The 72,089-nt window shown below is 36.3% G+C and overlaps 1 pseudogene; it reads right to left on the bottom strand.

Moving 5' to 3' along the window:
* Nucleotides 1-16,759: 16,759 nt before the first annotated feature.
* On the bottom strand, nt 16,760-42,026 carry LOC122475925 (annotated as a pseudogene).
* Nucleotides 42,027-72,089: the final 30,063 nt, after the last annotated feature.

Here is a 72,089-nt window from a genome sequence, read left to right as displayed (position 1 = left end):
GAAAATCTGGCAGTCATTATTTATGTTCTTGTGCTAGATGAGAAAATGAGGGTTTCAGAAGCTCAACTAGTAAATGATGCAGTTGCGATTTGTGCTTAAATGCCTCAGCTTAAAATATCTTGCCCTGAACTGGTGTTCTGCAGTTTCTTAGTATGTTATAGTTATTTATGTATCACTCTATAGCTTTCTATGTCTTTTGAGGAGGACTGGCTTTTTAGACAACTTTGTATACCCCTGGTGCATGTTGCCTTCTTTGAATAGGTGCTTCATACTTGTTACTTCCTTTCACCTGTTAATCACTTAAATGAATGGCCTTCTCATGCTTTGTTGTTCAAAGGCCAAAGAAACTTAATAGTACCAATAATCAGAAAAGGGCAGTCACGTCACTCGAGTCCAACCTTGCTTGCCGAAAGATGTAAATCTGTGTTGTCTGCTTTGAGTTGACAGATCCTATACATCTTGCCAGAGTCTGAGTATTTGGAATGGGAGAAAAACTGTACAAACATTTTAAGACACTTTTATAAGTTTCAGGTGTAAAACATGAGAACCAGTCTTTAAAAACAAGAAAAAAACATAATGAAAATCTGTATAGAAATAGACCACACACTGATTCTATATGATTAAAACATCAGTTCAGAATGCAGAAACACCACATCTAGAATCTGAGTGAAATGATTCAACCAAAAGCCAAACGAGGAGAGATTCAAAACTCTGCCTTGTAGAGCAGGGGCTAATTAAAGAATGAAGGAATATTAAGAAAGTGTTTAGCATCTTTACCCAGAAAGGTAACAGAAAAGAAAGAAGCCCAAGTGTATGAGATGTAAAGAGTGAATAGAGTCATATGGAGGGATGGTTAAAGGAAAATTTATATAAGTAATTGTAACCAATACATAATGTTAAAATATTTATTTTATGTAGATACAGAATATAATTTCTTTTGTATAATTGTATTAAAAATGTGGAAGGACATCATAAAAAATTACTCTAAAGAAATACTCCTTTTAAATAATTATACTTACAAGGATAAGAGGTTAGAGATAATACAGCTTGCCCAATTCGACCAGCTCTTAAATGGTGGATCAAGGATTTGAACCCTGAGGGTGGACTCATACTTACTAAACAAATTCTCCCTGTGTAGACATTTTTTCATTAGGTCAAATGCCTAATTGTATACTACTCTAGACAACCACAGTGTATCTAGACATAGCTAACTGTAGATATTTGACCAGAAAGCAATTAATTCACCTCACTGGAATCATTATGTATCCTCAGTCTTAATTCAGTGGCGGGAACCATCCTAAGGATGACCAGCTCCATTTCCTGTGATATAACATGGTACCCAGTAAACAGGCAACTTCTGTAAGGAAGTAATCTAAACCAGACCCTCACCCTAGTCCTAGCAATCCAGGACTATTGCTACCTGAAGCTGCATTTGTGAGAGAATGAATCTATGAATCCTTTTTCTGATGTCTGGTTTGTCAGCAGCAATTGTCATAGCAGTATAAGCACCAAGATGTCTTTACATGGATGTTAAATTGATTAAACAGGGCCATTAGACAGAGGTGGTTCTAATACCTTAGCGGCCTACATAAGCAAAAACCAAAACCTAAGCATGTAAGTGCTTCAAGGTTAAGAAGTCAAAACTTAAGCACAATCAATCACAGTCGACTAGGTTTTCTCAAGTAAAGCAAATGCTTAAGCTATGGCCAAATCATTTCCTTGTTTTGTTTCTGCCTTTTTTCTATAAAAGTCTTGTCTTCAGCTCTGGTTGGTGGAGAGCTAATAACCACTCCTACCTTGGCTTCGCCCAATTTGAATTGATTTTTGGCCAAAGAAACTCTTAAAAATTTAATATGCCTCATTATATCTTTTTAACGGGTGTTTCTGGCCATGGGAACTGACACAAAATTAGGCTGTAGCCAGTACTATAGGGAGATTACTGGCATTCTGTGTGACATACAAGCAGCATGACCCCAGATCTTCCCTACATAGACATTGGCTATCCCTGGAACTAAGGAACAAGTTATTCTTGGTGCTATTAGAGTTTTTTTTTCATACCGAGTAAATGTTGCTTTGAGGGAGTGAAATCAGAAAAAGGATTAATCTGAAAGCAAGAACTTCTATCCCTGAGATGGAACCCTGATACTGATCTTGACATTCACCCTAACTCAAGTTATAAATAAATTCCTAGAGAAAACTTTAAACTGAATCCTAAACAAACCTCCAGTATCACTTCTCTCCCCAAATGTAAAGCTATAAAGGCTTCAGTAGCTGATATCCCGTCTGTCAGATGGCCCTGAACAATGAGTTGTACAATAAGTAATCAGAATATGTCAGGGGACAGTGAAAGAGCAATGATTTTAAGCTGTGCCTGTCGATAACAAAAATTTTATTATGATAAAAATTAATGACTTAGTGATATTGTTGAAACACACACAATGTTTCACAAATATATGAATTAATACATGTTGGATTTTTATTTTTTTCAAGTTTATTTATTTATTTGGGGAGGGGGAGGAGAGAGAGACGGAGAGACAGACAGACACTCAGAGAAAGAAGGAGAGAGAAAATCCCAAACAGGCTCCATGCTATTAGTATGGAGCCTGAATCAGGGCTGGATCTGATGAACCATGAGATCATGACCTGAGCAGAAACTAAGAGTCAGATGTTTAAGAGACTGAGCCATGCTGGCACCCCTCATGTTGGATTTTTAATAAGTAATTACAGTAATATTATTTAATATTCTGAGTTATTGTGAAAAATACCCTAAGTCCTTGAGCTGAATTCATTTTGTGAAGTATCTTGACTCTATAAACGAAGGGCATCATTATCTCTCTTAAGAGATAAAGTAAAATAAGGAAATCAGTTAGTTGCATGACGTTGACTGATTTTAAAGTGAAGCAAAGACCTTTTTGTAGTTCAGGAAGTTGGAAAATCACTTGGAGGACAATGGAAGCTATCAACTAATTCAAGGCATATTGCTAGAGAAACAGATTATGCCATTATATGAAAGTATGTTCAGTGTGGTTCACATTTTTAAAGTTTGGTCTGTATCAATGGTTTTCAGATCTTAATATACATCATAATCACTTGGAAGGCTAATTGAAACCCAGAATTCTAGGCCCTAACCCTAGAATTTTGGATTCAGTAGTTTTAGGATGGGAACCTAGAATTTGACTATTCTAACTTCCCAGCTGATGCTAATGCTTCTGGTCCAGGGACCACATTCTCAGAACTACTGGTTTTATTTATTCTTTCGAATTTAGGTGAATGTAAGAATGCTTATGGATCTCGTTTAACTTCCATGGCATGGTTTCTCCCCTAATCAGTCTCATTCTGGTTTGGGTGGCTCCAACAACTTGAATGTGTATGTGTGTGTGTTTTCAAATACCTAAAGTGATTTTTATGATGAATTAACATTGTGAAAACACATCTAAATACGTGGGGTGAAAAGGAGGAGAATAAACGAATGATTGGTTCTGATAGGCATAACAGTGGATATCTGTGGCCACCTGAGTGCTAATGCCGACCCCTGAGTAAATTGATCTGTCCTCATTTTTCCCATAAGACTGCATTTCTGGCAGAACTGTGGCTTATTATTTAAACTGCTTAAGTACAAAAAGTGACTTAAGAATTCAGTCTTTGGACACTCAGCAATCAAAACAACTGCTGTAACTCTTACTCATCCTGAAGACAGAAGGCTCCGGTTTGGAAGAGGATAATTGAGTTTAATATTTTTAATTAGAAATCTTCAATTAGTAAACCAGAATTTGTATCAAGGGGAAGTATATATATATTTTTAGAGCAATTTCAATTACAAGATATTCTTTAGACAAACATTACCTACAATTGTTGCAATTGTTTTCAGGAGTCACACATCTTTCTTTGATACTAATAGAGCACTTTTGAAAAATGTAGTACAATGCAATTGCATTGTCTCAGGCTTAAATAGTAAGGTACTTCCATGTTTTTCCACTTCTGATTTGGATTGAAATAAGTTTATGGTGAGTAAATCATTTTGGAAATAATTCAAAGTTCAAATGTAAAATGGTACTTATATAATATGTAACTTGAAGGTATACTTTATTTCTTTTTGATATCTGAGAACTGAATGCCAGTTGAGGAAGAAATTACTGTCCCCAAAACTTCACAAAAAATGCTGCAAGAGGATTTAAAATTGATTTTGGAAGATGTATGAATGATAAATTGGAAATAATGTGAAGTGTCATTAAATATTTTTTCCAGCAAAAAATCTAACAGTATTATATGGTTTTTTTTTCTATTTCTTCTTAGAGCAAATGCTGAGCCTAATGTTTCTAACAGCTATGTATGTAACTCCCATTTCTAGTCATTCCCATACTTTACAACCCGCAGTTCCTGAGGCAATATCAAAGTGGACAAATAGTAAGCCTAATCAGATAGGACTATAATACAATGTTGCACAAGGCAAGCTAAGTGTGTTTTCTGTGTAAATGCATTATTTCCATAGCTCCTACAGGAATAAGTGCTTCTGATATAATACCATTTTCTATGAAAAAAAGTGTTAGTTCCTGAAGGAAATTCTTCATCATTCTGAGAAATGTCATTAAAGTCAGCAAACAGCTTCATGTAAGGGTGAATATCCATTTGAAGAAAACAGCAGAATTACAAAAAAGTAGGGGAAAAAATCTGAACAGCCCATCAATTCAACCATATAACCCAGAGCATTTTAAATACAAAGTATTCCATAGACATGCATGTTTCAAGTGGTAGAGGGTGTGTGTGTGTGTGTGTGTGTGTGTGTGTGTGTGTGTGTTTTAAATTTTTTCATGTTTATTTTTGAGAGAGACAGATCAGGAGTGGGGGAGAGGCAGCGAGAGAGGGAGACACAGAATCTGAAGCAGGCTCCAGACTCTGGGATGTCAGCACAGAGCTGGATGTGGGGCTCAAACCCAAGAACTGTGAGATCATGACCTGAGCCGAAGTAAGACGCTTAACTGACTGATCCACCCAGGCGCCCCTGTTTTTTTCTTTCTTTCTTTCTTTCTTTCTTTCTTTCTTTCTTTCTTTCTTTCTTTCTTTGAGAGAGAGAGAGAGAGAGAGAGAGAGAGAGAGAGAGAGAGACAATGAGTGGGGGAGGAGCAGAGAAAGAAGGAGACAGAATCCGAAACAGGCTCCAGGCTCTGAGCTGTCAGCACAGAGCCTGACACGGGGCTCGAACTCACGGACCGGGAGATCATAACCTGAGCTGAAGCCGGTCACTCGACCGACTGAGCCACCCAGGCGCCCCTGAATATTTTTATGTACATTTATTGAAACATAATTTTTGTCACCTACATAGCGTCAAGTGAATACTGTTCATACCTTCAAGAATGTTTTATTATAACTTCTTTGTAGAAATGTTGACAGTGCTTCTAGACACAGTATACAGGAATAGTTCTTATATAGTCTTGAATTAAGTGAAAAAATGACTCCAAGGAATAATTGAATTGACATGTAATAATGGAGTTCTTGGCAAAAAAAAAAAAAAAAAAAAAAAAAAAAAAAAAAAAAAAAAAAAACTGGATACAATATAATTTTTACTCAGGCACCACAGGACTACAGTTCCTCAGAGAAGACAAACTCACAAGGTGAGGCCCACGATTGCCCTATTCTCTGCCTGTGGAAAACTGCAGAGAGATGGGATCTGAGCGGGGCTGTTGGACCTGCTGAGTCGAGGAGGCAGAGAACAAAATCTGGGGTAGTGCAGGTTGGGACATTTTCTCTTCTTCATATTACTAACAGATAATTAGGAACGTTTTTATAACATCTACTAACATGCTATATAACAAATATTTTTGGATATTTACAATGGGAAATTCTGGTATGTAGTCATCTTCCTACATAAATTATAATTCAATGTGAGGCCCCAGTGTTAAGCAATGGGCTTCTCTGTTATTCCCTAAGAAGCAGCTTAGGTGTTTGCTTTGAATCCTCCTCTGTCTTCTTTTACCATACTGCCTATTAATCCTATCTGTAGCACAGATTAACCAAACTTGATGTTACCTATAATTTTGGATCTCTATATATTACTTATGTTGTTATAAATTTTATCCTGTTGATAATTCTACTTATACATCTTGCTCTTGAACTGAACTGAGAGTGAAGGTCTATGAATATCTGGCCATTTTAACTTTCACAGTCATCCATTGTCTACAATAGTATCATTTCCAAACCTAACGTAACTCCCAGGATATATTTTTAATGGCCCAATCTATTATCTGTGTAATTGGACAAAATAGCATTCAGGAATGAATAATTCCTAGACTTTACAACTCCTTCCCATGTGGTTTTTATTTGCTACCTTTTACTGATGCTATATACTCCGTGAACATTTTCTGTATGATTGAATTTTGGACACCAGATCTCACATAGGCACCTTTGTTCTCACTTTCAGTTACTTCTCTGTTTTATCTTTATATTTGTCTTTATCCGCCCCTTGTGCTGTGTTCGACATTATCAATTTTGAATATGTATTTACTTACATAATAGTTCTAGATTACCATTCTGTTAAGCGGTGGGTAGGCAGAATGATAATTATCAACCTTGGAAACCAGTCCAAGAAGAAAATAGTCCTGGCTGTGACCATGAGATATGGGCATCAATTGCCAACATAGAGCTTCTCAGAAATATGAATGAACATGTTATACATTCCCAACTCTTCACACTCAATCTGTGTCTGCCACTTTACTTACCCTTCTTACAATTGTTTCCTCTCATCTGCTGTTATAGATCCTATTGCCATATTGAAAATCTGATTTAGCTCTTGAATCTTAACGGCTGACATATTAGAAGTCAAAAAAATACACTCCTAGATATTTCTATAAAAATTCAGAAGAAGGTTAATGAATTTCAGAATGCTTTATAATTATGTAGTTATTACAGCTGGTGTTGAAATAGAGATGCCAAAAATCAGCAGAGCAACTGTTGTTTAGTCTGAACCATGTTTGAGAAGAGTATAAAGGATCTGTAATTCACGGAAATTGGTTGCAAATAATCCGGCACAAATTAGGACCAATGTTCCTTTAAAACTCCTTTGTATTTTTTTCTCTTTGAAGCAGGACTGTTACCATTAAAGTTCAAAATATCACATTCTATAAAAGAAATCCCTCTTGGGGAGTTTTCCTCTGAATTCCCATATAATTTCTCTGTTACATCCACACTCCTTTCCCTCCCGATTTCCTTACTGAAACACATACAGCTATAAAATTTTAGTGACAAGAGTAAAGTTACTTGGGTCATCTTTGTATTTTGGTTAGTATTATTGGCTGTTGTGTGTGGAAGATGTAGGATATATTTTGAGGCATGTGGAATTAGACTGTGAGGACATAATACATATTATTAGATAGAATATGTTTAGCCAGAGAGAAAGAGTTTGAAACTTGGTGATCAGGGTACAACCAGTGATCCATAATTTGATCCATATTTTGAACTCTGAAGGATCATTGAGTGTGTACTTAAATCATCTAAGAAAAGAAAAATACAAAGAGCAGTGCCAACAGTAGATCAAAAACCTGAATACCGCTGTGAAGCTACTGTAATGGGATGACCTCAGAAGGCAGAAACAAAAAAGAAAACCAGAAGAGAAAGCAAGAAAAAGGAAAGGGTGTGATTTCTCCCATATTCTCTGCCTCATGTGGCCCCTTTACAATGTTTTGGCTAAAAAGAGGAGGATTTCTTTTGGAATTTTTGCCATGTTTGCTCATGGTTCAGTCCAAGACCCAGCTCTACCATGTCAAAACAGGGAGAAAAAGGTGGGGAAGACAACTGTGAAATTCAACCACTTGAGGATCATAATGGTTGGACTATGGGTTCCTCTGTGATCGACCTGTTGCTGTTAACTTTTCATCATCCTCTGTTATATGTAGTTGCTGTTTGTGTTACTAAGTCCTGAATTTTTATAGTGTAATGATCAGGGGAGATAGGCTATAGGGATCTCACCCCATCTTGCCTGGTAAGATTGCCAACCACAAGATTAATGTATCCAATACAATAGAATTTGCACAGATCAGCAATAACTAGAACATAAGAACATTTGGGTTCAGTGGCAGTTGGGAAACAAAATGGAAAAAAATAAGACCAAACTTCTAGTGAGTGCATTATAAGAGGGTGACCTCCAGATGAAATAAGATCAAAATATGATCTGTGAAACTGCAAAGAGTATGGATAGTGTGGGATATCAATGCATCATAGGGTGGGAAAATATTGCTATATACATGAAAAGCACAAAGCATAAACTAATGACCAAATGAATTTGATTTTGAATACAATGAATTTGAATACATCAAAATTGAGAATTTCTATTCAGTAAAATAAAGCACATCTTAAAAATAATTATTAGATAGTAACACTTTGAGAAAATGTTCTTATTGTCTAAACCTGAGAAAGGATTAGAATATATAAGGAACTCCTAAAAATCATAGAAAAGACTAGAACCCCAATAGACAAGCAGTTTTTAAAGAGGTATCCCAGAAAGCTAAAAATCATATAAATACCGAAATTCATTTATAATCAGAGGAATACAAAATAAAATAATGATGGATAATACTTTATGCTTATAAGATTAGAAATGTAGAGAAGGAAGTATGTGTATCAGAACCTTCATGCACTGCTGGTGAGAGTGTAGTTTGGAACAGCCATCCTGGAAAGCAATCTGGCAGTATTTAGTCAAGTTAAGAATGTGCATGATTTATTCCATTCCTCAGTATATATTTCAAATAAATTCTAACACTCGTGCATAAAAGGACACATTAAAGGATATTCAATGTGGCATTCTTGTGACATTGGAAAATTGAAGTCAATCTGTCCATATTAGGAGAGTACATCAGTTATTTATAGATCTGTGAAAAATGAAGCGGTTAGAATAAACAGATTCAATGTGCTCATACAACATGGATGAAGCATATGAATATATGAGTTAAAATGTGATATATATATTTAAATTATATATATATATATATAAATTTAAAATTTAACATGTCCCAGAAAGAATACTTATAAATAAAAAAGCAAATTATTTAAGTCATTAGAATTATTGTCTTTGGAGCCATGGAGGAAACCGGAAAAGTGAATGGAAGTAATGCAGAATAAATACATAAGACATTTTATTTATTTTTTTTTTAATTTTTTTTAACGTTTTATTTATTTTTGAGACAGAGAGAGACAGAGCATGAATGGGGGAGGGGCAGAGAGAGAGGGAGGCACAGAATCGGAAGCAGGCTCCAGGCTCTGAGCCATCAGCCCAGAGCCTGACGCGGGGCTCCAACTCGCGGACCGCGAGATCATGACCTGGCTGAAGTCGGACGCTTAACCGACTGAGCCACCCAGGCGCCCCAAGACATTTTAATAAAATAAGAAATTATACAGTATTTTTTATAATTTTCCTTGAATTCTAAAGTACAATGAGCTCAGTCCCATATTTTTTAAATGTACCTCATATATATTTTAAATGTACAAAAAAATAATAAAATGTTGTCATAAGGATACAAAATATTTTTTTTTAATTTTTAAACATTTATTTATTTTTGAGAGACAGAGAAAGACAAAGCACGAGCAGGGGAGGGGCAGAGAGAGGGAGACACAGAATCTGAAGCACACTCTAGGCTCTGAGCCATCAGCACAGAGCCCAATGTGGGGATCGAACCTATGAACTATGAGATCATGACCTGAGCTGAAGTTGGACACTCAACTGACTGAGCCACCTAGGCACCCCTTTAATTTTTTTTAACATGTATTTTTCAGAGGATACAAAATATTTTGGATGAGGCAGTAAAAATAACTTTCCTTAGGGAACTTTTGTTAATCTTCCCTGGAGAACTTTGATCTGCATCTTGAAAAATAAACAGAAGTTGACCATAAATGTAAGATGAAACATTCCAGAGGTAAATATTGGCACTATATCTAGGTTTTATTCCTATTTTGTAGCCTGTCTTTGCGTATAAAGATGCTACAACTTGAGTTGTTTTTATAAAACACAAGAGTGACCATCTGATTCTTCCACAGCTTTAAAACTTCAGCAGCATACTGATTTCTATAAAATACATTACAGATTACAGTTTTTAATTTTGTGTCTCATCACAACCCTCCAATTAACATTTGTCAACTTTCTTCATGTCCCAAAATGGTAGGTTGGAATGTTGCATTGTGGCTAGTATTGGATCCCATCTCTCAGGATGTTTTCTGTTAAGGACATTGATGGGGAAGGAATAGGATCCTGAAATTTAGAATGAGGGCATATGTGCTGATGAAGCTGAGGACATTGAATGCCTAAATTTTTCTGAGTCTCTTTTGCCAATAGAAGCAGCCCTTTCACTCCTGTCTGAGAGCGTTAACCCTGCTTTTCCTGAAAAGTTTGTAATAGCCTCCCATGAAGTAGTTGCCTAGGAAGACAGCTGATTCTCCTCAGGACCTACCTCTACCCTCTTTGCATTTAAGCCTGTAACCAGACTCATATCCAGAAGAAATTGAAGAGAGAGGTACAAAATATAACCCATAAGGAGTTGTACCACACTCCAAAATAATTGCATGAGATTTTCTAATTTATATGGACAGAATGCTGGATAATAGTGTAGGAATGAATAGTAAGGGTATGGGGCAATGATGGAAGAAACTAAAGTTATATCAAGACAAATTTATTGTTGTGGGCCACTAAGTAGAGATTCTTGATTCATTATTGTAGTTCAAGGGCTTAGAAAGGGCTCTAACATTTTGTTTGGTTATTTGGCTAAAACGGTTGCCTACACTAAAAGGGGGCTAAAATCCAGAAATGATTTGGTATGTACTGTAGAGGAAGGTATCCAAAGGTTTAGAGATTGGAACTTTAGGAAGGGATTTATTGTTTAAGACCAGTTCACCCCCTATTTCACCATGACCGTAAGAAAGGAATTTGTGAGAGGAGCCCTAGCAGGCTCCTCTATTAGTTACTCTACCCTGCAGGTCACAAATTACAGTGGAAGCTGTAACAAATTAGTTACTCTACCCTGCAGGTCACAAATTACAGTGGAAGCTACTGCCCTGGATTAAAAACTGCTGCACTGGGGATAACTGGATATCAGGAGGCAGGCTCCAAGAGGTGACCTGTTTTCCAAAGGTAAGGTCATCATGGTTGTTGTAATGGACAGCAGAGTCAAAGCACTACTCAGAATAGTGTAACTCAGACTTATTTTGTTGACTAGTTGATCATGGATTCCCAAGAAGTGAAATAGATAGTCATCTACTAAATTCTTGTTTGGCTTTATAAAGGGAAGTCTTCTAGATCCAGTGAGCAGAAGTCCAATTTGAATCAAAAAAGAGTTACAGTCCCTCAGTCAATTTCTAGACTCAAGTCCATTTCCAGACCCACACTCTGTGAATGAAGGTGAAGCAGGTTTCCTTGAGGAAGACCCACTACACTGCCAAATATTTCTGCTTTAATCTGTCTTCAAACCTTCCCCAACAGGACCTATGGCTTATTACCACAGTGAATGTGCACTTGGGGAAAAGGAAATAATCAGACTTTACAAGGGTTAATAGATACTATCTCTGAATTGACACTAATTCCTGGAGGTCCAAATATCACTTTGATCCATTAGTCAAAGTAGTAGCTTCACAGTGGGTCAAGTCTCCAGACCCATAGTTTGGTCATATCCCTGATTTCAGAATGCATAATTGGAATAGACATACTTGGTAGTTAGCAGAATCCTCAGAGTGATTCCCTAATCTGAATGAGGGAAATTTTGGTAAAAAAAAAAAAAAAAAGCCAGGTAGGAACCACTGTCTTGAAAGAGTAAACCAAAAGCAGCGCCACATTGCGAGAGGGATTGTAGAGACTAGTGCCACTGTCTGGGACTTGAGTGATGCAGAGATGGTGATTCCCACTGAATCCTCATTTAACTCACCTATTCGTCCTGGGCAGAAAACATATGGATATTAGACAATGACAGTGAATTATTACAAATTTAACCAGCTCCAATTGCAGCTGCTGTATTGTGTTTATCTTTATTGCTACGAATACATCCTCACTATCCTATCTCTGTGGTAGATCAACTTTCTAGGTCTGTATCATAATTTAGTAAACAGAGAACTTGACTACATTTCTCTTCCTTAAGATATCATACTTTCCCATTGTACTGATAAGATTATGCTGATTGGACCTGGTGAGCAAGAACTAGCAACTATTATGGATTTATGGTTAAGATATTTACATGTAAGGTAGTGAGAAATAATTCCGACAAACACTCAGAGGCCTTCTACCTTCAGAAAAATGTCTAGGGATACAGTGGTGTGGGGCATGTGGAGGTACATTCTTTCTGGGGTGAAGGAGAAATTGTTGCATCTGGACCATCTTGTTTTCATTTCTCTGTTTTTTTTCTTTCTTTCCTTCCTGTGGGTTACTTGAACATTTTGGGGAGTCCGTCCGAACTTATTTATTATTATTTAGTGTATCTCTTTACATACATTTTAGCATGATTGCTTTGGGTATTACATAAAACATATGTATAGTATAACATGTATACTTACAGGAATCGATTGGTAACAGTATTTACCACTTCAAGTGAAATGGGGAAATACTCCAGTTGGATACCTTTATCTTTTCCATGTTTAAGTATCATTGTCTTAAGTATCAGGTGGGATTAAACATCTTTGTTTCAGTCATCAAATATGATTACAAAATGCATGAAGAAAGAATAGTCTGTTGTATGTACTCATCTTTCTGTTCTTTCCATGGTCTCTTTTTCCTTTTCGATGATCTAAGTTCCTTATCACATCTCTTTTGTTTGAAAAACAGTCTTTAGGGGTGGGTCTGCTAGTGATAGATTCATTTAGTTTTCTTTCACCTGATAATGTTTTTATTTTCTCTTCATTTCTGAAGTATAATTTCACTGGTTGTAGAATTTACCAATGACATCTTTTTAAAATTATTTATTATTATTTTTTTATTTTCTTAGCTCTTGAAAAATACCGTGCCACTTTCTTATGGCCTCCATGGTCACAGATGAGAATTTACTGCCATTTTAACTGGAATTTTCTTATGCGTAAATCATCTTTTTGGCTATTTTAAAGATTTTTTCTTTGTATTCAGCCTTTTGGCCTGCTTGGTTTATCTACTGCTACTGTTGCTCCCAGTGGACCCTGCTGGCACTATGCAACAGAGCCAAAACAGGTTGCTTGGCTTCTAAGTAGGGGGGTTGGAGAGTCTGGAGGCTGCCATCCAAGTCTTCTGGCTGCCCTATGTTCCCGAGCAGATGAAAAGACTCTTGGGCTTGTGAAAACAAAGTGGTTGTCTGAATCATGGTGTTTGTTGTGGTTGGGTCCCTTCTGCCTGTTCTGCTCACTTGTCAGGTATATCTGGGAATATCAGGAGAATCTTGAGCACATAGGACTAACAGGCTTCTAGGAAAAGGACTCTTGCTATGACTGGATCACTTTTTCTTGTTCCATGGGCCTTCCCCAATACCCTTGAGTGGGGAGGAGAACCTTTTCCTGGAAGGAGATGCTTATTGACTGGGATGCTTCCTGTAGCTGGGTCTCTTTTGTAAGTATTACCGACAGACTCTAGAATCTCTTAGCTAAAAAGTGAAGGCTCACCCCTGGCAGCAAAAGAGAGTGCTTCCCTTGGCCACTTATTTTTGGGTTCCCAGTACATCTTCCCTTCCTAGTAGTGTTGGGTTCTTCTGAGGTTTTCAGAAAGATTCTCATCCAATCTGACAGATGCATAAACTTTCCTAGCTGCTTTCTGTTGCTGGTCAGGAATGGGAAGAAGGGAAGTCTGAAGGGAAGAAGGGATCTCTTAGTTGAAGGGATAACAAGTTGGCCTGACACCATGGTGTTTCTTCAGTCCTGAGGCTGCAAAACAGTTCGCCTGCTTCTTGCCACTGTTAAGAATTTCTTCTTAGTTTTGTCTCATGTCATTTCCAGAGTTTGTAACTGTGATTTAGCAGGATAGAGCAGGGGGTAAAGGTCAACATCATCTTTTCAGACCAGACATTTTTTATTTAATTATTATCATTAAAAACATGTTTATTATTTCTAGTTAATTCTTACAGAATTTCAGTTGATCTCTGCCTATCATTAAAATTACATATTTGTTTAACATCTTCATAAATCAGGTCTGTGTTTAGTGTCTAGTTTATCTTATCTCATTTACCTTTTATAAATTTATTATGTCTTCATTTTACAATTGAGGAAAATTTAGGCTTAGAAATGTAACTTTCTCAATTTACTTAGCTAGTAAACAGAAGAGCAAGGATTAAAAGTCTAATTAGACTCAGTCCCGATACCATTCTCTTTTCTTGGCTTTACATAGACTCTTTTGTGAGAAAAGCACACATAATTGGGTGTTTCTTTTCTTCACATAGAAGTAATTAAATCTCCTGTGTGTGTGTGTGTGTGTGTGTGTGTGTGTGTGTGTGTGTGTGTTTAATAAGGTCATGGGTGACACTACTGCTGTCCATTCCCCACAGATAAAATAAATATGACATAAACTTTGCGAGGGTATCATGTTTAGTATTATTAGTGTTTTTGCTTATGCCAGTGTTATGCCTATTTTTGACAGTAGCATGACTGAGCTAGTTACTGGAGAGACTCGCATATTTTCTAGTGTGACAATACAATACAACCTATTCTTGGACATATGTGTTATCTCAACGGATATGTTTATAAAAATGGGGAGTTATTTGCTAACCTAAGAGAATTATATTTCATGATTATATTTTCTTGTATCTTTTTTAGAGTCATGCTTATTATTGTTCAAGTTTAATCTAAAGTATTGTTATATACATCTAAGAACTTCTGTCATCTGATATTGATTTAAAAAGGTATAGAAGCCCCCTTGTGTATATTCCTTATTACAGGATACAAGTTCATCATTATATACTATAGGTCTTATTTTTAGAAGGAACTGAATTCCTGAAAAAAAAAAAAACCAAAACATTAGTATTTAAAGGAAGCAGCATAAAAAAGGTATCTTTTCTTTCTGTACCTAAAAACAAAATATGCAGGTCTTAACGTGAACTGCAAAATAATCTTCCAATACTATTAATAGGAAGCATTTTGAGGAATTCTCCTTCCAGGCAAGATAGGGAAATAGGAACCAATTTATCCTTCTGAGTTAAATAATTAAAAAATAAATCAAAATGCATGAAGTAATGTTTTTCAAGCCATTGAATATTAGGTAATATAGAAGAGTGATCCTTAAACACAGGAAACAAACAAGGTTGGGGGGAAACTCTCCAGCTACCACCTTGACAGATTTTCCAGTCTGTGGTGCAGGGAACAGGTACCTGGGGAGAGCCTGGCTGACTCTCTAGGTTGAAGTGATGTAGCTAAGATTTTAGGGAAGTCATTAAAGATAAAGTTTACAGGGCAGGGAATGGAAAGGAGAGGGATTCATAGAGAACTCCAAATATTTGCAGAAGGTCCCCTTCAGTAATGATGAGATCACACTTGAAGTAGTGAAGACACTCCTTGAGAATGGGAAAAGAGCCACAAGAAAGGATTAAAGGAAACAGTACTCAGTACTCACATAAGACCAAAAACTGGGCCTGTTTTTACCATATATTATGGAGTTGTGGGTATAGTACATAAAAAACTCTTGCTTAGGAGTTGAAGATGCTTAGATATAGACTAAATGCTATGTCGTGCATATATTGGAAAAAAAAAGATACAGATTAAATGCTACCCTAGACCTGCCTAACATATCTTAAAAACAAGATATGAAACAAAATGTAGGTCATAAAGATACCCTAATATTTTTGTACACTTAATAACAGTGCTTCAAAATACAGAGAACAAACAATGATACATCTCCAGGGAGAAGAAGACGAATCTACAGTTACAGTTAAATATTTTTATACCACTCTCAGTATTTGATAGACCAAATAGACTAAAAATCACTGAGGGTGTAGCAGACTCACCAGCATTTTAATGAATTGAAATTTGTACACATTCCACCAATAAAAGAAGCTACATTCTTTTAAAATCCACATCAAATATTTAACAGGACTTTCCTTCCATAGTCTGAACAATAAAACATGTTTAATAAAATTTTAAAAGAATTATGCTATACAAAGTATATTCTTTGAATATAATAGAATTCAATTTAAAATAAATCTTGAATATTCCCAAATTTTTGAATATTAAATTAAAAAAATAAAATAATCTAGACATTGAGGAGGAAATGAAATTAAATTGGATGTTTAACTGTATAAAACTGAAAACGCTATTTATCCAAATTTGTGGGATTCCACTAAAGCAATATTTAGGAGATGATTTATAACAGTAAGCACCTATATAAGAAAAGAAGAAAGGTCTCAAATCAAGAACCACAACATTCATTTAAATAAAAACAAAAACAAAAACAACCTAGAAAATGAAGAATAAATTAAACCCAAAGAAAGGAGGAGAAATACAATAATAAAAACGAGCATGGATATTATTAAACAGAAAGCAGAAAAGTAATAGGAAAAATTACAGTAACCAGATGTTGGTTCTTTTATTTTTATTTATTTCACATAAGGAAGCATTTACTTGAGGTTTAACATGAAATCCTACAAATAAAATTCATATAAACACAAATCTACATCCAGTTATAACAGCAAAAGACAACGTATAAACAAAGAAAACTAATTGGTGGCTGTATATATTTGGACAGAGTTGTGTCTTGTACAACTGATCTCAGATCAACAGATGACCAATCTTCAATGCTGTCTTACAAGATGGGTTAACTTTAGCAACCCCCTGCCATTTTCTTCAATGTCCTCCTTTAGTATGGATGGTAATTGTCTTGGTGATTGCCATGCTGTCCAGAGGCCTTGCCATATGTGCTCTGTTGGCCACTGTGGTCTGCATATCCCTGTCCATTTATGTCCATAGTTGTCATAGTTATATCCAGTATAAGTGTGGCTGCCGTAGCCACAATAGGTTTGATCACCACCATAGGCACTATTGTAATTTCCATATCCTTGATCATAATAGTTACTAAATCCTTGGTTCCAGTTGTGGTGCTTACCTCATCCATGATGCCTGGTACCACTCCTCCTGCAGGTGCAGCTCCAGCTGCCGCACCACTTCCTCCTTTTTGTTGTTGTTGCTGCCTATATACCTCTTTGGGTTGTGCAACTTTGATCCACTTCCCAGAACCAATTTGATGGTGTCTGCTTTCTAATGATGTCTTTACTGACTCTGTACACACGATAAAACAAAATCGTCTTGTCTCATGTGTTTTTGTATCCATGGGAATTCAATATTTTCAGTCTCTCTAAAGGCTTCAAAATATTCTTTAATTTGTTCTTCAGAAGTATCTGGGCTCAATCCACTCACAAAAACCCTGATGGGGGGTTCTTTTCCTTTTAAAGCTTTGGCATTTTGGATGTCTATCAAACTGGTCTGTCATCCAGTTTGTGGTCCTTCAGTGCCAAAACCTTATCAATGCTGGCAGCATCTTTGAAAAGCACATATCCAAATCTTGATCTTCCAGTCACTGGGTCTGTTTTAATTGTACAGCCTACAACATCCTCAGATTGAGGAAAGATAGATCTTTCTTGTTTCTATCCCAGTTCAAGCCTCCAATAAACATTTTACTTTCATCCTGCTGATTTTTGCACGTTGATTTTGTTTTTCTCTATGTTGCTATACTTTTTCATGTCCTGCACTGAGGTGGCGCTGTCCGCCAGGGTGCTGGTGTGCAGTCCCAGTGGCAGCAGCAGCGGGGGTGGAGCCTGGGATGCTGCTGGCTCTAAAATAGCGGAAGAGAAAAGTTGGTTCTTTCAGGGGATCAGTAATATTGACAGATCTCTGGCGAGACTGATGAGAAAAGGAAAACACGCATGACAAATACGAGAAATGAGAAGGTTACATCACTACAGGTTGTACAGAGAGTAAAATGTTAATAAGGGGGCTGTAATTAGCAATTTTATGAGTGTAAGTCCAACAACATAGAAAATAGGCAAATCTAAAAGCCATTCCTAATAACTCTCAACAAATAGAAATAAAAGGGAACTTCCTTAAAGGAAGTTTGACAAAGGGCTTCTGTGAAAAACTTAATGCTAATATCATGTGTAATGATTAAGACTAAATACTTTAAAGGTCAGGGAAAAAGGAAGAATGTCTGCTTTCATCGCTTGTATTTCATACTGAATTGGAAGGGCTAGCAAATGCAGTAAGAAAAAAATAAAAATAAAAGCATTCTGGCTAAGAATAAAGTAAGAAGAAGTAAAATAGTTTTTATTTACAGAATACACCCTTGGCTAAGTAAAAACTTCAATGGAATTTAACAACAATAAAAAAAGTACTAGGACTTGTAGTTGAGAATACGGTTTCTAGATTTAAAAACAATATACTTAACAGTAAGTACCCTCAAAATTTAAAATAAACCATTTACAGTAGAAAGAAAGTGTGGTAAGTTGATTTCAAATATTATTTGAAAATTCAGATATCCTAATGTAGGCAAAAAGACTTAGCAAAAAAAAAATTTTGAGAATGCACATTGTCTGATTTTAAGACTCGTTATAAACCTCTATATCCCATGTCAATGTGGAACTAACATAAAGATAGATAAAAAGATTAACAGATGAATGAAAGAAAGCAGACAGTTCAGAGATGTATGTGTATATATGTATATGTTTATATACAGAGAGAGAGAGATAATGTACACAGAGAAAGAATATACAGGAAGAATAATCTTTTAAAACAAAAGTGTTGGGACATTTATATATTAGTATGCATAAAAAGAGTCTTAAATGCATACATTGAACAGTATAATAAAAATAACTCAAAATGTATCATCAACATGAAAATAAGCTACACATTTTTAGATTTCTAAAAATAAAAATTAGATAAGAACTATGTATCCTATGTGTATGCCAAAGTATGATTTATTATATATATATAAATATATACATATATATATTGAACTTATTAAAAAATAAGAATGGCTTTAAAAAGATACTATTAAGGGAATTAAAAGATAAAGAATGGGAGAAAATATTTGAAAATCACATATCTGATAAAAGACTTCTATACAAAATTATAATTCTCAAAACTCAGTAATAAAAAATGGTGTATCAATAAAAAAATGAACAAAATATTTCTAGCAGATAACTCACCAAAGAAAATCACAGATGGCAACCAAGTCCATGAAAAGTGTTCAAAATCATTAGTCATTAGGGGAATGTAAATTAAAACTACAATATAATACCACTACCTACACATTTGAGTAGTAAAAATAGAAAAATTGGGGTGCCTGGGTGGCTCAGTCAGTTAAACAACTGACTTCGGCTCAGGTCATGATCTCACAGTTTGTGGGTTCAAGCCCCACATCAGGCTCTATGCTGACAGCTCAGAGCTTGGAGCCTGCTTCGGATTCTGTGTCTTCCTCTCTCTCTGCCCCTTCCCTGCTCGCACTCTGTCTCTCTCTGTCAAAAATGAATAAACATTAAAAATTATTTTTTTAAATGGACAAAAAAAACCTGATCATACCAACCATTTGCAATGATATGCAGGAACTGAAACTTTTATATCCTGTGGGTAGGAATGTAAAATGGTACAAGTTTTCTCATTTAGGAAAAAAGTTTAGAAGTTTGAAAAAAAATTAATGTAAAACATAGATAGATCTACCATCATCTGTGTATTTCTAGGTATTTATCCAAACCAAATAAAAACATATGTCCCAATACACAGACTTGTGCATGACCATTCATAGTATCTTTGTAATAGTAAAACCTTAAAATAACCCAAATGTCCAAAAAAGTTGAACGCATCAACAAACTATGATATAGCTATACATTGGAATACTACTTAGCAACAAAAAATAATTATTTACTAGTACAAAACACAATAGGGGTGAATCTCAAAATGTGAAAGAATCCTGACAAAAATCATACTCTGTGTTTGAATTCATATTAAATTAAATCAAATATATGATAAGAAATAAAAACAGATTAGTGGTTGCCTGGAAACAGGGTCTAGATGGGGAAGGGCTGGAAGGAGGAATTAAATACGCAGGAGGAACCTTTCAGCATTGATGGATATGTTTAGTAATGGATAATGGTTTCATGGATATGCCAAAGTCATAAAATTGAACAGTTTAAATAAATGCAGGTTAGTTTTGCAGATCATAAAAACACATTCTGGTTCACTTGCAGAAAAATAGAGCCATATTTTCTCATGTCACATGTACCAACTCAAGAAAAACATTATTTGTAACACAATCTCAGTCACATACTTAATCTTACAAAGCTTCACAAGTTCTTAATCATAAGCATCTGTGTACAGGTATTTAGGTAGATAGTGTAGCTGATGTGATATGTTTATTAAGCCCTATGAGCAATGTTAACAACAATTATACTCCTCAAGCTAATAGAACATTCATGTTTGATGTTTAAATAATTTCATTATCAAGATGAATAATAGGATTGACTTTGACAACTTTGTTAATTACTGATTTTGACAGGAAGCCAACACTAATTAGAATTTCATTTTTATAAAATGAATACACTGTTTGTAATCAGCCAAACATCCCTCAATTAAGTCAGAGCTCTAATATTGCCCAAGTTGTCATTTTAATTACTCCCTAATATATGTAGAAAAATAAGTATTTATGTTAATTGTAACATATTACTTCATAAGCAGACTAATTCATATGTGAATTTTTGGTAGTCTACTGCCATTTTGCTACATGTGATGGACATAAAAAGTATGTTTAGCACTTCAGTTATATTTAAAAGCTACAAGATTCTAAGGATTAACCTTTTATAATTATTTTAGAAATAAAAATGTTTTAGTCTCCTATGGGAATGGTAACATTGCAATAACTGCAACAAAACCCAAAAGTTTTTTGGGGTTCCTCAAGTTTGACCTGCAGGGCACAGGTTGATAGTGTGGCCAAAGTGCACCCCAGCCAGCTGGTAGACCTTTTGGTTCCTTCCTAGTTCACTTGGAATTGTTGAGTCTCATCTGTTTTTGGAGAAACTTCTCGAAGAAAGTCATTCTAGTCTGTCCTGTTTGTTCATGCCAATAGCAAGGTGACATTTCCACTCCATGAAATGACTGAGAATGAAAGTAGTCCCACTTGGGGGGTCCACAACATGGTAAGTACCCCTTTCTTTCCAGAAGTACCTTGTGTATCATTTTGTGTATCGTTGAGATTGTATTTCTTGTATGGGGAACTAGGCATTAAATTTCATCCTCCTGAAAAAATAGTGATTTGCACCTTAGGATTAGTCATAAGAATCCTTTAAGTATTTAAAATCATGGAAGACATCCAGACAGGTCAGGCTCAATTGGTTGAATTGTCTTACTTTTTGTCCAAGGTGGAGTCTGGGAGATCTTTAATACAGCCTGCTGCTTCTGAATTGATGTTTCAGACCAAGTAGAAAGGTCAATACAGACACTTAGGGAGAATGCCACCTGGCTTTCTAAGCTAAATGCTGATGGTTTATAGGGTTTATTCAGCTGAGAGTGTGGGCTACAAGGTTGAATCAATAGTACAAGTTGTTATCATTTTGCTGTTAAGGTCGTATTGGTAGTAGCTTTAGTTAAATGCCACATAAAACATTTCAAACTGATTTGGTTTCGGCCCTGTCAGTCAAATCAGAATCAGAGTGGCAGACAGTATACATGTATGGGAAAATTCTAGTGATTTGATATAGAAATGAGGGTTGGTTATTATTAGGAGATAATTCTGCCTAGATCTGTTTCATACTTGAATGACTTCTATTAAGTTGTGTTGTTTGAACTATCTTTTCAAGGATGTTTATACAGCAAACATCATTGGAAGACAGAGATAGTATCTCACTCCAGGGCAGAGGGCACAAGGATTTCTTTACTATATAATTTGTCTTTCCATGGCAATAGTTAGGCCGGCTTGCAAACACCCCAGTTTAAGACATTGGAGCTTTCTAAGCTTGAGGTTCCTCAGATATAATCCAAAACCTCTACATTCAGGACATCAGATGGGCCTTTTCATATTGCCTGGGGGGATGGTAGGTGGAAGGAACTGATGGTAACAGGAAGGTTAAGGTATCTATTGTGCCTTGAGTAACAGAGTTCTTTGTCTCTGACTCAGAAGTCTAATGTTTCTTGCTAACATCTATGAAACTGTGTCAGGATAACTCCTTGGTTTATAAGCAAGGTAAAAAATCTCCACAGTTCTTGCCTCCCTTCCCTCATTTTGTAACCAAAGCATTAATTTCTGAGAATCAGACTGGTGATTCCTTGAACAAAGAGAAAAAAGTGATTGGGGCAGCAGTTATGGCTTTTTACGTTTTTTTGCACAGTTGTTATACTACTTCATGGAAGCTTTTTTTTTGTAGGGACCAGAGTCTTTATATTGTCAAAGCCAAAATTCTTTGAAAAGTTTGGGGGTCCCATTTTGTGAGTAAAGTCATTCTAGTAAATAGCCATAAGTCCTTGGGGGGAGAACTGAGGGATACATTACAGTGTAAATTGCTATAGTTTGTCTGTTCCTTCTCCTGGACTCCTGTTTACTTCTTTAGTCAGTTTAAGTTGTGAAAACTGTTTCAGGGAATTCTGGGAAGATGGCGGCTTAGGAGGACGCTGGGCTCACCGTACACCCTGCTGATCACTTAGATTCCATCTACACCTGCCTAAATAACCCAGAAAATGGCCAGAGGATTAGCAGAACGGAGTCGCCGGAGCCAAACGCAGACGAGAGGCCCACGGAAGAGGGTAGGAAGGGCAGCGAGGCAGTGCGCGCTCCACGGACTGGCGGGAGGGAGCCAGGGCGGAGGGGCGGCTCGCCGGCCAAGCAGAGCCCCCGAGTCGGGCTTGCAAAAGCGGAGGGGCCTGACGGACTGTGTTCCCACAACAAGCGCGACTTAGCGTCTGGGAGGTCATAAGTGAACAGCTCTGCTCGGAAAGCGGGAAGGCTGGAGGACAAAGGGAGGGAGAGCTGCTGAGCCCCCTGACAACAGAGCTCAGTTTGGTGGGGAACAAAGGCGCTCGCCAGCGCCATCTCCCCCGCCCATCCCCCAGCCAAAATCCCAAAGAGAACCGGTTCCTGCCAGGGAACTTGCTCGCTCCGCGCAAACACCCAACTCTGCGCTTCTCCGGAGCCAAACCTCCGGCAGCGGATCTGACTCCCTCCCGCTGCCACAGGGCCCCTCCTGAAGTGGATCACCTAAGGAGAAGCGAGCTAAGCCTGCCCCTCCTGCCCCCATGCACCTTGCCTACCCACCCCAGCTAATACGCCAGATCCCCAGCATCACAAGCCTGGCAGGGTGCAAGTAGCCCAGACGAGCCACACCACCCCACAGTGAATCCTGCCCCTAGGAGAGGGGAAGAGAAGGCACACACCAGTCTGACTGTGGCCCCAGCGGTGGGCTGGGGGCAGACATCAGATCTGACTGTGGCCCCGCCCACCAACTCCAGTTATACACCACAGCACAGGGGAAGTGCCCTGCAGGTCCTCACCACGCCAGGGACTATCCAAAATGACCAAGCGGAAGAATTCCCCTCAGAAGAATCTCCAGGAAATAACAACAGCTAATGAGCTGATCAAAAAGGATTTAAATAATATAACAGAAAGTGAATTTAGAATAATAGTCATAAAATTAATCGCTGGGCTTGAAAACAGTATACAGGACAGCAGAGAATCTCTTGCTACAGAGATCAAGGGACTAAGGAACAGTCATGAGGAGCTGAAAAATGCTTTAAACGAAATGCATAACAAAATGGAAACCACCACGGCTCGGCTTGAAGAGGCAGAGGAGAGAATAGGTGAACTAGAAGATAAAGTTATGGAAAAAGAGGAAGCTGAGAAAAAGAGAGATAAAAAAATCCAGGAGCATGAGGGGAAAATTAGAGAACTAAGTGATACACTAAAAAGAAATAATATACGCATAATTGGTATCCCAGAGGAGGAAGAGAGAGGGAAAGGTGCTGAAGGGGTACTTGAAGAAATCATAGCTGAGAACTTCCCTGAACTGGGGAAGGAAAAAGGCATTGAAATCCAAGAGGCACAGAGAACTCCCTTCAGATGTAACTTGAATCGATCTTCTGCATGACATATCATAGTGAAACTGGCAAAATACAAGGATAAAGAGAAAATTCTGAAAGCAGCAAGGGGTAAACGTGCCCTCACATATAAAGGGAGACCTATAAGACTCGTGACTGATCTCTCTTTTGAAACTTGGCAGGCCAGAAAGAATTGGCACGAGATTTTCAGGGTGCTAGACAGAAAAAATATGCAGCCGAGAATCCTTTATCCAGCAAGTCTGTCATTTAGAATAGGAGAGATAAAGGTCTTCCCAAACAAACAAAAACTGAAGGAATTTGTCACCACTAAACCAGCCCTACAAGAGATCCTAAGGGGGACCCTGTGAGACAAAGTCCCAGAGACATCACTACAAGCATAAAACATACAGACATCACAATGACTCTAAACCCGTATCTTTCTATAATAACACTGAATGTAAATGGATTAAATGTGCCAACCAAAAGACATAGGGTATCAGAATGGATAAAAAAACAAGACCCATCTATTTGCTGTCTACAAGAGACTCATTTTAGACCTGAGGACACCTTTAGATTGAGAGTGAGGGGATGGAGAACTATTTATCATGCGACTGGAAGCCAAAAGAAAGCTGGAGTAGCCATACTTATATCAGACAAACTAGACTTTAAATTAAAGGCTGTAACAAGAGATGAAGAAGGACATTATATAATAGTTACAGGGTCTATCCATCAGGAAGAGCTAACAATTATAAATGTCTATGCGCCGAATACCGGAGCCCCCAAATATATAAAACAATTACTCATAAACATAAGCAACCTTATTGATAAGAATGTGGTAATTGCAGGGGACTTTAACACCCCACTTACAGAAATGGATAGATCATCTAGACACACGGTCAATAAAGAAACAAGGGCCCTGAATGAGACATTGGATCAGATGGACTTGACAGATATATTTAGAACTCTGCATCCCAAAGCAACAGAATATACTTTCTTCTCGAGTGCACATGGAACATTCTCCAAGATAGATCATATACTGGGTCACAAAACAGCCCTTCATAAGTTTACAAGAATTGAAATTATACCATGCATACTTTCAGACCACAATGCTATGAAGCTTGAAATCAACCACAGAAAAAAGTCTGGAAAACCTCCAAAAGCATGGAGGTTAAAGAACACCCTACTAACGAATGAGTGGGTCAACCAGGCAATTAGAGAAGAAATTAAAAAATATATGGAAACAAACGAAAATGAAAATACAACAATCCAAACGCTTTGGGACGCAGCAAAGGCAGTCCTGAGAGGAAAATACATTGCAATCCAGGCCTATCTCAAGAAACAAGAAAAATCCCAAATACAAAATCTAACAGCACACCTAAAGGAACTAGAAGCAGAACAGCAAAGGCAGCCTAAACCCAGCAGAAGAAGAGAAATAATAAAGATCAGAGCAGAAATAAACAATATAGAATCTAAAAAAACTGTAGAGCAGATCAACGAAACCAAGAGTTGGTTTTTTGAAAAAATAAACAAAATTGACAAACCTCTAGCCAGGCTTCTCAAAAAGAAAAGGGAGATGACCCAAATAGATAAAATCATGAATGAAAATGGAATTATTACAACCAATCCCTCAGAGATACAAACAATTATCAGGGAATACTATGAAAAATTATATGCCAACAAACTGGACAACCTGGAAGAAATGGACAAATTCCTGAACACCCACACTCTTCCAAAACTCAATCAGGAGGAAATAGAAAGCTTGAACAGACCCATAACCAGCAAAGAAATTGAATCGGTTATCAAAAATCTCCCAACAAATAAGAGTCCAGGACCAGATGGCTTCCCAGGGGAGTTCTACCAGACGTTTAAAGCAGAGATAATACCTATCCTTCTCAAGCTATTCCAAGAAATAGAAAGGGAAGGAAAACTTCCAGACTCCTTCTATGAAGCCAGTATTACTTTGATTCCTAAACCAGACAGAGACCCAGTAAAAAAAGAGAACTACAGGCCAATATCCCTGATGAATATGGATGCAAAAATTCTCAATAAGATACTAGCAAATCGAATTCAACGGCATATAAAAAGAATTATTCACCATGATCAAGTGGGATTCATTCCTGGGATGCAGGGCTGGTTCAACATTCGCAAATCAATCAACGTGATACATCACATTAACAAAAAAAAAGAGAAGAACCATATGACCCAGTCAATCGATGCAGAAAAGGCCTTTGACAAAATACAGCACCCTTTCTTTTTTTTTTTTAAATTTTTTTTCAACGTTTATTTATTTTTGGGACAGAGAGAGACAGAGCATGAACGGGGGCGGGGCAGAGAGAGAGAGGGAGACACAGAATCGGAAGCAGGCTCCAGGCTCTGAGCCATCAGCCCAGAGCCCGACGCGGGGCTCGAACTCACGGACCGCGAGATCGTGACCTGGCTGAAGTCGGACGCTTAACCGACTGCGCCACACAGGCGCCCCACAGCACCCTTTCTTAATAAAAACCCTTGAGAAAGTCGGGATAGAAGGAACATACTTAAAGACCATAAAAGCCATTTATGAAAATCCCACAGCTAACATCATCCTCAACGGGGAAAAACTGAGAGCTTTTTCCCTGAGATCAGGAACAAGACAGGGATGCCCACTCTCACCGCTGCTGTTTAACATAGTGCTGGAAGTTCTAGCATCAGCAATCAGACAAGAAAAGGAAATCAAAGGCATCAAAATTGGCAAAGATGAAGTCAAGCTTTCACTTTTTGCAGATGACATGATATTATACATGGAAAATCCGATAGACTCCAGCAAAAGTCTGCTAGAACTGATACAGGAATTCAGCAAAGTTGCAGGATACAAAATCAATGTACAGAAATCAGTTGCATTCTTATACACTAACAATGAAGCAACAGAAAGACAAATAAAGAAACTGATCCCATTCACAATTGCACCAAGAAGCATCAAATACCTAGGAATAAATCTAACCAAAGATGTAAAGGATCTGTATGCTGAAAACTATAGAAAGCTTCTGAAGGAAATTGAAGAAGATTTAAAGAAATGGAAAGACATTCCCTGCTCATGGATTGGAAGAATAAATATTGTCAAAATGTCAATACTACCCAAAGCTATCTACACATTCAATGCAATCCCAATCAAAATTGCACCAGCATTCTTCTCGAAACTAGAACAAGCAATCCTAAAATTCATATGGAACCACAAAAGGCCCCGAATAGCCAAAGGAATTTTGAAGAAGAAGACCAAAGCAGGCGGCATCACAATCCCAGACTTTAGCCTCTACTACAAAGCTGTCATCATCAAGACAGCATGGTATTGGCACAAAAACAGACACACAGACCAATGGAATAGAATAGAAACCCCAGAACTAGACCCACAAACGTATGGCCAACTCATCTTTGACAAAGCAGGAAAGAACATCCAATGGAAAAAAGACAGTCTCTTTAACAAATGGTGCTGGGAGAACTGGACAGCAACATGCAGAAGGTTGAAACTAGACCACTTTCTCACACCATTCACAAAAATAAACTCAAAATGGATAAAGGACCTGAATGTGAGACAGGAAACCATCAAAACCTGAGAGGAGAAAGCAGGAAAAGACCTCTCTGACCTCAGCCGTAGCACTCTCTTACTCGACACATCCCCAAAGGCAAGGGAATTAAAAGCAAAAGTGAATTACTGGGACCTTATGAAGATAAAAAGCTTCTGCACAGCAAAGGAAACAACCAACAAAACTAAAAGGCAACCAACAGAATGGGAAAAGATATTTGCAAATGACCTATCAGACAAAGGGCTAGTATCTAAAATCTATAAAGAGCTCACCAAACTCCACACCCGAAAACCAAATAACCCAGTGAAGAAATGGGCAGAAAACATGAATAGACACTTCTCTAAAGAAGACATCCGGATGGCCAACAGGCACATGAAAAGATGTTCAGCGTCGCTCCTTATCAGGGAAATACAAATCAAAACCACACTCAGGTATCACCTCACGCCAGTCAGAGTGGCCAAAATGAACAAATCAGGAGACTATAGATGCTGGAGAGGATGTGGAGAAACGGGAACCCTCTTGCACTGTTGGTGGGAATGCAAATTGGTGCAGCCGCTCTGGAAAGCAGTGTGGAGGTTCCTCAGAAAATTAAAAATAGACCTACCCTATGACCCAGCAATAGCACTGCTAGGAATTTATCCAAGGGATACAGGAGTACTGATGCATAGGGCCACTTGTACCCCAATGTTCATAGCAGCACTCTCAACAATAGCCAAATTATGGAAAGAGCCTAAATGTCCATCAACTGATGAATGGATAAAGAAATTGTGGTTTATATACACAATGGAATATTACGTGGCAATGAGAAAAAATGAAATATGGCCTTTTGTAGCCATGTGGATGGAACTGGAGAGTGTGATGCTAAGTGAAATAAGCCATACAGAGAAAGACAGATACCATATGGTTTCACCCTTATGTGGAATCTGAGAAACTTAACAGGAACCCATGGGGGAGAGGAAAGGAAAAAAAAAAAAAGAGGTTAGAGTGGGAGAGAGCCAAAGCATAAGAGACTGTTAAAAACTGAGAACAAACTGAGGGTTGATGGGGGGTGGGAGGGAGGGGAGGGTGGGTGATGGGTATTGAGGAGGGCACCTTTTGGGATGAGCACTGGGTGTTGTATAGAAACCAATTTGTCAATAAATTTCATATAAAAAAAAAACTGGTTCAGATCTGAATTGGCATAGTTTGTGACTTTAAACCAAGGTAGCTATGAATTGTCCAGGCTCTATTCTTTTGTGTAGATTAAACAGTACCTTTTTTGGTTACTTATATGTTTTATCTCAAGGGAATTCATGGTCTCTTGACCATCCCCAAGGATTTCTAAGGATTTGTTCACCTGTTTGCTACTCAGATATTGATATTCTTTATAATAATTGCAAACAATTTGCCTCTGATAGTTAAACATCATTATTGTCTCCTTTATGTCATGCCCTGTGCTGCTCAAATGGTCAAATTTTTGATAATGTATCCTACCATCAGCTCTGACATACCAAGAACATCTACCACTTTTTTCCTAATAATGCCAGTACCCTACTCACCGAAAGTGTCTGTAAGGCACTTTCCTAAAATTATAGTCAATTGGTAGGTTGATGTTGTTACTCTCTAAATCCAGGAGGTTGCTACCATATTGATAACATTTGCCAACTCCGTGTTCTGACCTTTTGTTCAAATTCTTACCATATCCACTCCTCTCCCATCAGTATGTGTGGACTAAGTCCTCCAGCTCACTGAAGAGATAGTATCATTCCTCCTTTAGCTGACATTGCCCTTTCTTTGTCAGGTTGTGTAGTGACAATCCTACTTGTTGATCTTATGGCTAGGAGGTGAGGCAGAGTCAAACCTGAGTGAAGCATGTTGTCTTGAAAGATAAAGAAGTAGGCTACTTCTGAAGGTCCTGTGAATGAAGTAGGCCTAGGATTTCAAGGGGTTTTTTTAGTGCATATACTTGGCTTTCTCAAACTCATGTCTCAGTCTCCTAGTCCTCCCAGATCAGGATGCTTACATTTTCATAGTGGACTTGGTGGGTTTGAGAATTAATATCATTATTCAGCCTAATATTCAGCTCCATTGTTGTCCAAGTAGCTTTGTGATAGAGAGTGCCAATCTTATGTTTGCCTGTAAGTAAACAAACACAACCCAAAGTGGGGACAATGTGGGAGTGGGAGCTTTATCTATATACTAGTGGGAATTACAGGAGATAGAGTTTGAGTTTAGACCCCTGAGGGAAGGGCCTGGTGATAAGAGTCTAAGGGGCCTGGTAATAAGAGTCTAAGATCAAATAGAGTTATAACAAATAAACTTGGTTCCTTGCCAGAATTTGTTGATATCAGATTTAGGGAGGTGGGAGGGGAGGTTATTCAGATGTGGCCAGTAAATGGAGGAAGAAGGAGAAACTTCAGTGTTAACTGAGGGAAACAGTCAACTTGTCTGACACAAAGAAACACATTCTAGTAATTTTGCTGTAAAGTGAAGAGAAAGGGTAAGACAGAACTAGAGCACAGGTCTGTTACCCAATATTGGACTAGCAAGAACAAAGCAGATACCCTTCCTTTTCTTTCTGACTCTAATCTCCTCTTCTTCTTCCTTTGTGGCCTGCAGGGATAGCTTCACCCTTTCCTTCTCTTTTAGCTTCCTCGTTTCTATAGTGCTCTTTGAGGGATAAAACATGTAGCCCACAAGGTACACAGGAATAAGAAAAGGGATGGAGGTATTCTGCAGAAACTGGCTGAAGCATATTGGGCAGGTAAAAGGGATTACAAGCCACTATCTCTAATCCCTATGCTTTTGCAAATACAAAATTCTTTTATCCAGATGGTATCTTGTTGATCAGGGAGAGAAAGATTGGGCATCTAGTAGTTAGTTCCACATTTGTGAACAATTGAGAAGGAGACCAACGTTAATATGTTAATCTTAATATGTTAACAATGAAGAATCTATCTCAGGATCAGGGAGAATGATGACTATGAATCTTATCAGTGGAAGAAAGTAGATACAGACCACAGAAGAAAATACGTGAGAGAAGGCAGGAAACTATAAAGGAGCAGTAACTTAATTTATTATTCATTTATTAGCCAATTTGAGAGAATTAAATGGAACCAATCCATTATTTCATCAACAATAGGATGCTGATAATGGTGCTTTAAGATAAAAGAAATGTATGTTTAAACAATATTAGCAATTAAAATAAACAAAATGTTCATATAAAGCCAATATAGTTAAAAGTATATTTCCTTTATTCCTTTATTGACTTTCCCTCAGGAAAAAACTAAGAACCATAAAGTCAGTAATTGTGTGAACATTTCCTTTTAATGTCATGAGGGCTGTTGAATTCTTAACTGCATTGCCTTTCTGAAACATGGTGTGTAATATGGACTTAAGTGTGATTGTTTTTTTTTCCTTTCTGAATGTACACAAACTAACTCCATATTATTAATTTGGGTGACTATTCTCCTAAAGCAATTCCCCTCTCCTTTTTTTTTTAACTAAAGCATTTCCTAATAATAGAATTCTAGAACCTGATATAGTTTAGAAAAAGAATATATGAGACTTTCAAGAAAATTGTCAACCTTCAGAAAGAAGTCTGAGTTAATTATTCTCTTTGGGAAGATACTGTCTGAATATAGAAGGAAAATAGAAATTTTGTAAACTGATATTGGATAAACAGGAACTGACTCAAAAGAATGTGTGCCATGCAACATCACCAATACGAAATGTTTAGTGAATGCTTACACATAGAACCTATTCTAAATGAGGCAAATACAAATATACAAACCTTCTCTAGAAGGAATTAATTGTTGTTGTTAAAAGATAGCATATGCTCAGTACCAAGAGCAAGGTGCCTGTGTGGCTGGAACATGGTCATCTGGGAGAGAACAGTAGAAAATGATTCCTGAAGAGTGTTGTGGCCAGATCATGTAGGGCATTTTGGAAAATAGTAAAGATTACCAATTTTATGTGAAGTATGAACTTTGGAGGATTGTAAGCAGTGAAGAGACACCATCAGATCTGTGTTTTGAAATGATTTTTGAGACTGATGTATGGAGAAATGATTATAAGGGGAATATACTATAGAATATAAATAAGGGATACCAATATGGGGGCTACTGCATAGTTGTATATGTGATGGTGGTGGCTTGGATTATTTTTGAGAGAAAGAGAGAGAGCATGAGGGGGGAAGGACAGAGAGTGAGGGAGACAGAGAATCCAAAGCAGGCTCTGCACTGTCTGAGCCAAAGTCAGACATTTATCAACAGTACAGTTGTTGATAAATGATCAGACATGGGATATATTCTGAAGGCAGAGGACAGGATATTCGTCTGCTTTTCTTTTTTTTTTTTTTTAACATTTATTTATTTATTTATTTATTTATTTATTTATTTATTTATTTATTTTTAACGTTTATTTATTTTTGAGACAGAGAGAGACAGAGCATGAACAGGGGAGGGGCAGAGAGAGAGGGAGACACAGAATCGGAAGCAGGCTCCAGGCTCTGAGCCATCAGCCCAGAGCCCGACATGGGGCTCGAACTCACGGACCGTGAGATTGTGACCTGAGCTGAAGTCGGACGCTCAACCGACTGAGCCACCCAGGCGCCCCAACATTTATTTATTTTGAGAGACAGTGGGGGGGGGAGGAGGGGCAGAGAGAGAGGAGAGAGAGAGAATCCCAAGCAGGCCCCATGCTGTCAGTGCAGAACCTGATGTGGGGCTTGGTTGGATGCTTAGCCAAGTGAGCCACCCAGACACCACAGGATATTCTTCTGTTTTTATCTGGAGTATGAGAAAGAGCAGTCAGGATGCTTATAGGGTTTTTGGCTTAAGCAATTGCATGAATAGGATTGACATATAATGAAGTAAGAATTTGGGGATGGATCATGTTGGGTATGGAATATCAAGATTTCCATTTTGGACATGTGTACTTAGTGGAAGGATATACAGTAAAGCCTTGGATTGCGAGTAATTTGTTCTATGAGTATTCCACAAGATAAGCAAACATTTCTAATAAATTTCAACTTGATAAATGAGCAATGTCTTGCAATACAAATAGTATGTGATAGCAAATGTCACATGATCACAACTGAGCCAATGGTTCTTCTCTGTCTCAGTCACTCACTGCAGGATTGTGGGTGATTATCTCCCATGCTTGAATGCTCAGTCTCAGACTGTGGTGTTTGGCAGAAACCAATGATTTTTCAGAACGTTGGAATGTGTCCACAAATGGCTCTAGTGTATTTTTTATCACTTCAAAGCACCTATGGATAGTCCTTTACTTTTCCATGCAAGAGTAAGCTTAGGAATGCTTTGCTTCATTCTAGGTCATTGGGTAGATTCCTTGTTAAAGTTGCACAAAAAGAAAAAGATTCCATTGGACCGATAGATAGCAGTGATTCCATTAGTGATAGTGAAAGTCGTCCTATACAATTACCCTCCTCTCTCTTGTCTCCCTCACACTAGCCACGAAGGTTTTCAAAGGTTAGTGCAGGTGAATTTGTTTAATTTTCTTTATATTTTGTATTTTGTTTTTATTTTATTCTTTATTAAAAAAAATTAATGTTTATTTTTGAGAGAGCATGAGTGGGGAAGGAGCAGAGAGAGAGACACAGAATCCAAAGCAAGCGCCAGGCTCTGAGCTGTCAGCACAGATGCTGATGTGGGGTTTAAACTCACAGACCGCGAGATCATGACCTGAGCGAGTCAGAAGTTTAACTGCCACTGCCACCCAGGTGCCCTTATATTTTGTATTTTCTTTATTATTTTGTGTTATATTACAGTATTGTAATCATTTTTATATGAATATTTTTGGGTTGTGGAACAAATCATCTGAATTTCCATTATTTCTTATGGGGAAATTTGCTTTGATATGCAAGTGCTTTGGATTACAAGCACATTTCTGAAACAAATTATGCTCACAAACCAAGGTTTTACTGTATATAGTTTGGGGAAATATTTGAACCAGAGAAAAAATTGTGGAGTCATCAAGGTATATATGCCATTAGAAGTCATAGGATTAGTCCAGTGGTAGAATTATCATTGATTCCAGACAAATCATAGTTTGAGTGTAATAGTAAGAGAAGAATTTCTAGGACTAAACCCTAAGACACTCCACCTTGAAAAGTTGGTCTAAAAGGGAAGTAGAGTCAGAGGAAAGAGTGAGAGGAGAAGACGACGGGAAGCCCAGTGTAAACCCTATAAGTCTCTGTTAAATGTTGCCTCCTTTTCCTTCCAGTCATTTTTACAATGTTAGTTATGTGTTTATTTAGCTGTTTATATTATTAATGTCTTTATTAGAATCTAAATTCTTTGATAAATTGCTCATCACTTTATATCTAATCCATGCCATGGCGTCCACCATACCTAGGTGCTAAAAAAATATTTGATGGTTAAATAATTACTTTGTAACGTTATCCACAAAATACTCTTTTTTTAATGTTTATTTTTGAGAGAGAGAGAGAGCATGAGGGGGGAAGGACAGAGAGTGAGGGAGACAGAGAATCCAAAGCAGGCTCTGCACTGTCTGAGCCAAAGTCAGACACTCAACTGACTGAGCCACCGGGTGACCTCATGAAATATTCTTCCAGTGAGTAATATGAATGATAAAAAGTATTTTACTTCACAGAGGTTTTTATTGATTTTTTTCTGTGAATATCAATATATTGAAATCCAAATATTTTATTGTGCTTCTATTGCTTTCCTCAGATTATACATCTTTTTAGTATTTATAATTTTATGTATATTTACTATTTTCCATAGATAATTTCATTTTCAAATTTACACACAAATATTATATTAAGGGTCTATAAATACTGTCATACATTTAAAAAAATATATTTTATGGGCTCACTTGGTGAAGTGTCCAACTCTTGATTTCAGCTCAAGTCATGAACTCATGGTTTGTGAGATCGAGCCCTATGCTGGACTGTCCTGACAGCATGGAGCCTGCTTGGGATTCTCTGTCTCTCTTCTTCTCTGTCTCTTGCCCCGCTCATGCTCGCTCTTTTTCTCTCTCTCAAAAAAAAAATTAATTAAATAATTTTATTTTATATTTATTCCTTTAATGTATCTAGAGTACATCCTGAAGAAAATTGTGATGTGAAGAGGAAAATATAATTTTTTTCCTGTCAACAAAATAACTCCAGCAGTTTTTATTTAATACTTCTTCCTTTCAAGATAAGCATAAGACATTATTTTACAAATTCATTCTAGTAAAACTTACTTATAGGAAAATGTGTAAGTCATAATGCATAAGTTGTATGATTTTCCACATAGTGAACGTGCTCATACAACCAAGACTCAATTGTAACCAAATTCTGTTTATCTGTCTATAGATTCATGATGTTTCTATTTGCCTCATTTAAAAAACGTTTTGTATATTAAAAATGGGATTTTAAAATGTAGATGGAGGTGTATGTGATCTAAAATGCATTGATTGGCAGAATCCAAGAAACTGGTCTTGCATCCCCGTCACTCTTTCACCCCAAAGTAACACTGACATCCCTACCTCACCCACCATAGATAGTGTTGCATTTTTAAAATAAATTAGATAATGCAGGACACGTTTACATATCTTAACTTTTTACCCCCTCAGTGTTATGTTTGTGAGATCCATTCCTGTTACATGGCAATGGTTCATTCATTCTCATTGCTCGCTCTGTGGTACTCTTGTGTATCATGTTATAAGCATCCATTTTCTTTTAGTAACCATCCAGATGTTGATTATATTTCAGTCTTTATGATAACAAAAAGTCAGTGTTTCATTGGACAAGTTTTTGTATTTCTGTTATGTGTATGTGTAGGAATGTGTTGTCTACTTAGTTTCAGTAGTTATAGCCAAATAATTTTCCAAAGATGTGTATCAGGTTAAAATTTTACCATCAGTAAATAAGGGTTATACTTGCTCCATATTTTGCTTTTTTAGCAACTTTGGTCGGTTTGAGCAATATTTTGCTGTGGTTTCATTTCTATTTCCTTGATTACCAATAAGTTGAACAATTTTCCATATGTTTATCTGTTTTTCAAATATCCTCTTTTTTGAAATGAGTATTCAAGTCATTCACCTATTTTTCCATTGTGTTTGTCTTTTTGTTATTAATATGTAAGGAATATATATTATATGTTACTATTTAACTATGTTATTATAGCCCAGTTTATCAATTCCTTTTTTACCCTTTATATTGAGTAATTTGTGTTTCCTAATTTAAAATCTTTATTTACTCCTAAGGTCATAAATATATCCTCCTCTGTGTTCTTTTATAAACTTCGTTGTCTTAACTTTCACATTTAGATTTACAATCCATCTAAAGTTAATATTATGTGATATATAATCAGTTGATATATATATATATGTACATGTATATATATATATATGTACATATATATATATATCAATCTCCAATTGACATTGCATCATTTATTAAAAAGACTATTTTTTTTCCCTGTAGCAATTAAGTGGCTCCTTTTTATAATTCAGATAAAAATCTGTCTCCATGGGCATCTGGGTGGTTCAGCCAGTTAAGTGTCTGAATCTTGATTTTGGTTTAGGTCATGATCTCACAGAGAATTCACGCCCCATGTAAGGCTCTACCCTGACAGTGTGGAGCCTGCTTGGGATTCTCTTTCCCTCACTCTCTGCCCCTCCTCTCCTCAGTCTCTCTCTCTCTCTCTCAAAATAAATAAATAAACTTAAACAAATCTTTAAAAAAAAGTCTGTCTCCAGATTATCTATTTCTTTCCTGTGTTCTATTTATCTGCCGGTATCACTGTATTCTAACCAGTGTAACTTTATAATGTTATGATACCCGATAGTGTAAGTTCTCCAGTTTGGTTCTTCTTCCGGTTTGTTCTTTCTAGCTGTCGTAGGTTATTCATGTTGGCATATACATTTAAAAAATATCATTTCAACTTAAAAATACTGTACTTTCAATTGTAATTTTGATGAATCTATACATAGAATTTGAGGTGAAGTGACATCTTTACAATACTGACTCTAATTTATCTCATGGGGTATCTCTTCATTTATTATGTCATCTTTAATTTCTCTCAGTTAAGTTTTATAGTGTTCAATGTAGGATTATTACACATCTTGCTTTTATTTATTTTTATATTTTATATTACAAGCTATTATAATAGTTCTTTAATGCAAATGCTCACATGGTTTTTGTGTGCTCAAAAATATTACTTTACTTTGACTTTGAAAAATATTTTACTGGAATATGACCCTTTTGATTGACAGTCAGCACTTTAGGATGAAAATTTAAAACCCATCTACTGCATTCTTAACTTTTGTTATTGTATTTTTCACTTCCAGAAATTATCTTTGACTCTTTTATGGATGCCAATTCTTTGGAGAAGTGCTCTAAATTTTTATCTATTTTGTCAATCTTATTTTTTGTTAACTAGAACTTATTAAGCATAGAACCTTAAAAGTCTTTGATAATTTTAATATATGGATCATCTGTAGGTAAACTTCTGTTGACATTTTTTGTTACCCTCATTTGTGTCGTGCTTAGTTTGCTTGGCAAAATTTTTATTAAAAGCCAGACGTTGTGACAAAAAATTTTTTTTAAATTCTAGATGATGTAAATGCCTCTAGAGAGAGATCACTCTTTTCTTTGCAAAATGGGTAATGCAGGGATTGAGCTGAGTTTAACCCAATTTCCAGTTTTAGACACTTTCTATTTACTCCTGCTTGCATTTTACATTGTGGTCTCACCCGCCCAGCAGTTTCATAAGTTGTTGTATTTATCAGGGACCCACCAGCATGGCAAGATAAGAATAAAACTTGTCTTCTCAACACCTCAGGGCTTCAGAAAACTATGATAATTTACAGAAAATCTCTGCCTTGCATTTTAGTCTCCACTCTATACTGCTTGAAAATTCCATAATAATTTTGGTAGAACATCTGGTACATTTTTGACCTCAGTTCTCCATTTTTGTTTCACTAGAGTCCTCAGCCTTTAAGTCTCTATTTTTTTTTTTTCTGTTCAACTAATGTAAAACTGTCAGTGCTGTGCCCAGCCACACCTACAACTTCCGATTTGCCTGGAATCAGCAAATATCCTGTAAGACAATATTGATGCAGTATGATGGCCTCCTTTTTGAGAGATTTCTCATGTCTGGGATTTTTTTTCTGCTAAAGTCGAATTGCCTCATCAATTTACCTGTGTCTTCAAACACTGTTTTTGTTATATTTTCTTTTGTATTTTATGTAGATTTTCTAGTTGAGTATCTCTCAAAAGAGACTCATTCTCACTATGTGATATATTCTTTTGTTTTTTAATGTTTGTTTATTTTTGAGAGAGACAGAGAGACAGAGCATTAGCAGGGGAGGGGCAGAGAGAGAGGGAGACCCAGAATCTGAAGCAGGCTCCAAGCTGTCAGCACAGAGCCAGACATGGGGCTCAAACTCATGAACTGTGAGCTCATGACCTGAGCTCAAGTCAGACGCTTAACCCACTGAGCCACCCAGGCACCCCGCCAGTGATATATTCTTAAATCTCAAAAACAAGAGAATAAATTCTATAGATCTTGGTCTGAAGACGTGCATGCACACACAAACTCTCTGAACACACACACACACACACACACACACACACACACATATATATATATATACAATTATTACAATGATTACTGTTCATCAGGAATATAGTCAACGGTATTGCAATAGTGTATGGAGACAGATGGTAGCTACGATCTGAGCATAGCATAACCTATAGACTTGTGGAATCATCGTGCTGAACACCTGAAACTAACGTAACATTAGGTGTCAACTATGATTAAAAAAATGAGTGTTGTTCACTTTTAATCTATAGGTAGTCTTATTTTTTATTTTAATTTTGTTATGTCCCTATAGTTTCAAAAATTTCAGACAATGAAAATGGAAAACTATCCTCAGCAGAAGTAAACTTAAATTGAAAAGGAATATGATTTATTAATGAGATATGTGTGGGTGCTATTTGGAGTTTTTAGATTATTCTTTTATAATTCAATAACAAAAATGTATTTAGTGATAAACATTTTGTTTTGATCTATCAAAAATAAATTTAAATATTATTATAACATTAGGGATAGTGATAACTGTCATTTATTTATTTTTCATAGACAGTTTTTATTATTATTAGAGTAAGCATGGTCTTCTAAAGACCATGTTGGTTATCTGGTTTTCCTGGGGGTGCGGGGAAGAACTCTGTGCCTCTGCTACTGTTATCTAATAGATTTTTACCTATGAACAGTTGAATGAGTTACAAGATTGCTTTTTAAATAATACATGAGCTTGAACCCTATGATAACATTTTCAGAGGATAATTATTTGCTAGAAAAATGTATTTGAGAGCATGTAAGAATCTTGTGAATCCTTTCAATCACTTTAAGTGCATATCTAAAAAGCTTCCAAATTAAATATACAATGCTGGCTGATGTTCACTTGTTATTTTAACTCACACTGACAGTTATATACTACCTCTGTGTATATACTGTTTATATATGTGTTGATGTACATGTATTATATACATGACTATATACCTTGTGGCTGTTTCTGTGATGCGAACATCAACATCAAGCAGTATGTATTCAGAATATTTAGTTTAAGTGGATTATTTTAAAGCTGTTTTTGTTTGAGAGAAATTTAAACTGCATTCTGCATTCTAAATGTCTTTAGAAGTTTCAACATTTGATGGAATTAAACACACAATTAAAAAATATGATTTAGCTTGTTTTGAAGTATGGGGTTTATAAATATTGTTACCAAGGCGATGATTTCACTTAATGAAAACATCCCTTGACAGAATCAGATTTGGGACATGAAAAAGTTCAGTTAATAATAGTTTATGTAATGGATGAACAACAGAAGTTACCTTATTAGGAGGTATTTATTTATTTACTGACTTAGTTATTTACTTACTGAGATGAGAGAGTAGCTTTAATGGATTCCCCAAATGCATAATAGCCAGAGAAGCAAATCGGGTCATGATAAATAAATGAGGATTCTGGTACACTTCATTTTTAAAAGGTGTAAGTATTTCCTTATCTAGGGGAAAGGTATCTGGCAATGGGTATTTGGGGAAGATATTATTCCATTATTATCACAATTAAAGGCTGAACAGTGTGATGGGTAAGAATCTAACATCAGGAGTGAGATTGCCTTGGCTTATATCCCAGCTGTACCATTAACTAACTGCATGGTTTTGAGAAAGTTACTGTGTTTCACTTTCTTCATCTTTACAGTTGAGGAAATAATAATATTAATAAATAGGGTAAGTGTTGAGGTTTAATTATTGTATGTGAGATGCTTTGAACAGCACTGTTATTATCATGGAGATCAAATATTGAAATAATTTCTGAGAAATACAGGTAATATATTCACATTCACATTTTATTTGAAAGAGATAACAAACTTTCTTTAATGTATTATTCTTATGACCAAAAATACATTTTAGAAAAGGTGCTGAAAACAAACATGTGTAATAGTCCACATTATCAGAGTTTGCCTTTTGAAATGTTGAGGATCAATCATATTGTTGAGACTTTTTCTTTGCCCAATTCTTTTGGCAATTTCTTTGCCAATCTCTCTTATCTATCAACCCACCCACTTACCTACCTGTATGTGGGTATTAAAAACCATAGACAGACATTAGAATCCTCCAATTCCAATCTAATTAGCACAAGGTTCTTCTAGCATCTCTTTAAAAATATTTGTAATTTCCTTTTCCAACAGAAAGAAACAAATCTCCCATTTCCTACATTTTTTATCATTTGCTTAATCTTCAAATACAAATGAAGTACTTGATTCAGACTCACTAATCCACATCACTATGGAAAATGAACCTACTATTAAGAGTTCAACATGGGTTTATAGTTCTTTGATTTTTTAGCGGGAAGCACAAACACTTTTAAAGTGTCTGCATGATATTTGCTGATATGTCGGGGAAAGCAAGACTAATTCAATGTAAATGGAAAGGAAACCTCATAAGTACATGGATATAGAGAACAGTGATGCATGGGTATGGGTATTACTTTAACATTCCATCACATTGTGTCACTGGACCCAAATGACTCCTAACCCTTCCCATTTAATGTATACTCACTTATAAGGTCCCCCAAGTCTTATCTAATCATGGATTCAGGATCGTAATCCATTATTTTGTGAGCATATCAAGTCTGGATGTACACCATGTACGTCCTCTTCTTTCAAAGTTCTCTGAAGCAAAAAGACAAGTTACCCAGCCTGCATACTGTTTCCAAATGGTTACACTCCGTGGTAGGCAGAATTCTAAGATGCCCCCCAGATTCCTCCTCCTAGTGTACATGCCCTGAATAGTTGTTTCTCTTTCTGTGGGGATGGGACCAGAGAATATGATGGTCTTTCATATGATTAGATTACTGATCACTTCACTTTCAGTTAATCAAAGGGGTGATTACCCTGAGTGGGCCTGATCTGAACAGGTGAGTCTTTTAAAAGAAGGTGAAGCATCAGAGACATGCTTCTTTTGATTTAGAAGGAAACACACTACCAGTTCGTAGAGAAAACCGTGTGGCAGGGAATGATAGGTGTTCTCTAGTAGTTGAGGTCCTTCGTCCTGCAACCAGAAACTGAATTCTGCCAACAGGAATCTTGGAAGAGTTACCTGAGTCTCGGAAGAGATGATGGGTCTGCGGTCTGCTCAACACCTGGAATTGAGCCTGGTGAGACTCTGAACAGGGAACGTGGCAAGTTGTTGGTACCCAGACTCCTAACCCATAGACATTGTGAGATAATAAATTTACGTTCTGTTAAGGCGATGGTTTGTGGTAATTTATAATGCAGCAATAGAAAACGAATGTGTGCTCCCATTTAAAACAATAGAGAGGAAGAGCTTGTTCAGAGAAATTGTGAAAGTCAGGCACATGTCTCCGGTTTTCTTATCCTAACAGCAGGGAATGGTCTCTGATTTAGGCCCCAGTTTTGCTCCCTAGGAGCACTTTCTTAGCCTGGCTTTCTCTGTAGTTCTTGGCTCTACCCTTTAGACTGTCCATCCTTTTTCAAAAGAAATGGTTCATGTTTGCAGCAAAGCAACCCTCCTGCGGTGTCTGTTTCAGAAATGGGGCCAAGAGACCTCATTTAATTTCGAATTTCCTCAGCCCCTGCCTCTCAGTCCAAGCTGGCAGGGTTTTTAATAGTACCCTTATTTAAATAACTTTGTGAGTTTCCTATGACATTTTGGAAGGCTTACTCCCTGCCCCAAAAGTCACATTAATTTCATGACAAACTTCTCTCTACCTTAGGGGTGTCAGGCAACTATGTAACAATATTCATATGATTTTTTGAATTCCATTTTTGTCAAGCTGATAAGATCTATTAGGCACAGCTTAAATCTCTCTGAGATCTTTAGAAAAGCCTTTGCTACTATATCTTTGCTTTGATCTTTACCTTGAGGCCACTTATTGCTTCAGAATCTTTGCCAGACCCAGAGACTTGAGATGGAAAAGCTTTATTTTCCAAACCAGCTGGTCGTGACGCCTCCATTTTTTCCCTCCAAATTGACCTTGCAACATGAATGATTCATTTTTATCTCTTCTCTTTGTTCTCATACCTTATCCTACCCAGCTAAAAGAAACCAGCAGCTATTTTGCAAATGTGGCTAGAACATGACCTTAGCCAGATCCTCTAGCTCCTGAGGTCCAGTTACTGTCTTTCCGGGAACTTTCATGTTGGCCAGTTGTTCTGTCTCTACACACTTGGGTCCCCAGTATCCCATCCTCCACAGCAGTTTCCTCACCACTTTTACAGACAAAGTAGCAGTTTGTTTGCTGTTCCTCCAGGCTTGACATTAGGCCTCTCCCTGCTGTTCCTCCTCTAGTACCAGCCTCTCCTGCTGCTGATGGTCACAAAGACAAAGCAGTATTTTAGGTTTTTGTTATGACAGTGCTCCATTTCAAGGCACTATTTCTATTCAGTCTATAATTGTACACACACACACACACACACACACACACCTCTCAAAAACCAGAGGCTTAACACACCAACAATATTTTTTCTCATAATTCTGTGGCTCTGCAGTTTGGGCTGGATTCAACTGGATGTTTCTACTACTGTTTTCTACTGGAGGTACTCGTGTGACTGGTCATTCAGTTGGGGCTGGATGGACTCATAGAACATTAGGTGGTTACTGTTGATTGTCATCTGGGCTGCATGTCTACAGCTTATTACCTGGACCTCACACATTAGAAATAATACAAGAAGCCCCAGTGAGAGATGTGTGTGTGTGTGTGTGTGTGTGTGTGTGTGTGTGTGTGTGTCTGCTTTTGTTACTTTTGCTCTTGTCCTATTAGACAAGCAAGCCCCATGGCCAAACCCAGAATCAATGTGGAGGTGACTACAGAGGACATATATGCATATGTATATGCATATATATGTAATACATACAGAAAGGTTCATTAGGTGTCATTACTCTGACACCTTTCAGTTTGTTGATAGGTCCTGTAATTTTAAAACTATGGGTTAAAACCCTAACCCTGTGACTCCCCCAAGCCCCAAATGCCACAGTTACTTACAATTTTGGGTACCATGCCTGGGTTTGCTGTGTGCATTTTTCAGTGTACATTGGATCATCTGGTTACCTACGTGATCATCTGGGGCACCTGGGTGGCTCAGTCGGTTAAACGTCTGACTTCGACTCAGGTCTCCATCTCGCGGTCTGTGAGTTCGAGCCCCGCGTCGGGCTCTGGGCTGATGGCTCAGAGCCTGGAGCCTGCTTCCAGTTCTGTGTCTCCCTCTCTCTCTGCCCCTCCCCCGTTCATGCTGTGTCTCTCTCTGTCTCAAAAATAAATAAACATTAAAAAAAATAAAATAAAACAAAATTATTTTTCCTAAATCTCAGAGAGTCTGGTATGAATTTTTTTTCTGCCTTATTACTGTATTATTTATATTTCTTGGTTCCACTTGAATTTCCAGAGGTTCTCTTTATAGAACATTCACCTTCCATCCTGTCCTGATATCCTTTTTCTGTTCCCCTTGGGGAGAAAGCGCTTTCTTCTCTAAAGAAGAGGCAATGCCATCTTTAAGTTATAATGATGACTGTGGATGAACTCTTTCCTCAAGTAAGTTATATTGTAATTAGAAAGGAAGATTTCTGAACAATTTAATCTTATACTAACCCTAATTTAATTTAGGAGAGTATGGTTTTGAAGAAGTAAGCTTGAAAGAATCTTGTCTTTCTGCCCTGCTTTCTTAGTAAAAACCCCATGGTATAATTATGATTTTTTCCTTAAATCTGTTATACTAGTTCATGATTTGAATGTATTTTTTAACTGACTCAGGGTAAAAAAATCATTTTTTTTAATAGTATAGACATTAGAACATAATCCCTGAAACTTAAATAGCCATCCTCTTTGACCCTGAGTGAAGATGACAACATAAAAAAGGAGAAAATAAAAAGAAGATTAAAAAAAGAAAGAAAAGAAAATCCTATTGACTTTTGAGTCATTAGTTCTGGTAAATTCTGTTACTCTTTTTTTTTTGTCTACATATATTTAATGATTATCCTCCTTTTATACATACTTAGGAATATTTTTTCTCTGTCACTTGCAACTAGCACTATACTTGATTGATATAAAACCCTAATTAAAACATTGATTCCAGGATATAAATAAATATTCTAGAGAGGCTATTACAAGGAAAGTTCAATTATAACCACACATTACCAAAAATTAATGATGGCTTTTGTGGTATGCAAAAGGCATATATTTATATATAATATGTTGAATCTCAATTTATATTTTTTCTATAAAAGCCACCATTCTGTCACCTTCCACATCATCTATTTTTTGTTTAGTCTTGGTTGTACTAGTCATTAATCCTGCAGATAGGCATTTATCATTTACTTTGATGTACATACTATGCTTTGTTCTTGGGAACAGTCATCAACAAGGTACATTTCATTCATTCAAAGAGCTTTTTGTCTACATTAGGAAAAGAGACTTTGAAATTGAAATACAACATGATGAAAGTTAGTTGGGGGAGCTTTCTGGCATGATGGAAATCTTTATTTTAATTGGGTATTGCAGGTGTATGTATTTTTCAGAACCCAGACATTTACAAATAAAATTGAAGCGTTTTGTTGAGTATAAATTATGCTTCAATAAAGTATCCACTGTGATAAGATACAATAATAGGAGTAAATAATGAAGCAGCAGGAGTGGGTGTGTGGGTGGCTAGTGGGTTGAGTTCGACTCTTAATTTCAGCTGAGGTCATGATCCCAAAGTTGTGGGATCAAGCCCCGCATTGGGCTCCACACTGAATGTGGAACTTGCTTGGGATTCTTTCTCTCTCCCTCTCTCTCCAGTTCTCTCTTGCTTGCCTGCTCTCTTTTCTCTAAATAAATAAATGAACATTTAAAAAGATAATAAAGCAATAGGTATTTACTTGCTTGTTTCTACAGTTGTGCTCCAATTTTATCTTATTTTCACTTTATACATATTCTATTCTAGTTTGCCTTGCAATTATATATTTCTTCTCTGTTTCCCTTTCTTTAGGGGTATTCCTGTGGCCTTTACCATATTCTGGCTATGGACTTAAATTTGACCAAATGTTCTTCTAGTGGGTCATGAGCCTGCTGAGGGTGACATAATTTTTCTCAGTTCATTACACAGTATTCCTGACTATAGGAGAAACTCTACTGAAAAGAAAAACTTTAAAACATGTAAAATAAGGAAATAATTTTGCAAAATATTACAGGGATGGATGGATAAGAGTGAATAGTTGAGACTGAGGAAATAAGAGTCAGAAAAATGATGCAGTATATTAAAAACACACAATTCATTTATGTGTTTAGACTTCAGCTTAGGCTTTCTGCCATTTTGTTTTTATCTTTTTAACAGATAATTATTACTTTTTTTTACTTGATCTTTTAATAAAGAAAGCATATAACTCAGAGTAAAAGTAGAATAACTCCAAGTTAGAACTAGAGCAATTTGACTGCCATCTGGAAGAGTGACCTAGTTGCTGACCTCCACAGTTCTGAGTTACTGGCCTCCATGCTCTTTGATGTGGAGCTAGAGTCTCTCACCAGGAAGTAATTTATATGCAGAAAAATGATATCAACACAGCTCTAGGGAACCATCTTCCTTTATTTATTCACTGGGCATGTTTCTTTAATGGGAATTTCAATAAAAATAAGTACCCGATATTTAAATATTTAGTTTCTAAGTAATTTTCAAGATGCAGATTTCAACTTTTATATTCTTAGGAGTATTTTTTTAAGAGTGCCAGAACTTAGCTTTTGGTTTTAGTTAGTAAAGCATTGTTGAGATCTTTAACATTATTTAAGTACTTTATAATATTTCTCTAGTATGTGCTTTGAACATATATTCACTTCCCAGAATATTATTGCTTCAAAAAAGCCTTAGGGGGACTTGTGAGACTTTTTTTTTATGTATATGGATTTTTACTTTTTAAAGAAAGGCTACATTGAATTGCCAAATCCAGATCTTTTCGTTCTAATTTGCCAATATCAGCTGTAGACGGAAGCAACCACATGTCCAAGGCTGTCAAAATTTAGAAGAATGAGAAGGAAAATTAGTTTGGATTTTCATTTCACCCTAGATAGCAATTGATTTTGGAAACTTTTATAGATTTATGTTTGCAAGGATAGACTTTGAAAAGTATTTTTCTTCTTCATAAACAATGATCGTTAAATTGAAACTGTCCAAAAGAACTATGGTACTTTTAATATTCCCTTTTGAAATATATTTTAAATTAGGGGCACCTGAGTGGCTCAGTTGCTTAAGTGTCTGACTTCAGCTCAGGTCACGATCTCGCATTCATGGGTTTGAGCCCTGCATGGGGCTCTGTGCTGACAGCTCAGAGCCTGGAGTCTGCTTTGGATTCGGTGTCTCCCTCTCTCTCTGCCCCTCTTCCTCCCACACTCTGTCTCTGTCTCTTTCAAAAATAAATAAACATTAAAATAACTTTAAAAAGATATACTTTAAATTTGAACAGAATGATATTATTTATAAACTATTATCAAACAATTATCACATAGATCCTATTCCCTTGTTTTCAGTTTTTGAAATTATGAAAATATTTGATTACTCAATAGAGAAATGACCCTAATTTTAATTGAACTTACAAAGTATGTGTATAAAATAACTGTTTTATTAAATCAGGTATATTTATGCATTTTAATAATGTTATAATTTAGCCAAGTAGTTTATTAAAATATTTTTCTTTTTTTTTTTTTCAACGTTTATTTATTTTTGGGACAGAGAGAGACAGAGCATGAACGGGGGAGGGGCAGAGAGGGAGGGAGACAGAATCGGAAACAGGCTCCAGGCTCTGAGCCATCAGCCCAGAGCCCGACGCGGGGCTCAAACTCACCGGCCGTGAGATCGTGACCTGGCTGAAGTCGGACACTTAACCGACTGCGCCACCCAGGTGCCCCTAAAATATTTTTCTTAAGAAAATGCAAAGTAACATCAAAATATAACAGAAATTTTCTCTCAAATTGATATTGTGTAGAAAGAAGAAAATAGATTTTGTAAAGAAAATAAATACTTAAGTTTACTTTAAATCAAAAAACTATCATCTGGGAGTTTTTGAAGATCAATACAAAGGGAAAATAAACTGTGAATTAGAATAATTTTATGTGACTATATAAACTGATCACTTTTGAAAAATTGTTGGCTGGAGGATTATTTTAATATTTTATTTTTTTTATTTTTTTATTTTTTAAGTTTAGTTATTTGTTTATTTTGAGAGGGAGGAGGAGAGAGGGAGGGAGAGAGAGGGAGGGAGGGAGAGAAAATGAGTGGGGGGGTGGTGGGGAGGGGAAGAGAGAGAGAGAGAGGAACAGAGGATCTGAAGCAGGCTTTCTACTGACATCAGAGAGCCTGATGCAGGGCTCCAGTTCATGAACCGTGAGATTATAACCTGAGCCAAAGTTGGCTGCTTAACCAACTGAGCCACCCAAGCACCCCTAATTTTAATATTTTAAACAAATGTTTTTATACAGAGTTAAGGGGCAACACATGGTGATTGTATTTTAAATAGGCAAATATTTGATTTGCAAATAATGGGGAGTGCATGTAATTCTAAGTTGTATATATTCTTCTGTGATGGAGAATATAACATTACTTTGGTTGGTATCACTCAATTTGGCTATTTTCTGGTGTTTCTGTGTAACAAGCCACCCCAAAATCAAATGATCTATAGCATTTTATTATTCTTAAGTATTCTGAGTGTCAGATTCAGAAAGGGAAAGTAGGGACAGTTTTTGGTTATTTACACATGGTCTGGGGCCTCAGCTAAGGGTGGGCTAAGGGTAGCTTGTATAGATGGGGTTGAAATACTTGGGACTCAATTATTCAATTCTAGGATGGCTTTTTTTTTCCCCTGGCACATCTGGCTCCTGCTGGGATGGCTGAAACAGAATCAGCTAGTATTGTTTATTGGAGTGTTCCAAAAAAACAGTATGGCAGCTGAATACAGCTTTACTCTGCAGCTTTCACAGTATTTGCTGGAGCACTTTCTCTAGAATTACTTCCTCTTGGAACCCTGATATGCCATGCTAAGTAGGCCATTTACAGACATTCCAGTCAATAGTCAATAATCAGCAATCTTTATTTTACCTGCCCTTCAACTATCCCAGCCCAGGATTCAAAGCACCACATCTGATAGATCTTTAAAATGAAATTTTCTATAACTGAAATATTTGTACACATTGGCTGAATGTATATAATTGCTGAAAAGATGCTTTTAAAACTCAAATCCTAGCCATTATCAATTATTGTTATTAATTATGTTCGTAATTGCCTATAATTTCATAATTTTGACAGTCATTCTTTTAAGAAGTCAGATTCCTTCCTAATTTGTGACCATACTAATTGTTATAAATTTTGTGTTTTGTTCAAAGAATAATTAATAGTCTCTGAATGTTTTGTACTATCAATCATATGTCTGGTTATATCTGCTGTAATTCCTGCAACATCATTATCATCCAATAGATTATTTTGAAATTCCAAAACTTTCCCTGTTTCACAAAAAAATTAATACTTTTCTTTAAAAAAATTCAAAACCTTTATGTAAAACTCATTTCTTTATAATTTGGTAATAATTTAATAAAATAGAATTTATTTATAAAACACTTTTCTTATATTTAAGGATGGATCACTAACTTAAGATGAGAAAACTCATCTTTTTAATATAAAGTTGTACTACCTACATCTAAAAATACTGGAAAAAAAGTGAAACTGACATTTTAAAGAATTCTCTGCCTCATGGAAGGGAGAACTGGTACAAAATTGCCAATGGAAAACAAAATTATGAGAAGTATAGCTTTTTTGGGCTTCATATGTATTTTTTAATTTACCAACTTGTATCTCATGCAACAAAATAGATGAATAGTATATGGTACCACTTAAATTTCCATTCCATGTTGATTCTAATCATTCAGAATTAAAAAAATAGAAATTATAAATATAGGTATGGTAATTTCTTAATTGTCAACAATTGTATATCTTTTCAAATTGGAAATGAAGAAGTCAGAGAAGTATCTTACAGAGTAAGTTGTCATATTTCATTGACTGGAGAGAATACATCACGGCTGTGACACCACTAATGCATTGTATAGTTGCTATAACTTAATGCTTCCCAAATGAAAAATCATAAAGCAAATGATGGCACAGCTGCTCTTCAGTAATACAGTAACTTGTTAAATTACAGGTTTAACTGAAAAAAGTAAGTTAGTATCTGATCAGTGGGTGGATTTACAAGTGTGACTAGGCTTGCTCTTTTTCCTCCTTCCTTCCTAATTATTCAGTTCTGTTCCTTGTTATTGCTGATGGTGTGTGTGTGTGTGCGCACAGTAACGGTAAATTTCTGACATAATCAAATGTTAGGTATGTTTTTAAAAATCTCCTGATTTATTCTAGCGAAACTCTGTTAACACTTACTCTGATGTTGCCAAAGCAGTGGTATGTAAAACTGCTGGTGCCATAGCACAAATCAAGGCAGTGACACCAAAACATTGTTAGTAGTCACTGTTCTTCACTGCCATGTACTGGATCAAAAAAAAAAAAAAATCAAGTTTCACCAAAGAACGTCTTTAATGAAAATGAACATTATTGAATTTTATTAAATTTGGACACTTGAATATGTCTCTTTTTAATATGCCCACTGAGATTTAGTTGGCATACCATCAACTGCACCTATTTAGGGCATGCAGTTTGGTATGTTTTATCTGTGAAACCATCACTACAATCAGGATAATGAGCAAATCTATCGGCCCCACACGTTTCCCATGCTCCAGAGCAATCTCTCCTTTCTGCCTTTTCAGGCCGCCTCTTTCACTACCTATCCCCTGACAATGAATGATCTGCTTCATTGTGATTTAGTTTGTATTTTCTATATTCCTGCAAGTTTGCCATCTTTATATCTTCTTTGGGAAGTAGCTGCCTAAATCATTTGTCTATTTTTTATTCAGCAGTTCACTTTCTTATTGAGTTTTGAGAGCTCTTAATGTATTCTAAGTCTTCATCAGATGTGTAATTTTCAAATATTTTCTCTTACTCTGTGTCTTGTTGGCTTTTTATCTTCTTAATGGTGTATTTTGAGGGAGAGAATTTTCAATTTTGATGAAGTCCAATTTATTATTTCTCTTCTTTAAGAAACTATCACTTAATGAGTTTTGGTGTAGTATCAAAGAAATATATCTAAGATTATCTAAGATTATCTGAAATGACTTAAAATACTATAAGGTAAGAATTTAAAAACTGTTGCAACATGTTAAATGCAGAAGCAATACAGGAATTCAGCTCTCTTGTGGCAAGCTAGACCTTAAGGAAACTTGCAAAAATGTAATTCAATGCCAATCTTCTCATTTTTTTGTTCGCTTTGGAAAATATAGTTATTTTTCATAAATATTTTATATTAAAATGTAGCATGTGTATTATTGTTGTTTTAAGTAAATTAATACATATATAATTTTTAAATACTCTCAGTTCAAATTTCTAATATGGCAAATATTAGTAGATACATCCACATAAACAAAATCTCTGGGCGGGAAGTGGGGGGGGGACTTAGTAATTTTAAATTATTGTGTAATTTAAATTACTGTGTAAAGAATCCTAACACCAAAAAGTTTAAGAAACCATAACTTAAGACATATATGAAAAATATATGAATAGATGTGTAGCATGTGTATTATTGTTTTAAGTAAATTAATACATATATATTTTTTAAATACTGTCAGTTCAAATTTCTAATATGGCAAATATTAGTAGATACATCCACATAAACAAAATCTCTGAGTGGGGAGGGCTTAGTAATTTTTAAATTACGTAATTTAAATTACTGTGTAAAGAATCCTAAGACCAAAAAGTTTAAGAAACCCTAATTTAAGACATATATGAAAAATATATGAATAGATATCATTATTTCCCTTCTATACATAAGGAAATTAATTGTCAGATAAGTCAAGGAAAGCTTAGAATCTGACCCAGGCTTTGATTTAAGAATGGTTATGGAAAATAAAGAAAAATATGACGAATAAGGGAAAAGGAAAAATAGGCTAAAAAAAAGAAAATGGTGCATAGAAATCTGATCCTGAGGGAGAAGAAGGGTTTATGAGTTCATGTCATTAATAGACCCTATTTTTGCAGTCTAGTGTGCTTTCAGTAAATGTTTGCACTTTCTAAAACTAATTCTACTGAAATTGCTAGAATATTTTGTTATTGTTGTTTTGGTATTGACTTTTGGGTTTCATTGAGAGAAGGTAGGCTAAAGTAAAATAATCATTTATTGGAAAGTAATGATGCCTTCAGGAAATTATAAAGAGTCTTTTTTTTTTTACTGTTTCTCTTTTCTTCTCTGTCATCAATTTATGTTTCATTAAAGCACTCTTCTTCCGACACACAGTGCTCTAATTTTTTTGAGGGCTCACTAGAGCAGACATATAAGAAATTTTAAATTCCTTCTCCTCTTTTTCAACATTATTCTTTAAAAATGACTTTAAAAATATGTTCCATTGTCTCGATATTGTTCTCTCTTAGTTTGGTGACTCATAACTTGCTATTAATAATTTGTTAAAGAAAAGCAATGATATGATTTCTACCTCCTAAAGATATATACATTTTAATGCATATTTTAGGTAATACACATTTCTGAAATGGATATGAATTTTTGGATGACTTTATAATTAGTATTAATCACATTTTTTATTCATGGAGGATTCTTTAAATTATACTTATTTTTGTAAAATTTTTATTAAAGGCTATCTAATTAACATACATAGAGTTCTTATTGAATGCCAGATACTGATTAAGCATTGGAAAAACAGTAGTAAAAAGGCAGATATGGTCTCTGTTTTCAAAGACCTTACATTCAGAGAAGCATAGACAAATATCACTAAGCAAATTAATTAAAAATTTAAAAAATAGAATCATTACACATAGTAATAAGGATTATTATGAACGTAAACCAGAGAAGGAATGTGGACCAAATGAGAGTTTAGTTGTTCTTTTATAGGCAGGACAGAACAGTCTTGTAAGGAATTTGAACTGAAAAGTAAACATTAAAAGGAGCAGTTGAAGGTGTGCATGGGTGCTCAGTCCGTTATGTGTCAGACTTTGACTCAGGTCATGATCTCGCAGTTCCTGAGTTTGAGCCCTGCTTCGGGCTCTGTTCCAACAACCAGAGCCTGGGGCCTGCTTCGGATTGTGTCTCCCTTTCTCTCTGCCCCTCCCTAGCTCGCTCCTTGTCTATCTCTCTCTCTCACTCAAAATTAAATAAGCATTAAAAAATAATAATAAAAGAAGCAGTTGAAAGAGAGGAAAACTTTCAAGTCAGAGTGAACCACAGTGCAAAGGTCTATGTGTGGAACTCACTCAGGTGCTCAAAGGAAGAAAAAAACTGAGTTTGCCAGATCAAGGTGGCAAGAGTAAGGGTTACTAAAGTCCATAAGCTAGATGAGTGCTAGATCACATAGAATTTTGCAGATCAAAATAAGAAATTTGGATTGTATTCTAAGTGCAGCAGGAAACCATGAGAGAAAGAATGGCATGATTTAAAGTTATATGGATTACTCAAGCTACTTTGCAGCTAATTGAGAGGGGAAGAACAGAAGCAGGAAGATCATTTAGAATATTCTCTTATTTCGAAGAACATCCAGTGTTGGCTCACATGAGGGTCTCCCTATTTGGAGGAATTTATAGTACCAGGAAGCAAGATGGGAAAACTGGAATTGGAGGCATCAGAAGTGGTGTTTGTTATTGAAACCGTGAGGTCAGACTTGTCTAGAGCAAATACATTCAGAATTATCCCCTAGAAACAAATACATGTAAGTAGAAAAGAGGTAGTCTAGTTTTGGGTATGCCCTACTGATTATTAGGGTATGTTTACACAACTTGCAGTTTATATGATTATTTTCACATCTTGGACATAATCCTTTCTGTTCATTTCTAGTAAAAGATATCCAACTATTAGCATATTTGAACTCTTTTTTTTTCCTATTATAAGAATACTTTTCAAAACTTGTCCTGTACTGAAACTATTTCTTTTAAGATGAGAACATTTAGTGTTTACAACTGATTATCCCATAACATATATCTTGCAGTATTAAGCTTCCAGATATATTTGAGTCTTCAATAAGCATGTTAAATGTATTTATCATTTGAAAGCATTCCACATGTTCTTTTTATTTTTAATGTAGTTGCCATGGTAATCATAGCAGTAACTTGATGTTTGCCTCAAAAAAGGAGCCATGTCATTTTAGATAGAAAGGTTGAGAAATGTAGTTTCCCAACCTTTCCGTATATTTTTCCTTATTATTAGGATAACATAAAGTGATGACAGTTTTAAAGTTTTGAATATATAAATGCCAACTTGCTGGAGAGTTTGTAGCATATCTGAGGTCTTTTTGCTTCATTTTGCTGTAATGTAAATAGTAATTGGCTACCTGATTTTACCACTTAAGCAACAGTTGTCCTACTGTTATAGTTGTGTGGCATGAAAATTGACTCCCTGTGTGAGTTAGAGACCTTGAATCATGCTACATAATGAGTGGTTACATAAATTATTGGCAAAGCTTATAGTAGAAGTGGAACTACTTCTAAAATAATATTTAAGACTTGAGCAGTGTAATGTGCTATGTCTGCAAGTCTAAACTTTAAAATGGGTTTCCTTATGTGAGTTTTTTGTTTTATCTGAGTCAACTGCCTATTTAAGCTAAACTTTAGCTAAACTTTAAATCCCCTTTTCTGAGAAAACCTTGTATAGGAGAGAACTGCTACTTGACTTTGCAATGTCTATTTTCCTCTTAAACCAGTGAAACTTGATTTTTATTGAGGGTGGCAATACCCATGCTTTTTTATCACGTAAAGATTGCTATAGAGGTGTATATAAAAAGTATGCTAGTCTGTAGGGCTTCTGGGAAAGCTTTTTAAAAGGTTCTAACTCAACTGCAAGATTTTCTATTTTCCCTTTTTTTCTTACATACTTTCTAGAAGTTATGGCTTATTGCTTCAGCGGCCATATTGGGCCCTAAAGTACTTTGGGCATAGGAGCTTTGAGCTAAGGATGGCTAGGTAGAAATATTTTAAGAGTAGAGTAGAGTAGAGTAGAGTAGAGTAGAGTAGAGAAGAGAAGAGGGAAGGAAAAAGAAAAAAGGATTGTAGTTTTTATGTCATTCTGGAGCCTCCTGTATTACCTACCTGTGGATTTCACGTTATATAGAATTAAAAAAGCATTGGCTAGGTCACTAGATTTTCTGTTATATGTTGTCAGACATACTACCTGATGCATTTACCTTACATAACAAAGTCACTTGTTTAATGTACACATTTTGGTATTCAGTATCTGCTACCAATATTCATAATTCTCTCTGAGGTTTACTTTGCTTGTTCTTTATGAGCTGATATGAATCTTTCATTTAACCTTCACAACAACTCTGTGGAGTATATTGTTATCTCCCTTATCTGATGAGAGAAATAAATACTAGAATGGGTAAGGGCTTTTACCAAGGTCACATGGCTTCTGAGTTCTGTTGGTATTTCAGTCTACCCAGCCTGACCCAGAGGTCACATTCCTTTTCTTTTTTCCAAATTTTTATTTAAATTCTAGTTAGTTAACATGTAGTACAATATCCATTTTAGGAGTAGAGTTTAGTGATTCATCATTTGCAGATAATACCCAGTGCTCATCATAACAAGTGCCCTCCTTAACGTTCATGACCTATTTAGCCCATCCCCCTCCCACCTCTGTCCAGCAACCCTCAATTTGTACTTTATATTAAAGAGTCTTTTATGGTTTGTTTCCCTCTCTCTCTTTTTCCAATTCCCATATATTTGTCTGTTTTTTTTCTTAAATTCCACAAATGAGTGAAATCATATGGTATTTATCTTTCTCTGACTTATTTCACTTAGCATAATACTCTCTAGCTCCATCCACATGGTTGCAAATGACAAGATTTTGTTCTTTTGATGGCTGAGTAATATTCCATTGTGTATATACACCACATCTTCTTTATCACTCATCAGTTGATGGACATTTGGGCTCCTTCCATAGTTTGGCTTTTGTTGATAATGCTGCTATAAATATTGGGATGCCTGCACCCCTTCAAATCTGTATTTTTCTATTTTTGTGTAAATACCCAGAGGCCACATTCTTAACTGACAACTCTATCTGCCTTCTAGACTACTTTAGATCTGTGCCTGAAATAGTGCCCCAAAATGGAGTTTGTGGAAGAATATTTTGTTGGCTAAAGAGAGCTAGCTCTAAACCTGGTAATAAGGTGACAATTGTCTGCAATTTTATTCAACATTTAATTAATTTATTTATTATTTAATTATCTGGCTTAACAAACATTTCTTGTTGTTGGTTTTAAACTTTGTGCTTCAAGGAAAGAAGTTAGTAATAGATAAGGAGAAGAAAGTTGTTTCTTCTAACAGGCTTACCATTAATAATCTATGAATCAAAATAGGAAAGTGAAATTCATCTCAAGATTATAAAGGAAACAATGATGATATAATAAAGGGTCAAAATAATGCTGGTAATAGTCAAAATTCTAGAAAATCCTCTGTGGTAATTAATGAATGACATTTGTCCTATCAATTAATTTATTGAGATATCAGAGATATCAATTAACTTATTGGGTAAACACTATCTGCTGAAGTATATGTTAAGCTCAGTATATAAATTATCATATTTAATTCAAGCAACAATGTTATGCTAGAGTGCAATACTTACTTACCCCACTTCATAGAGAGGTGGAAAAGTAAAGAAATATTAGATAATTTGGCATATTGAAACACAGACTCCATGAGAGTAGGAACAGTATCTTATTTCATGTTGTATTGTTTCTCTTAAAACAGTACCTTTCCCATAGTAGATACTCAATAGTATTGTCTGTGAATAAAAATCAGACATCTGGGAAGGGAAAAAGGTAGTTCTAAGAAACCTTGCCTTGTTTAACTCCACAGTGGAACTTTATACCACTATGCAGCATTGTTTTATTTGGAAAGTTAAAAATTCTATTCTGAAAATACAAATCTGAAGAGACAGTTCAAAAATAAATAGATACAGGTACAATTGTTAATTACTTTTTTAATGTTTGTTTATTTTGAGGGAGAGAGGTAGGGGAGGGGCAGAGAGAGAGAGAGAGAGAGAGAGAGAGAGAGAATCCCAAGCAGGCTCCATGCTGTCAGCACAGAGCCCAACATGGGGGTTGATCCCACAATGGTGGGATTATGACCTGAACCGAAATCAAGAGTCGGAAGCTTAACCAACTGAGCCACCTGGGTGCTCCATAGTAGTTATTATGTTTATATAATACTTATTGAGGAAGAACCCTTGACAATTAGAACAAAACTAGGGATTTTAATGCCAAGCTTATATAAAGCAAATTATTTATATATGTATTTTTGTTATTTTTCTAAACTCATTGAAAGAGTGTAAATATTAAGATTAATTTAAAACTTGTGTTTCTCCCTTTTCTCTATTTTATTTCTTTGCCAGGAGCATCTGCTAATGCAGGATCTGTGCAGGGATGGACTCATAGATATTTTTCATTAAGCCTAAACCTTTTACTGAAATACTAGGATTATGATTTAATATAATGTTTATTGATTTTCACTTAATAATAAAAGCAGTAGAGATAATAGTAACTCAGAAGTGCACTTACTCTGCCTTTTCTGTTTCTCCAAACTGACTCTGATGGTCTATTGTGATAATGCATATGGAAACAGCATATCCAATTTGTGATCTAAATACCATTGTAATTATGTGTATCTGTCTGTGTGCACTGATATAATATTTATCTGTGAATGTGTGAAAGAGGTATTGGTTGAACTCACCAGATAATCGGATAATTGAATCTTAAAGTATTTATACATATACTCATATATTTAACAACTGTTGAGCAACTATGTGACATATATAGAAAAAGATATCAGTATTGACAACAATTAAATCTTTATTCTGACTGTCTTGCTAAAATTGAAATAAGAGAAATCAGTTCTTCTCAATCTTTCTTTTTTCTCTTATTGTCCCCCTAAGGAGCTTTTTTAGATGTTATTTTCCTAATCACTCTCCCATGAAATTTTAATACCACATATATACTGTATACTTGTTTATGTATTTTATGTATGTCTGTGCTTTATAAATTAAAAAATATATATATTTATATAAATATATATATTTATATATATAAATAAATTTATAAATTTATATTTATAAATATATTTATTTATATATTATATGTATTTATATATATTTATAATATATATAAATATATATATTATATTTATATTTATATTTATATTTATATTTATATTTATATATAGTTATATATATTTATATATTATATATACATATATATTATATATACATATATATTATTTATATATATATTTATAAATATATTTATTTATAAATATATAAATTTATATATATATGTATATATATACATATATATTATTTATATATTTATAAATATATTTATTTATAAATATATAAATTTATATATATATGTATATATATATATATATATATTTTTTTTTTTTTGCCACTACACAGATCAGATTTATTGTCCTTGGTGGTGATACCTCTCATGAGAATGCAGGACATAAATGATCATTTGTATAGTGTCATCAGTAAGAATTCATGATAATAAAAATAAATGACTTGATGCAGACTCAATGAGACTTACTTCATTATTTAATTACAAAAGTGAAACTTAACTTTGAAGTGCTTATAAAATATGTGCACAAAGTTTTTGCTACTACTGCCTTCAGGAAGTGGAGCCTAATCCTTTTCTTAAGTGTGGGCTCGATATTTCTTTACAAGTATATTTGAATACATATATTTGTGAATTTATCTTTACAAATTATTGTTTTTATTCTGCAGATAAATACAAAGAAGTAGAATTACCAGGTTGTATGGCATTTTTATTTTTAATGTTTGAGGAACCTCCAGACTGTTTTCTGTAGCGGCCGCACCAATTTATATTCACAACAACAGTGCATGAAGGTTCCTTTTCCCTCCACATCCTCACCAACATTTATTTCACATATTTTTTAAACACAAAAAATGAATTCTAGTATACTTAACATACAGTGTCATATTAATTTCAGGTTATTTCTTGTCTTTTTGATATTAACTATTTGGACAGGTGTGAAGTGTTATCTCATTGTGATTTGATTTGCATTTCCCCGATGATTAATGATGTTGAGCATCTTTTCATTTGTCTGTTGATTATCTGTATTATTTCTTTGGAAAATTAAAAACATAGGTCCTTTGCCCATTTTTTTAATCAGATAGTTTTTTATTCTGTTTTGTTTTTTGATGTTGAGTTGTATAAATTCCTTATATATTTGGATATTACCCCTTATTGGAGATATCACTTGCAAATATCTTGTACTATTTGGTGAGTTTCCTTTTCATTTTGTTGCTGTTTTCTTTAACTGTGCAAAAAATTTTTAGTTTGATATAGTCCCAATTGCTTTTGTTTCCCTTGCCTGAAGAGATAGATCCAGAAAAATAGTGCTAAGGCTGATGTCCAAAGGAGTACTGTGTTTTCTTTTAGGAGTTTTATGGTTTCAGTCTGAAATTTAGGTCTTTAATCCTTTTTGAGTTTATTTTTGTGTATGGTGAAAGAAAGCGGTCCATTTTCAGAAAGATGCACATGGCAGGGAGCTGAGGTCACCTGCAAACAGCAGTATGAGTGAGCCATCTTGGCAGTGGATCCTCAAGAGCATTCACACCTTCAAACCCTTGCAGTCACCACCAGTATCTTGACTGCACCCTCGTCAGAATCCTATGTCAGAGCAATATAGCTCAGGCTACCAGAGAGCTACTCCCAGAATTCTGACCCACAGAAACCATGAGATAAAGTTTGTTTTAGGCTGCTAATTTTTGTGGCAATTTGTCATAGCAATTGATAACTAACATACCATGTTTAATGTGTTTTTTTCACCTATTTGCTTTGTTTTCATAAAATTATTCTCATTATGGGAATAGATTCTGTGGAATTGTGTTATTACATTTAAATATTACAGCCAATTACCTCTTCTACTATCCTAACTTTTTGTGTTCAAGGATCTGCAAAACTTTAGATTTTGAGCTGTGGCAATAATAAAATTTAATTTTATGTTGGCATATTATTTCGAGTTTACAGTCACTTCATCATTACATTACCATGTTTAAATGTTCAATAATGCCAAAAGGTACATTAATCTTATTTTTCTACTTTAGGAAGGGGGATAAAGGCTCAGAGCTTTTAAATATTATGTTCCCAGAGTCACACAGCAGGTGTCTTGGTGCCAGGCCTTTGATTCAAGAATAGTGCTTTTTCCAAGGCATCATTTTGCCTACTAATGATTTCTAATATATGACATGTGAAGATGAAAGAAATGGATATAGGCTGGCTGTATTGCCACTAATAAAAAGTATCTATCTGAGGCAAATTATATTGGAATATTAAAATACGCATTTGTAGTGTGATCATTTTAGGCAGATTGTCAAATAACTACATTAAGTGAAACATTCTAAAATATAAATGATTAACTTCTTAGAAGTACATTATTTATTTATTTATTTATTTATGTATTTATTTTTTTTATGAAATTTACTGACAAATTGGTTTCCATACAACACCCAGTGCTCATCCCAAAAGGTGCCCTCCTCAATACCCATCACCCACCCTCTCCTCCCTCCCACCCCCCATCGACCCTCAGTTTGTTCTCAGTTTTTAACAGTCTCTTATGCTTTGGCTCTCTCCCATTCTAACCTCTTTTTTTTTTTCCTTCCCCTCCCCCATGGGTTCCTGTTAAGTTTCTCAGGATCCACATAAGAGTGAAACCATATGGTATCTGTCTTTCTCTGTATGGCTTATTTCACTTAGCATCACACTCTCCAGTTCCATCCACGTTGCTACAAAAGGCCATATTTCATTTTTTCTCATTGCCACGTAATATTCCATTGTGTATATAAACCACAATTTCTTTATCCATTCATCAGTTGATGGACATTTAGGCTCTTTCCATAATTTGGCTATTGTTGAGAGTGCTGCTATGAACATTGGGGTACAAGTGGCCCTATGCATCAGTACTCCTGTATCCCTTGGATAAATTCCTAGCAGTGCTATTGCTAGGTCATAGGGTAGGTCTATTTTTCATTTTCTGAGGAACCTCCACACTGCTTTCCAGAGCGGCTGCACCAATTTGCATTCCCACCAACAGTGCAAGAGGGTTCCCGTTTCTCCACATCCTCTCCAGCATCTATAGTCTCCTGATTTGTTCATTTTGGCCACTCTGACTGGCGTGAGGTGATACCTGAGTGTGGTTTTGATTTGTATTTCCCTGATAAGGAGCGACGCTGAACATCTTTTCATGTGCCTGTTGGCCATCGGGATGTCTTCTTTAGAGAAGTGTCTATTCATGTTTTCTGCCCATTTCTTCACTGGGTTACTTGCTTTTCGGGTGTGGAGTTTGGTGAGCTCTTTATAGATTTTGGATACTAGCCCTTTGTCCGATATGTCATTTGCGAATATCTTTTCCCATTCCGTTGGTTGCCTTTTAGTTTTGTTGGTTGTTTCCTTTGCTGTGCAGAAGCTTTTTATCTTCATAAGGTCCCAGTAATTCACTTTTGCTTTTAATTCCCTTGCCTTTGGGGATGTGTCGAGTAAGAGATTGCTACGGCTGAGGTCAGAGAGGTCTTTTCCTGCTTTCTCCTCTAAGGTTTTGATGGTTTCCTGTCTCACATTTAGGTCCTTTATCCATTTTGAGTTTATTTTTGTGAATGGTGTGAGAAAGTGGTCTAGTTTCAACCTTCTGCATGTTGCTGTCCAGTTCTCCCAGCACCATTTGTTAAAGAGGCTGTCTTTTTTCCATTGGATGTTCTTTCCTGCTTTGTCAAAGATGAGTTGGCCATACGTTTGTGGGTCTAGTTCTGGGGTTTCTATTCTATTCCATTGGTCTATGTGTCTGTTTTTGTGCCAATACCATGCTGTCTTGATGATGACAGCTTTGTAGTAGAGGCTAAAGTCTGGGATTGTGATGCCTCCTGCTTTGGTCTTCTTCTTCAAAATTCCTTTGGCTATTCGGGGCCTTTTGTGGTTCCATATGAATTTTAGGATTGCTTGTTCTAGTTTCGAGAAGAATGCTGGTGCAATTTTGATTGGGATTGCATTGAATGTGTAGATAGCTTTGGGTAGTATTGACATTTTGACAATATTTATTCTTCCAATCCATGAGCAGGGAATGTCTTTCCATTTCTTTAAATCTTCTTCAATTTCCTTCAGAAGCTTTCTATAGTTTTCAGCATACAGATCCTTTACATCTTTGGTTAGATTTATTCCTAGGTATTTTATGCTTCTTGGTGCAATTGTGAATGGGATCAGTTTCTTTATTTGTCTTTCTGTTGCTTCATTGTTAGTGTATAAGAATGCAACTGATTTCTGTACATTGATTTTGTATCCTGCAACTTTGCTGAATTCCTGTATCAGTTCTAGCAGACTTTTGGTGGAGTCTATCGGATTTTCCATGTATAATATCATGTCATCTGCAAAAAGCAAAAGCTTGACTTCATCTTTGCCAATTTGGATGCCTTTGATTTCCTTTTGTTGTCTGATTGCTGATGCTAGAACTTCCAGCACTATGTTAAACAGCAGCGGTGAGAGTGGGCATCCCTGTCGTGTTCCTGATCTCAGGGAAAAAGCTCTCAGTTTTTCCCCGTTGAGGATGATGTTAGCTGTGGGCTTTTCATAAATGGCTTTTATGATCTTTAAGTATGTTCCTTCTATCCCGACTTTCTCAAGGGTTTTTATTAAGAAAGGGTGCTGGATTTTGTCGAAGGCCTTTTCTGCATCGATTGACAGGATCATATGGTTCTTCTCTCTTTTTTTGTTAATGTGATGTATCACGTTGATTGATTTGCGAATGTTGAACCAGCCCTGCATCCCAGGAATGAATCCCACTTGATCATGGTGAATAATTCTTTTTATATGCCGTTGAATTCGATTTGCTAGTATCTTATTGAGAATTTTTGCATCCATATTCATCAGGGATATTGGCCTGTAGTTCTCTTTTTTTACTGGGTCTCTGTCTGGTTTAGGAATCAAAGTAATACTGGCTTCATAGAATGAGTCTGGAAGTTTTCCTTCCCTTTCTATTTCTTGGAATAGCTTGAGAAGGATAGGTATTATCTCTGCTTTAAACGTCTGGTAGAACTCCCCTGGGAAGCCATCTGGTCCTGGACTCTTATTTGTTGGGAGATTTTTGATAACCGATTCAATTTCTTCACTGGTTATGGGTCTGTTCAAGCTTTCTATTTCCTCCTGATTGAGTTTTGGAAGAGTGTGGGTGTTCAGGAATTTGTCCATTTCTTCCAGGTTGTCCAATTTGTTGGCATATAATTTTTCATAGTATTCCCTGATAATTGTTTGTATCTCTGAGGGATTGGTTGTAATAATTCCATTTTCATTCATGATTTTATCTATTTGGGTCATCTCCCTTTTCTTTTTGAGAAGCCTGGCTAGAGGTTTGTCAATTTTGTTTATTTTTTCAAAAAACCAACTCTTGGTTTCGTTGATCTGCTCTACAGTTTTTTTAGATTCTATATTATTTATTTCTGCTCTGATCTTTATTATTTCTCTTCTTCTGCTGGGTTTAGGCTGCCTTTGCTGTTCTGCTTCTAGTTCCTTTAGGTGTGCTGTTAGATTTTGTATTTGGGATTTTTCTTGTTTCTTGAGATAGGCCTGGATTGCAATGTATTTTCCTCTCAGGACTGCCTTTGCTGCGTCCCAAAGCGTTTGGATTGTTATATTTTCATTTTCGTTTGTTTCCATATATTTTTTAATTTCTTCTCTAATTGCCTGGTTGACCCACTCATTCGTTAGTAGGGTGTTCTTTAACCTCCATGCTTTTGGAGGTTTTCCAGACTTTTTTCTGTGGTTGATTTCAAGCTTCATAGCATTGTGGTCTGAAAGTATGCATGGTATAATTTCAATTCTTGTAAACTTATGAAGGGCTGTTTTGTGACCCAGTATATGATCTATCTTGGAGAATGTTCCATGTGCACTCGAGAAGAAAGTATATTCTGTTGCTTTGGGATGCAGAGTTCTAAATATATCTGTCAAGTCCATCTGATCCAATGTGTCATTCAGGGCCCTTGTTTCTTTATTGACCGTGTGTCTAGATGATCTATCCATTTCTGTAAGTGGGGTGTTAAAGTCCCCTGCAATTACCACATTCTTATCAATAAGGTTGCTTATGTTTATGAGTAATTGTTTTATATATTTGGGGGCTCCGGTATTCGGTGCATAGACATTTATAATTGTTAGCTCTTCCTGATGGATAGACCCTGTAACTATTATATAATGTCCTTCTTCATCTCTTGTTACAGCCTTTAATTTAAAGTCTAGTTTGTCTGATATAAGTATGGCTACTCCAGCTTTCTTTTGGCTTCCAGTCGCATGATAAATAGTTCTCCATCCCCTCACTCTCAATCTAAAGGTGTCCTCAGGTCTAAAATGAGTCTCTTGTAGACAGCAAATAGATGGGTCTTGTTTTTTTATCCATTCTGATACCCTATGTCTTTTGGTTGGCACATTTAATCCATTTACATTCAGTGTTATTATAGAAAGATACGGGTTTAGAGTCATTGTGATGTCTGTATGTTTTATGCTTGTAGTGATGTCTCTGGGACTTTGTCTCACAGGGTCCCCCTTAGGATCTCTTGTAGGGCTGGTTTAGTGGTGACAAATTCCTTCAGTTTTTGTTTGTTTGGGAAGACCTTTATCTCTCCTTCTATTCTAAATGACAGACTTGCTGGATAAAGGATTCTCGGCTGCATATTTTTTCTGTCTAGCACCCTGAAAATCTCGAGCCAATTCTTTCTGGCCTGCCAAGTTTCAAAAGAGAGATCAGTCACGAGTCTTATAGGTCTCCCTTTATATGTGAGGGCACGTTTACCCCTTGCTGCTTTCAGAATTTTCTCTTTATCCTTGTATTTTGCCAGTTTCACTATGATATGTCGTGCAGAAGATCGATTCAAGTTACGTCTGAAGGGAGTTCTCTGTGCCTCTTGGATTTCAATGCCTTTTTCCTTCCCCAGTTCAGGGAAGTTCTCAGCTATGATTTCTTCAAGTACCCCTTCAGCACCTTTCCCTCTCTCTTCCTCCTCTGGGATACCAATTATGCGTATATTATTTCTTTTTAGTGTATCACTTAGTTCTCTAATTTTCCCCTCATACTCCTGGATTTTTTTATCTCTCTTTTTCTCAGCTTCCTCTTTTTCCATAACTTTATCTTCTAGTTCACCTATTCTCTCCTCTGCCTCTTCAAGCCGAGCCGTGGTGGTTTCCATTTTGTTATGCATTTCGTTTAAAGCATTTTTCAGCTCCTCGTGACTGTTCCTTAGTCCCTTGATCTCTGTAGCAAGAGATTCTCTGCTGTCCTGTATACTGTTTTCAAGCCCAGCGATTAATTTTATGACTATTATTCTAAATTCACTTTCTGTTATATTATTTAAATCCTTTTTGATCAGCTCATTAGCTGTTGTTATTTCCTGGAGATTCTTCTGAGGGGAATTCTTCTGCTTGGTCATTTTGGATAGTCCCTGGCGTGGTGAGGACCTGCAGGGCACTTCCCCTGTGCTGTGGTGTATAACTGGAGTTGGTGGGCGGGGCCACAGTCAGACCTGATGTCTGCCCCCAGCCCACCGCTGGGGCCACAGTCAGACTGGTGTGTGCCTTCTCTTCCCCTCTCCTAGGGGCGGGATTCACTGTGGGGTGGTGTGGCTTGTCTGGGCTACTTGCACCCTGCCAGGCTTGTGATGCTGGGGATCTGGCGTATTAGCTGGGGTGGGTAGGCAAGGTGCATGGGGGCAGGAGGGGCAGGCTTAGCTTGCCTCTCCTTAGGTGATCCACTTCAGGAGGGGCCCTGTGGCAGTGGGAGGGAGTCAGATCCGCTGCCGGAGGTTTGGCTCCGCAGAAGCGCAGAGTTGGGTGTTTGCGGGGAGCGAGCAAGTTCCCTGGCAGGAACCGGTTCTCTTTGGGATTTTGGCTGGGGGATGGGCGGGGGAGATGGTGCTGGTGAGCGCCTTTGTTCCCCACCAAACTGAGCTCTGTTATCAGGGGGCTCAGCAGCTCTCCCTCCCTTTGTCCTCCAGCCTTCCCGCTTTCCGAGCAGAGCTGTTAACTTATGACCTCCCAGACGCTAAGTCGCGCTTGTTGTGAGAACACAGTCCGTCAGGCCCCTCCGCTTTTGCCAGCCAGACTCGGGGGCTCTACTTGGCCGGGAGCCGCCCCTCCGCCCCGGCTCCCTCCTGCCAGTCCGTGGAGCGCGCACCGCCTCGCCGCCCTTCCTACCCTCTTCCGTGGGCCTCTCGTCTGCGCTTGGCTCCGGCGACTCTGTTCTGCTAATCCTCTGGCGGTTTTCTGGGTTATTTAGGCAGGTGTAGGTGGAATCTAAGTGATCAGCAGGACGTGCGGTGAGCCCAGTGTCCTCCTAAGCCGCCATCTTGCCATTATTTATTTTTAACTAAGGGTTTCACTATAAAAACAAATGGAGAAGGAATCATAGTGTCATGCTATATCATTACTGAATTACGGTGAAGTATGAGTTTGGACGTAACGTGGTGAAAACGCACCTTACGTCTTCATCCATCTGCTCCTTTGAATTTTAGATGCTTTCTTTTCCTTATAGATTATTTTTGTATTTTAGTGGCATGTTTAGGAACTGGAACAAGATTCTTATTGGGATTATTGGAAGAATTTTGGTAGTACTTAGTATTTGATAGTTAAAAAAACAGAATTCATAGATTCCTAAAACTGATTTTTTGAGCAATACTATTTCTTTGAAAATTACAGTGTCATTTGGGATTGCTCATTATAATGAATTAATTTAAATCATATCAAAAAGGCACTGCTATGATGGTCTCCTTTGGAAACAGAAACAGCATCATATTAATTTCTAAACAATTGTATCTAAGTTTTGTAAAAGAATCTAGCATGTATTAAATTGATCATCTGCATAGTTTAGGATCATCAAACTTAAAAATAGCATGTTATGGGGCACCTGGGTGGCGCAGTCGGTTAAGCGTCCGACTTCAGCCAGGTCACGATCTCGCGGTCCGTGGGTTCGAGCCCCGTGTCAGGCTCTGGGCTGATGGCCTGGAGCCTGTTTCCGATTCTGTGTCTTCCTCTCTCTCTGCCCCTCCCCCGTTCATGCTCTGTCTCTCTCTGTTCCAAAAATAAATAAACGTTGAAAAGAAATTTAAAAAAAAATAGCATGTTATATTAAATGTTATTGTCTGATACTTCTCCTGGAGAATCTAGCATGGTGGGATGTATAAATACAATTATATTTCACTAGGATATTAAGACTGTATATATTAAGCAGAAATATAGTGTGACAGGTAAGCACGTAACAGACTTAGTGTGTTTGAAACCTAACTCTGTCACTTACCTGTATTTGAAATCATGGACAAGTTACTTTCAATTCTCTATTAATTTCCACATTTTTCTATATTTCTCTTAAGCCACTGAATTTTCTCTTATGTATTAACAGTAATAGTTTATAACTGATGAACTTGCTGGTATCATGTTTTCTTTGCATAATTTTTGTTCATTATTTTCTGTTACTATTAATAATGCTTAATATGAGTACTTAGAGTGATACTTTGTCTAATTAAGTATTCAATATATTATATATTATTATAAATAGTATAAACTACCTACATCCACCTCATACTACTTGTACAATCTATCCATAGTACAATTTCTCCTAAGACTTCTGTTAATGACTTAGTATTTTATATTTCCAAAGGCTACTCTGGGAACTGTCCCAGGCTCAAAATGAAGATTTTTTTTTCATCTTTCTAATAGGTTAATTTTTACATGTAATTATTTTATTGTTGTAAAATAAAGATCTGTGGCTTTTTTGTTGTTGTTGATTTTACATTGTAATGAGAACATTAGCTAGCTTATGGTCTTTATTATCACTTACATATGAGTTTTAGGGAAAGAAAACATCAACAGTAATCTTGACATAATGTATTTCTTTAGCTTCTTATAATGGAAGATGCTTCTTTAAAAGATTCTATTTTCTCTCTGTGCCATGAAGAAAAAAAACTGGGGGGAGCACACCGTGTGTAAATTGTGTGTTATATAAACATCTTAGGTTAATGGGAAGTGAATCTTCCAATTTGCTAAGAGGTTTTAACTTTGATATGCCTTTCTGACTTTGAAATCACTCATACATTTGGATATTTGGAAAATCCTATATTGTAGAATATAGGGATTTTTATATGGATTTTTTGTTCGTTTCAGACCATGATCCACCTTGTTTTCATAGCCATCATCATACACCAAATGATCTAATATTTCTAAGTACCTCTCTTATGTTTGTGTTATTCTTTACAGTTTATAAAACATGCTACCTTTATATCATAGCACACATGAAACTTCTAAAAATAGTCATTATTTTCATGTCATAGATGACAAATATTGTCCTATATAACCTATTAGAAATGTACGGACTCAGTACTTAGAATTGGATCTTGTTGCTGTAATCCCAGTGATGCCAAGGCCATGTTATATATGGTAAATGAAATCATTGGTTACAACCCTTTGTTCTCCTTTTACTCATACACATCTGCCACAGCCACATGATGGATGGAGTACACTTCCCTGATACTATCACCCATGTGACTTGCATTAATAGGAAGTGAGTAGATGTGATGGTGGAGAGGCTTGAATGCACTTGTGTGCTCATGATGGCTCTCTTGCACTTGTGACACTGCCGTGAGAAGTTGCCCATCAGCCAAAGGAGTCAGAGAGACAACTAGACCAGACCGAGGACTATGTGAAGCATGGAGCCAGGCTGAGCCCAGTCTGACTCAAAATCTTTCAACTGTCTGACCCATAGGCACACAACAGTGTTTTCTGATGCTTTGTTGTAAAGCATTATTGTGGCAGTAGCTAATTAACACATCATGTGATAAAGATGAATCACCTGTGCAAAAAACAGATATGGAGATATGGGGAAGTTAAATATATAGTCTTAATCCTTGTGTTATTTAAAACATAGGGGTGCCTATGTGGCTCAGTCAGTTGAGCGTCCAACTTCGGCTCAGGTCATGACCTCACGGTCCGTGAGTTCGAGCCCTGCATCAGGCTCTGTGCTGACAGCCCAGAGCCTGGAGCCTGCTTCGGATTCTGTGTCTCCTTCTCTCTCTGCCCCTTCCCTGCTTGCGCTCTATCTCTCTCTCAAAAGTAAATAAACATTAAAAATAAAAAAAAACATAGTTAATAAAAACATGATAAAGTAAATGTATTTTTCCATTCAATCAACAGAATGATGGTGGTGCTATACTGTGTAATCACGTGGCAAAGAATTGAGTTTCCACTATCACGTCAGCTCTTCCATTCCCAGTGGACAAATTTTCCCAGAATGCAACCTAGAAATTTAGCTACAAAAAAGAGATTCCCTTGTATGTTGTTCTCAGCATATTGATAGTGATGCTTTCAGCTTGGAATGCCTGAAGCCCTCAAGCAGGTATTATTTGTGGTGAGTCCCTATAGACATTTCCCCAATCAGAGACGGTGCTGTGTCTGGACAGGCCCTTGTCATTCTTACTATGATTGCAAGTTGCACCTCAGCAACAACCATCTGATAACTTTGAAAAAAAAAATGTTTTTACTGACAAGTTCTGGAGGCTACATGGTAGGCCCGAAGACCACGTGCCTTTATTGGGATGTCAAGAGTCGCGTTCCTAGAGTGGGGATCCTTGGGTTGACTCTTTACTGGTGAATTAATAATGTGAGCAGGAATTAGTGCAAGGAAAGGGAAAAGTGTGTCACTGAAGCTATAAGTTACCTAGATCACCCTGGATGTTCTAAAAAGGAGAATTTCATGGGTAAGAAAGGCCTGGCTCCTTATCTAGTTATTTTGCTAGTAGCCTGTCATACAGGTAACAATGTGTTTATTCAACATGGATGTCTTTGAAATGGATGCCTCAGCAATCAAAAGCTTAATGTCGCACGCACTAAAAATTATAATCAAAAAGGCTTATTGTCAGGCACTTACACTACATGTTTATATATGAAAAACATGAGAGGCATTTCTCCTTTTTTAATTTAATTTAATTTTTTTTATGTTTATTTTTGAGAGAGAGGGAGACAGAGTGTGAGCAGGCGAGGGGCAGAGAGAGAGGGAGACACATCATCGAAGCAGGCTCCAGGCCCTGAGCTGTCAGCACAGAGCCCGATGCGGGGCTCGAACCCACGAACTGTGAGATCATGACCTGAGCCAATGTTGCACACTTAACCAGCTGACGTGCCCAGGCACGACTTAACCACCCAGGCACCCCGGCATTTATCCTTTAAACCACTTTTTCTTTTTCCAAAAATGATGTGTCTCTTAAAATGTCTCGGTCATAAAATGCTATGAAAAACAGGAATATTCTGAACCCTCTCCCAGTAAATTTATTGATATATATCTATATGTGTATATATATGCACATATATATGCATATATGTATACTATATAATATTTACCAGGGAAATACTTAAAAGAATAGATTTTTCAGTTCCCATAATTTAAAAATCATATATGTATATATTTTGTCATATATATTATATTGTATATTATATAATATATTTTATGTATTTTAAGTTTAGGGAATAGCTCAGTGCATTTGGGGAGAGATTTTAGAGATAAGAACTTCTGATCTACATTATAATTTCTTTATGATGAATATTTAATTAAATATGAAATCACACTAACATACTAATTTTTAATTGTAGCAACATTAATGTTCATGCCTAGATAAGTCAACTTCCTCAACTACATAAACTAGATACACCTCAGAAATATTTTTGTTGTTGGTCAAAAATTAATAAATATTTTTCATTTATTTACCTTCCCAAAGGTAAATAAACCTTTGGAGTGGAAGAAACTTTTCAGTTCTACAGATTCGAGGATAAAATAATTAACATTTGAAAAGCGTTGCTTCAACTGTGGTTGAACAATTATTTTTATAACTTACTGCTTAGAAGTATCTATTAAAATTGCCAAAATTGTTCCTTTTCTTTGTTTACATACCTCTACAAATTATTCTCTTTAAAAAAATTTTTATTTAAACTTATTTACATATTTTGAGAGGGGGAGAGAGAGGAGAGAGTTAATTTCTATTCTGATTCAATCATGATTGAAAAATAGGCTTCATATGATTTCAATTCTTTTAAATATTCCTAAGCTTGTTTGTGGTCCAGAATATGGTACTTTGATGGATGTTCCTTATGTTCTTGCCAAGAGCCTGTCTTCTGCTCATATTGGGTGGAGTGTCCTATAAATATCTATTCACTCTATAGTTATCCATTAGTTCCCATTGGCTAGTGTTCTTCAAATATTTCATACTTTCACTGAATTTTTAAACTTTCTGTACTGGTTAATAAAACAAAGTTGAAGACCTCAACTATAATTTTGGATTTGTTCCAACTCCCCCTTTTAGTTCTATGACTTTTTATTTTATGCATTTTGAAATTTTGTTGTTAAGACACATAGACATTATTATCAGTGTGAGGTTTTTTGGTAGGAAAAGTTGACCAATTTTTTATGATGCAGTGTTCCTCTTACCCCTGCTGCTATTCTTTGTTCTGAAGTCTTTTTTTTTCTTTTTTGTCTAATATTTTAGTCACTCCAGAATTCTTTTACTTAGTCAAAAACTATATTTTCCATTATTTACTCTTAACTTATGCATGTCTTTATACTATATACTTTATACATCTGTCATTCTTCTTGTATTGGTGTGTTCTAGAACTTTTGTGTTTAATATGATTAAGATGGTTAAACTTAAATCTGTTTTGCTTGTTGCTTCCCTTTGTCTGTTTGTTTGTTTCTTTTCTAAATCTCCGTTCCAATGATTTAGTATATGCCTTAGGAGTGAGGCACACCAATAGGAGTAGAGCTGAACCCGATTGAAAGGAGTTGGCCTAAAGCTAGTTATTCCAATTCAAGAAGCTCTGTAATGGAGTATTACCCCTCAGTACACTTGGGAGAATACAGGCATATGGGCACCTGTTACAAAGAGGTCATCATTATCATTCAGTGGGAGCCAGAGAAAAGTGATAATTCAGACCTTTAAAAAAAAGTAAAATATAAGTGTGTCACATATTCATCTATCCATACTTTTATCATTTTGGCATATCAGAGGTGAGATAGAAGAATAAAAAAAACCAACAAAACAGCAACAAAAATTGACACATTGAGGATCACCTTTTAGGGTGCAGAAGGAGGAACATATTATAATAAGAAAAAATATTAGCACTTGCAAACTCAGAATAGTACACAATCTTACTATCCAAGCAGAGGAATATTTTTAAGAAATGAGGGTGAGAATATAAATACCACCAAGAAATCACAAAAGATGATCTCTGGATTTAGCATTTAGTAAGCCATTGAAGACAATCAGAGGTAATGACTTCTGGGACCTTATAGTAATATGGATTCATGAAACTTGAGTAGATGTTGTAGAAATGTATTATGACAGTAATATGGGGGGGGGACCTGCCTAATAAGCAATGGAGAGTGGCAAAAGGGTTAAGCAATTGAAAAGAGATCTGCATGTGCAAAAGTTTAAAGAAACAGGAATAAAGACTGAAGATACATCAGAAAGAGGGAATCTTTGAAGATACAAACAAGGGGGGAAAGTGGGAAAAAGGGGAAATTAGTAATTAGTTCCTAAATACACCTTCCCTCTCCCTCCCCCAACCCAGCCACAAGGGAAGAAAAAGATGGAAATTCAGCTCTATCCACGTGTTGAGAATGAAATTGTAACGACCACATTATTTTAGCAATACAGCAAAACTCTTATTTTTGGTAAAGCCCACCAATTTTCTAACTTTATGTTCTCTTTCTTTGGGGGGAGGGGGTTTCAAAGGATTCCTTTGGAGTTTAAAGGATTTGGAGAAAAATGGGAGTCAATCATTTTACCCCAGCGTCAAGGCGAAAAGTTCAATTGCATTGGCCTATTCAAAGCACTTTAAGAATTGCAGAACTCCTAAATGGCACAGAGGATAAACTCATCAGCCAAAG

This window comes from Prionailurus bengalensis, chromosome E4 (assembly GCF_016509475.1).
Source record: "Prionailurus bengalensis isolate Pbe53 chromosome E4, Fcat_Pben_1.1_paternal_pri, whole genome shotgun sequence".
Taxonomy (NCBI): Eukaryota; Metazoa; Chordata; class Mammalia; order Carnivora; family Felidae; genus Prionailurus; species Prionailurus bengalensis.
This window is presented reverse-complemented; position numbering and strand designations above follow the sequence as displayed.